Below are 72089 nucleotides of genomic sequence, written 5' to 3' on the forward strand. Positions count from 1 at the left end.
CTGAATTTCATTTTTTATATAAATATTCCTGTTTGAAAAGAATCGTCTCTAAGGATGTTGTTTCACAGATTAAGAATCTAAAATTTCAACATCATGGAAGATTTTATTTGTTCGTGTTGGAACATCTGGTAACAAGTGCTCATATTACCTAACAGTCTTTTTAGTTTTCCGTGTTTTTGTGATTGTAGATGTTAACGTTTTAGTCCAGATTGTTTAATATTTATGAATTCCGAAGATTGGTTAAACCAAAAGTCACTATAGTCAGATTGCACGCCGTCGTTTAAATCCCCATTGTGTGGGGCTGATACATTTAAATTGATTGAATGAATCACATGGCTGTCTATATCAACATATATTTTGACATATTTATATGGCAAAGTTATTTCTGTTTCCTCCTCCAAGGAGTGTTAATAATATAAGTCATTTGACTTTCTTTTCAACTGTATAAGGACCATAATACTTAGCCTGTAGAGTATTTGGAGGTACGGGCAAGACAGCCAGAACTCTATCACCAGGATGACAATTTCTTTATTTTCTTTTCTGTCATACATTAATTTCATTTACGACAAGCCTTTGACAACTTATATTTGAAATCAGAGACATAGACAACAAGATTAATCTCTGGATCTTCGGTTGAAAGTCGTTTCTTTTTTAATAACTTCCATGGTCCATGGACAGTAGGTCCAAAAGCTACTTTAAAAGGATTAAACTCTAATGATTCTTGGACTGATTCCCTCTCAGCAAAACAAAGCACATGAACACCCTCGTCCCAAATATTTCCTGTATCAAAGTAATATGACATAGAATCATATTCTGCAAGTTTGATGAAATATTTCCGAAGCCCCTTGACTTTCAGGTAGATATGCATGCAGAAGACTTAATTTCTGTTGCCTAATTCAGGTATACCTTATTGGAAATTTCCAGACATACAATTTTAACATTGATCAAATTGGAGAGATTTGGGAGGCCAAAATGTGTAACAAACTTTATCAAAGCTTTTGCTACGGTATTAATTTTAATGCTCATCAAAGGAATTGTCTTTGGTAATATTGTGGATGCAGATATTATTTATGGTCAACAAGTATTGGTTGCTTGACTTGGTCTTTGATAAGGGACCGACACAGTCTACCATTATTTTGCTCAATGGTTTGATAGCTCATTGACCATTCGTCACCAGCGGGTACCTCGGGTGGTCTCGATTTTCTCATAAGGACCACATTCTTCAAAAACATAACAAAATGGTACTTGTGTGTCTTCAGTTTCGCTAATAGCTCTCTGAAACAACCAATAGATCTCAGGATGTCGTTCCTGTTCGAGAGCGACTGATTGTCTTTTGTTACCCTGATTAGAATAAAGAGAAGGAGTAGTAAAAAGAGGATGACTGTGATCAGTATCTCTTGACTGATCAATACCGGAAGCAAAAGTGCCCTCTCATAAATATGTCAGCTTAAGGAAGAATTTCCTGATCAACATCATTATCAAGAGCTCGTTTTATCATAGATCAAGTCACTCCACATGCAAGGTTTATATCATGGATTTCAATTTCAATAGGACCAACTTCTTGATCCGAAAAAAAGCTTGTGAGCTACATATGAATTAACCACAGCCTTATATCCAATTAGGTCACTGACTAGTAATAAATAAATACCCTCGATTGGTTAAGAAGTCACTGTTGCGACTGTCACGGGTCCTGAGACTGTCTGACCACAAATTTACACAACGGAGAAGAATATTAACAAAGTAGCACGCTGATCCCTGAATAAGAACACATTCACTAGATGAAGACTTCTCAGATAAAGACAAAGTACCTGATGATAAAAGACTCTGAGAAACTCCTGTTCCCTTAATATTCAATATGGATAGTCTGGCAAAATCAACAACAAGCGATATACAACCTTACTACATTAATGGTTCATAATTATCCGTAATAAAATCTGATTGGGGTTTATTTACTCCAACATATTCATTTCTTTCAATATGTGATCGTAACCTTAACCTCTTAGAAATAATAGCATTTGGAATAGCTCTGTCTTTATTCTGCTGCTTATTCTGCTATATCTGTCTTTATTCTGTTGCTTATTATGCTATCTACAGCAATCAGAAATAACGTGCCATTTCTTCTTGCAATAAGTGTACGTTTGAAGAGATAAGGATTACTAGTCAGTCTTATCAGAAGTTTGATTATTAAAAGTTGTGTCAGATTATGACTTGGAAGAAATTGTATGAAACTGAAATGGTTGGTTTACCTAAAAATTGCTCAGAGGAAGATTTATGAGTCAACGAATAATCCCCAGCGGTACGAGCGCACATCTTCCAAAGTTTTCACCCTTTTCTTATCAAGATAGGTCTTGACGTTACTAAATATGGAATTCTTGAATTCTTCAACTAAATATAAGCTGTCTGAGGTTATCGCAATCTTGATCCTCCTTCTTGGCTGAACACCACCTATCAGAATAGTTGTTCTTTTTCCCTTGCAAATTCGACATAAGCCTGTCAATTATTTTTTTTTTCTTCTAGTTCTTAAAACTTTTGTCGATATGCCTTAGGTACCAACTCATAACCCTTCAAGATACATTCTTCATCCATTTCATAATTAACACTTTGTTGTACCAAAAGTGTAGTGCAGACTTCACGTTCTTTGCCAATATGTACACTTTGCAATACCAAAATCCAATTTTCTCTTGGCCATTTCAAATTTTCAGCAATTTTATCAAAATGAGAAAAAGATTAATATATTTCTGTTCTTTATTTTTGTTGTTTTTTGTAGGGTTTAACGCCATTTTTCAGCACAAGATAGGCTATACGTGGAGTCCAGTATAAATGATGGAAGAAAAGCCCGATAAAACCCCAGAGAGAACCACCGACCCACGAGAAGCTACTGGCATGTTTTCTCACATACCCACATTGGCCGAACCCGAGATTCGAACCCACGCAGACAGAGTTGAGATGGTAATGATCCGTAACGATGAGCGCTTTAGAACACTAGGCCACTCGGGGCCCCTCCTGTTCTTTATAAGGGGGTAGTAACTTAATATTCCTGGTAACATCAAAACCTGAACTATATTATGAAGGACAGAAGTGCTTTCCAATTGCCAGTTCCAATTCTTTTAATTTGAAGTGGATTTCTCTTTCTCCTCAGACATCTGTATTTCCCTCTCTTCTTTTTCTCTTTGCATCTCTCTCTCTCTCTCTCTCTCTCTCTCTCTCTCTCTCTCTCTGCAATTGTAGGCTTATTTCTCTCTTTTCTTTTTCTCTTTGCGTTTGCATTTGCAATTTTCTCTCTTCTTTTCCTCTTGCTGCAAATGTATTTCTCTTTGCACTTTCTGATTTTGGATATACATGCTTCTATTTTTTTTCTTCAATTTCAATTCTTTTAATTCATTTCGGAGCCAGAGAGAGAGAGGCCTATTAACAAATGATCAAATGAAAGTATATGCATTTGGTTTGTTTAAAGTTTTTAGGAGAACTCTAAGGCTTATTGGTCGCTAACTTGAAATATTAAGCCAATAGCTGCAGAATACATTGTGAAAGGGGGCCATCCATTTAGTACGTACGCAAAAATCTGTCAAAGCTTGACCCCTCCCCACCCCTCCCTGTATACATGCGTACCTTTAACACACACACCACCTGCGTACGTACGCTTGACGCACCCTCCCACCCCCCACCCCCATTCTATGGAACGGCCTATATTTAATCCACGCAGGAACGATCAAGGATTAATTTAGTGTTTAATAAAATAGATAGTCCACCGACGTTGAATGTCTGGCTGCATCAAAGAAATAACTGTGTAACTTTAAAAAGTTTGTCTATTGTCCTCTAAAATTCAAACGCCGACTGAAGCAAAGGTTACGTATTAGACCAGACGTGGGCAAACTTTCCAATGTAAGTGCCGCATACACAAATTTACACCTTGTCGCGGGCCGCATAGTTCATTAAGTAAAATAATTAATATTTGAAATAGCAAAAACAAAAGGTTTTTCTAAATAACATCATAATTAATTTTCAGTTGTTACTATGTTGTTAATATTTGAAAACTTAAACTTAAATTTCAAAAGAAGCACATTTATTTGATAAACAGAGTAACATAAACAGAGTCAGTGCGAATGATGACTTGTTCCGAGGCCGCATGAAAACCCTTGGCAGGCCGTATGCGGTACGCGAGCCATAGTTTGCCCACCTCTGTATTAAAAAATTATTATTGAGGTCCCCCCCCCCCGTCTCCAATGTGTACGTACATTATCAGCATACCCCCCCCCCATACGCAAGCGTACGTATTTGGGTTAACCCCCCCTCCCCCCTCCGTACTAAATGGACGGCCCCAAACAGCATAATTCTATAACAAAGCGTTTAAACTCTGAAAAAGAAACAAAAGTCTCTCTCTCTCATGTGAGCTAATGAGAGCATTGTTAGAAAAATTAAAAGCTATCAAATGGTCACAGAAGTATAAAATGGCGATTTCAAACCGTTAAGCATTTAACAGATATGAAATTCGAATTTATATAACTCTTATATAGAAAGAAAATTATAGCATAATGTAATTATTTAATTACGCTTGGGTCTTCTTAATCTTTTTTATTAATTCATCGTTTATAGATATTATTGACCTTTAAAACTCTTATATCATCAAATTTGGAATTAATTGTAAATGATTGATCACGAGGCTTCACAGCAATCCAAGGTGGCAAGCGTGTTAAACTCTCTCTCTCTCTCTCTCTCTCTCTCTCTCATTGAAAATATCACCTGAATGTGTTTTAAGCCTCACGTCTAAAAACTACTCTGCAAACTCTTTTCCAACTCGCTTCATTATTTTCACTTTTGTTTTCTTCTTTGGGCACCAGACAGATGCCTCCCCCCCCCCATCCAAAAAAAATCAAATAAAAGGTGTTTTATGTGTAAGTGTTACCCCCACAGATATGTTGCTTGTTTTATTTTAAGATAGAATTTAGATCAAAAATTTATTTAAATTAAATTTTAGATGGGGTATTTTTTTTAAAACCCTAGTGTTATCTATAGGGTTGTTCTTCCGAGTGGGTTTCTATCACCTAACTTGAAATCCCTTCCCTAGATTCCAAGTAGACCTTGGCTAAAGGTCGCCTATATCCCGTGTGTGCTATATAAGTATATGCTATATTGTATGTGTGCTATATATATAGTTTTCGTGCAGGGATAACAAGTTATTGTCAAATCGCCCCCAGTTGTCTTGCGATCCAGATGATAATTGGATCAAAACTTTCCTTTTATATTAATTCATTTGCATTTTGAATTTCGGCGAAGTAACTGTAATACTGGTTTGATTGAAGAAAGAAAAAAAAATTCCTATTGTTTCATGTGAGTGTTAATCAGTGTCGTTCTTCGCATAATTCATTTATTGATTGAGGTCGGCTGTGCTCGAGTTGGGGTCCACACATTTTACTTTTCTTCATAGCTGGTGAACTCATATTTGACCTATGTTGTACATGACTCAATAATCTGCGTACAGTACTTTTTCTATTAATCCGTCGTATATTTTACCTGGTTTTTTTTACAGCTATTCAATATATAGCAATTTATTTCAATACTTATATTGAAAAAATGACACCAATAGGGTTGACTTTTAGCTTGCAAATATAGAATAATACTCTACTTAGGAAAATGCCACTTACTCTCTACCTGGAAACGTAATGAAAGGTTACCCTTTTCCGCGTCATTTCTTCAATTATAATAAGATCAAAAGGTTTCAAGCAACTCAATAAAAATAGCTCTTGGCAAATATTTCGCTCGCTGAAGAGATTAATGTAGGCTTGTCCGATTAGGTTACGTGAATCTTAAGTATTCTGGAGAATTCTTTTATCATGACTCTCTTCATTAAGAGTTAAGTAGTCTATTGTGAAGCCGTCTTTCTCGAATATTGAAAGGTTAAGTTGTGGAAGTCACAATTTTTGTGGAATATATATATATATATATATATATATATATATATATATATATATATATATATATATATATATATATATATACTGATCTAAGAAAGTCTTCATGGGTGGTCTACAACCCTCCTTCAAATACATAGTATATTTGAAAGACAGTCATAATGTCTTAAGTTGCTCTCTGTTCTCTTCTAAGATTTACTTATTTATTTTAGAAAAAAACCTGGGATGGAATCGAGGAACGCGGGGCGCGGCATATGCGAAATGCACATATAACCCGTGCTTCCGGTGGTTTTTTTTTTTGCTGTTTTAACGCTTATATTTATTGAACCTGAACCTTTCGTGTGTGTGTGTGTGTGTGTGTGTGTGTGTGAGAGAGAGAGAGAGAGAGAGAGAGAGTGAGAGAGAGAGAGAGAATACATGTTTCAAGTTAGTAAGTACTTGTATTGTATACGAATTACCTTCATAAATGGGGGGTCGGCGTTCAAGCACGAGAACAAGCCTATACTCCAGATGCACCCACCATTTCCGTATTTGAGTTGGGTTGATAACAGCAAATTCGCACTCGTCAGAATAAAAGAAGCCGGCATGCCATATTTAAATAAAACATTGATTAAACTACGTGTATGGAATGTGTAACTCGCTCACTGCGCGAAGACGACATTGTTTTACTCGCATCGAAATTAGAATTCAATATAAAATATGCAAGTGTATGTATATACTTATATCTTTCATATCTGAAGAGTCCATGTTCTTCTTATAAATTTAAATTGGACAGTTTATGAATCCTTACGTTATATAGAGTTTAAAAAACATGGACTTTACGAATGCTTGCGCTAATAGATTATGAAATTAACATTCTTCTAGTGACAACTGAAGAAAACGAAGTGACTGAGTGAGTATGGGGGGGGGGATAAAGGGGGAGTACTTTCTGAATGTTTAATGACACAGAGAAACTCAACACATCCAACATCTCTTTTTGGTCAGAATTACAGACAAGAACTCTGAACATAAACTGATATTCTTTGATAAGATAAATGACCAGTGTCCTTCTCTCATTTTCCAATTAGCATTGCATAAATATATCTTAATTCATTTTCGAAAGTTTAGATGGATTTCTCATAACTGAATACCTTGTAATATACTTTGAAGAAAATTTAGAATGAGTAGTATTCGCATCGCTTTTTTTATACTGGTATGTTTATCTATATTATGTGTATTATCATTCATGATTGTAGTGTGTAAGGTTATTTAGTTGATAAATATTTTAAATGAAAGTTTTTCTAAAAGAATTATTTTGTACTCTATGATGAGTCATTCTAATAGTGCGCAGATCCATTCATAACATTCAAAGTTTAGCTACCCAAGTAAACATTAAGTGAATTGACTGCAGATCACGTGTTTTTAAAAGACCAAGCTGACCTAATTTCTTCTGATCAGCTTATGATAAGCCGTTGACCATGTTTACCGGTTCGATGTGCAGTATAAATGAATCATTGAACCGTCTTTATGTTTTAGTACTTGCGTATTAGTTATCTAAATAAGAGAATTATCACGTATAATTAGGCATTCTTGGAAGTTATTCACTTACACTGAGAGGAATTCGTTTATTTGATTTCATAATTCGTTGGAATCGCAGGATTCAAAATAGTTCAGATTAATTGTAATAACAACTGTCACGGAAATGCTGTGAATTCATTTAAAGATATTTTGGTATTATATCACAGTGATTCTTTTGTACTGTTCATACATCAGTAAAATATAGACCATCAGTCAGAATATTCTTGGAACTCATTCGGATTATTCGATAATTTTGGACTGATTGAATGATCCGATATCCTTATCTATTCCTACGTGCACTTTTTGTAAGAAGAAAGGGCACGTTATTTTGACTGTTACAGGTAACAGAATAAGACAGAGCTGTTCCACATGCTCTTACTTTTAAGAGGTCAAGGTCACGGTCAAGTATTCAAAGAAATACATTGGTTTGGTCTTCCAAACCCCAGACTGGTTTTATTTTGGAGAATTGTGAACCATTCATGTCGAAAGGTTCTATATCATTTATCGGTGATTATGACAAGCCTAATCTTTTTTTGTCAAGTACTTTGTCCTTTTCTGAGAAGTCTTCTTCTAGTGAATGTGTAATTATTCATGGAGTGAAGTGCGGACTTATTAATGCTCCACTCCATTGTGTACATTTTTCACCAGACTTAGTCTCAGGACTCATGGCGTAGGAGTGGAGACTTCATTGTCCCTTGAGGGTGTTCATTTGTTACTAGGGGATATGGTTGTGGTTAATATACTTCTAAATGATAAGACTTGCTTGGATCAAAGAGTTAATCATATTTAAATTGAAATCCCCGGTTTATATACAAAGTGTGCAGTTCCTAGAGCTATGGCGAAAACAGCTCCTGAGAATAATGTTGCTGAGCATGTTATTCATTTAGCTGACACATTTATGGGTCAGTCTCTTGATGAGGTTTTTTTGATGGTGTATTTTGATGAGGTCTTTTATTACTAGTATGGATCATTCAAAAGATATTGATCACATTGATCCTTTATAACCAATCATTATCTTTATTCTAACCAGGGGAAAAACGCCAATCAGTAGTTGTCTCTAGTTGTCTCACAGGAACAAGATCCTGAGATATATTGTATTTTCAGAGGACTATTAGCGAAAATGAAGCCACACAAGTACCAAATAGTTGTTTTCTGAAAACTGGGGTCCGCATGATAAAGTGTAGGATCACCTGACATATCCCCTAGCGATGAGTGGTCAGTAAGCTATAGTAAGCTACCAAATTATTGTTCTTAAGTAATACAGTCAGAAAATCTTTAGTCTAGCCTATGAAACTCCCATGGGGATTCATTTAGGTGTCAATGAGACTTATCACAAGATCTTAAATTATTTTTATTGGCCGAAAATTAAAAGTGATGTTTCTAAGTATCGTAGGTCTTATCATATTTGTCAAATGGTAGGAAAACCCAATCAGAAGATACCAAATGGTATGATGGAGAGAGCCCTGTAAATTATTCAGTCAGTTTAGTTGTACCTGTCCCACACAGTGAGGATTTAAATGAAGACATGTAATCGGACTAATCGTCGCAAATTGGAAATATTAGACAATCTGGACCAAAAGCTTTCTCATCTACTGCCACAAAAGAAGACTGAATTAAAATAGGTATTAAGTGAATAGGATGACCTGTTTCCAGATGTTCCAACAAGACAAAGAACAACACATATTCATTTCCAATACCCAGAGTCGATCACTGCATTGACGGAATCAGAAATGTAAAACATGTCACCAAGTTTAATCTTCTGAAGGAATTCTGGCAGACTGTACTTACTGAAAGAGCAAATGAAATATCAGCATTCGTAACTCCAGTTAGACTTTACCAATGTGAGGTAATGCCATTCGGGATAAAGGTTCACCTTGTACATTCGCGCGTTTGATGAATATTATAACTTATTATATGCTCATTTTTCCCCCGTTAACATTACATTGTCAGAATCGTTCAATAGTACCCGATACTGAACTCGCGCGACAATACACATATAGCATTCACGTGCATAAAGGAACTACTTTCTATTGTAAACAAACAATGGACGCAGACGCCAGCACTTTCTGATTTGTACACAAATCATGTACACTCGCGTAAGAGGCTCTTTACGTTGTGGTTGTTTAAATTTGTTTCTGAATGAACTCAAACAGACGTTTCGTGGACTGCCACATACCAGCTGCTTTGGCACATTCCGCGTTGATACAATGTTACGGATTTAGGCTAGCTACATTATATAACAGACACAAGATAAGGTCCTTACAAATAACATACAAGTAACCAGTCATATACTCTCTTCTTTAGCTGGTGATAAGAATGGCAAAATAAAATATACTTACAGTTTTACATCCTGAATTTCCTCAAAATGTATTTTCTTAATTCTGCAAATCCGAATTACATGAGCCATATCATAGGTTTTCAATCTGGATTACACATTTCGAAATTGTGCTGTAATTTCGATGATAAGTGCAATTGCAGCCTCCTTACTGCACTCAAAATGAAATAAGCATTAAATTCCACAGCGTCTTTTTGATAATTGCGATTGAAAGACTTCATATTCTTCCCACATTATGATTTCAGACATTCAATGACAGAAACAGAAACACATCTGCAGAAGTCAACACACTTCTCCCTAGCTTATAAAATCTCAATTATTTCATGTGGAATCGTCACATACAAATCCAGTCTATAATCACGAAATTTCCTAGAATCGAGAAAAATACCAAAATTTGTTCATTCCTGATCAAATGGAAAAGTTGTTGCAATGCACATTCATTTACAATATGACTCCAAATTACAATTTTAACTAGACACGCCATTTTCTTTCGAAAGTTATGTCGAGGCGCGACTAAGTTCAAATTTATCTGGGCGGAGTTATGTGCGCAGTAATAACGTTGATTTGTGTAATGATGAATATGCGCTTGTTGTATTTAGTTTGGAATGCGGCATACATTCATTTACGTTGTTTCTTGTAGTGTATTGTGTTTATATAATTAAACTTTAGGTAGAATAAAAAAATGAGCATATAATAAAAAGGTTACTGCATTTGTATGGGAAAATATGAACTCGTTCTGTCGGAAGGATATACTGTACTCCCAAGGTCGTGCAGTATTCCATCCCAAAACTCGTTCATATTTTCCCATACAAATACAGTAACCTATAAATACGGTACAAATAAGGTAATTGTGACGCTTGCATCGATGACGTCATATTCTAGAGCGACACCTGGAAAGACAAATTGGAAACCATTCTAAAGTTCTTTGATCGACTCATTGATGCAAATTTGACATTAAATTTAAGTAAAAGTGACTTTGCAGTGCTTTTGTTAGTTTTTAAGGACATGTCGTAGAAAACGATTAAGTTAAAGTTATAGTATTTAAAGGCGAGGCTATTTCTGAATTCGCAGTGCCGATTATTTCTTTAAGCTTCATATTTTAGTCATTCATTTAAAATGTCAGTTGTTGCAAGTGGTGTAAAGGTTAGTGGAATATTGACAGAGGAAGACGACAATAGTGTGGATCATCCAGGATGCTCATCTTCGCTATCCAAAGTTCCAGTGTGATAACCCTATCTACATATTGGTGGATCGAACAGATATATTAGTGCTTTGTCCTAGCGACATCTATTGGATTTCATGAGTTGCCTCCCTCAGTATGTAATGCATAAAACCATCAGCGTGGTGTATTGTACATCGGCCGAAAATGGTGAAGGCAATTGACCTAAAAAGGATACTTTGTAAGTTTAACATAGAAAGTATGACTATATACCAGACGGAAGCCATGACATGTCTATTTGAGTGAAAGGTATTTGTGCAAACATGGACCAGCAGTGAAAAATTGCTTATTTATCAGTCCATTCAAGTTGTGCGCTCCAGCTGTCTCGATAATGTAAGAACAGTGTTAAAATTTGAACAATTTAATTTTGATTGGATGCGGTGGCTTGCGCCGCATTGAATGAAATTCACAGATCTGAAGCACATAAATATCTGCTCGAAACGTAAAGGTGTAGAAAGGGTTATCATATCGGAACCTTGGCTAGCGAAGATGACAGGGTGCTATTTTTGTTTTAATTGAACAAACACCAGCGAAATTATTCCACGATTGAGAAATGTTAGGCTCTAATTATTGGCCTTGCAACACTTTGAAGTGTATGTTAGTTCAGCTCCTTCTCCGACTGTGGTATTCAGTGATCACAACTCCCTTAATGTCGTTAATAAAATAATAGACAAGAATCAGAGACTGGTTGTTGTTGTTGTTGTGGGGTTTAACGCCATTTTTCAGCACAAGACAGGCTATACATGGCGGCCAGTATTAATGGTGGAGGAAGAACCCGGGAAAACCCCGGAAAGAACCACCGACCCTCGAGAAGCTACTGGCAAGCTTTCTCACATACCCACATTGGCTGAATCTTAGACTCGAACCGCCGCAGACAGAGGTGAGATGGCAGTGATCCGTAACGAAGAGCGCTTTAGACCACTCGGCCAGAGACTGGTAAGATTGAGTTTGATCTTGCAGGCATACGACTTTTTTATGTTAGGCACATACTTTATACAAATCTTGTTCATTTGTGCTCTTTCCTACTTATTTTAAGACCATGAATTCGTAACAATAGTTCCTTTTTGGATACATAATAACTGGTAAATTCGTATTTTATCACTTTTTTCTTCTTTAGAAAAAGAAAACAATTACCCTTTTTCTGTTTATGATCACTCGCTTGACTGTATGCTGCGCAACACCCACCCATCCCCACCCCGAAAAAACTACTTTATTTTCATTTGAACTGGTCATGCGGTTAACACAGTAATCAATAGTCATCTCAGTCTGGGAATGACGTCACGCATACAACCAGCAGAGTCTAGATCAAAGGAGTTAATGGCTTTGGTAATTCGTTGTTGGTTGATTGATTAGTTTCTAACGGTACTTTTAACACAGATATTGGCTTTTCATTCCCGGTAAATGAAATCTAATTGCCTTTCACAATTATAGGAGTACAATAATTTAAAATTTGACAAATCTCGGTGTATATCGTATTCTTTAAAAACGGTAATTTAGTACATAAAACAGTTTTTGATCAAGTCCTTAAGCGTTATTACGTCTTTGATAGCATGCATTTCACCGAAGTCACCATTCGGACCACCTCTGTTATTTCTGCGCGACAAAAATATACCTTTTTATGTCGGCGCAGTAATTTACAGAAAAAAATCAAAAACTTTTTGGGCCAGAAATTTGTTTGCAAGAAAGAATGTGCAATCTATTCTGACTGCCTGGCCCATTTCTACGATTGCATTGACAGTAGGATTGACTGAGAGGTTGCAAATGGAAAAAATAGTTCCATGCATTGGCAATTTCTAGGTCAAGACTGATTTTGTAAATAGCTGAGGCGAATGGCATCTATCTGCATACAATTGAGCAATGACCCTTTAGGGTGGAACTCGAATTTGCTGATAAATGAATCTCCTGAAAAAAACCATTAAAGCTGTGCAGATAGATTTTCTCTTTCTGCTATATCTAGACGACCTTTTCCCAATTAATAACCATTTGAAGGGGGAAAAAATACACAAAGTCGCACAAACATTATTGGGACACCCGGGTGGCCGAGTGATCCTAGGCGCTTGTCTTTACATATCTCTCACTTCTCACCTTTGTCCCCGTGGATTCTGGTCCAACGTTGGTATGTAAGAATACTTGCCAGTAGCTTCCCGTTGATCGGTTGTTCTTGGGGGGTGGGGGGGGGGGGTCCTGGGTTTGTCCTATACCAAAGGTCCTGGCCACCATATATGGTTTGTCATGTGCTGAGAAATTGAGTAAAACCGAAAAAAAAAGCAACAAAAAGACAAAAATTAACAAAAATAAGACACATCATGCAAATACTGTACAAAATCAGGCGCTAAGATTACCGGTAGGTGCACAGATCACAGAAAAAATGACACAGGTGCACATGTTACCGATACTATAGAAAGTAAGATTTAGTTTTTTTGATATTTCATTGAGCACATAATGTCAAAATGTGAGTAATTCTGCTAATGGACACTAACTTTTAAATAGTAGTGTTCTAAAGGGGGCGAATGGGGCGCTTACTCCGGGCGTCTAAGGTCTTGGGGCTCCAGAGCAGTAGATAATTTTTTGTTTTTCGAAAATGACCAAAATTGTGTATTTGTAAATTTGTTACTTTGAATTCCGACCTTTGGTCAAATTACAAAACGCACCCGTATAACAAGAATTTGCAAACTCATTTCTGCTGTCCGCGTGTGCTTCATTAACAAACTGCTACTGTATCAATCGGTGAACCAAACACCCCGCTAATCCTCTTTCACAGCAAGCGAGAGGGATCCGGCTATCGATCTGTAATATCTGTACTATCGCCTGTGCACTACTAATACGTTAAAAAAGACGTCTATCTTCGACCATGCGTCAGTCAAGGTTAAACTTTTGGCAATAGTGTCAGTAGAAAGAGATGTATCTAGTCCCGTCACAAGAACCCTCCCTCGGTTTCGGCCCTTCGGGACTAGTATTCTGGCCCTTTGGACCTTCATCGTCGCCCTGTGTGCCATTTACGCCACTGGCCCGGGCGCCATTTACCCTTAGTACGCCACTGACTTTAGAATGTTTATGATGAAAGAAGGACACGCTAGTTTGCCTGTAGTTTCATTTTATACAAGGTTTTGATGTTCACTGGTGAAAATAACATGCTTCGTGTAGTCTATGGGCGCGTGTCACTGACGTATCTTTTTTTTTTCAGGGATGATCGTTACATGTCCTTAACAGAGACAATGTGTAGGTAGAAACGATCTGAGTTAATGTACCGTAAAATGCTCTCCTTCAAATAAATGTACAGAGAAAATACCTGCTGAAGCGGAAGGTACGTCTGGCCTCCTGGGCTGTATATCAGAAATCAATTACTATGTTAATCAGTGAGACTACAATTAAGGGAACTGAATAAAATATGGTTGTATACGTGTCGTGAAAATGTAATTATATACGTGTCGCATAAAATATAGTACATACGTGTCGTAAAAATATAGTTATATACGTATCGTATATAGTTAAATACGTGTCGTATAAAATATAGTTTACTCACTATTCATTTTAGCGAAAAATAATAATCTTGTGCGAACTGTTGGTGGCAATCGAGCAAGATAAAAGCTATATCGCTCTGACAGCCACAATCGTAGTTCTTTCCTTTTTTTATTTTCCCTTTTAAAATCTGCCCAGTATGACTTCACATGGTCTTCCTTAGTCATATTCTGTAATGATTTATCTGCTTCAGTATGAAACTAATGTTTACGTTTAAGCGCGCGCGTGTGTGTGTGTGTGTGTGTGTTCTATCCGTCTCTTCTTTTCTTGCCAACGTTAACTGACAGTGTGGAGCACATTCTTAAAAGTGGGATGACTATCTGGAACCGATGTTTTATGAAGTGATTTAATTTTTTTTTAATGCGGTCTGTAAAAACGTTTGACCCTGTATTTTAAGGATTATTAATATTTACTAATAGATTTTTTTAAAAACCTTTTTGATTGTTTATTTTCTATACCTTATAAAGAATTGTAATATCATTACGTTGGATCTATTTTTGTGGGTTTTCCTGTTTACGTTTATTTTGGAAGGAATTATGTATCTCTAAACTTCTGTTTGCAATTCTTATTCTTTACATATTTAAAAACTTAATATTTCATCGGCGTTGTTGACATGCCGTGAAACCACATCCATACATACATACATACATACATACATTTGTCTATTACATGGCGTTCTCTGTCTTTTTGACTCTTTCTTTGATGTTTTCTTGTTGTGTTGTTTAATTTATTTATTCCAACTTCATCAAATATATTCTGATTTATTCCAATGTACCCCCACATTTTGGAGTAGACTATTCCAACTGCTGAACCTTGTGAACGCGTGTCACCGAACGGTCTGATTGGCGGAGAGAATGGTATTACAGTAAACTGGCCGACCCAACCACACGCCTGCAAATTAAGCGATTGTGTCTGCTGTCAAACCTCTGCTCATGAATTAGTCCTGCTCGCCAGTTTGTTGTACTAATTAGAGACGATTCAGTTTTCGGATGTACTGTTAGTTTTGATCTGAACTGAACAATATTGTTTTATTTCGATGAGCGAGAGACACCATGTACTGCAATCGAAAAAACACGTACAGCGGTACAGTAAATATATATGGCTATGGCGTGCTTTGACTTGTGTTGATGTTAAGATTCGGATGGAGAGTTCGAAAAAGGATGATAAACAGAGCGACCGACTATGATGATTTCCTACTTACTTTCTGGACTCTATCTGTTGCTCTGGGCAGTGGAGATCAGCACTCAAGAGAGCTGTAATTCGTGTGACTGTACGGTCAGGTAAGTCAGTATTAAACAGGTGTGCTCAAAATGAAAGCACTTACTTGGAATCAAATTTACAACTGAACGTCGTGTGTCACTTGTCGTATGCTATGCTAAATTTATTACTAATGTACCGCGCTTGCCTCACATATAGTGAAACCAGCCCAAATACATTAGATAGACCTGTGTTTCGTGTTTTGAGACCTCGCTATGTTCCACATGTTTGTGACAAGTTTTAAACGTGTAGTACATGTAGAAAGATTAGGGACCGACGTTTGTAATTTTCACGGTTGAGAATTGGTGGGGGAGGAGCTTTTCTTTCAAACCAGAATGTTTTTTTTTTTTGGGGGGGGGTATTATAACAAATTTTCTCAATATGAAAAAAATTCAATTAATGTCGTAGATATGAAAAAAAATTTTAAAAATTCAACCAACCAGAATAGGAATATTTTTTTCAAACTGTTTTAGGGTGTATGTTTTGCTTTTAAATCCGCTAAAATTAAATGGTCGGTTTCTTAGGTGAATGCTGGTATAAAGCAGACGTAACGTTTCGTGTACTCTAGTTTATATGAGACAAAACTGTACAATATGGATTATCCGTAACGTTTTCTTGTACTCTAGTTTATATGAGACAAAATTGTACAATATGGATTATCCGTAACGTTTTCTTGTACTCTAGTTTATATCAGACAAAACTGTACAATATGGATTATCCGTAACGTTTTCGTCTGCAGTTTTGTTTGTGGTACATGCCAGTGTTATGTAGGTTTTGTTATTTAAAAAAAAAAGTTTATAAAAAACTATATAAAAAGAACTCAAAGCAAATCAAACAAAGTATCTTGCAGCCAAAAAATTCTCCAGATCATTGAAAAATATAACAATTTTATTGTATCCGTATTTGTTTTTCTTTCCAAAAGAAATCTTTTACACTACTGTTAACTCCATGAAGTGTCAGCAGTTGTCAAAACAATATTCTTGACATCCGTAAAGAAAAGAGCTTTTGAAATAATCATACGCTGTCAGGTCGGCATTTAATTTTTAAAAAAAATAAAATAACTGTTCTAATTATTTAAAATGTAGGATTTGCATTTTAATCGTATAATTGTTTTGCTTTTTAAGGTATAATGTCATTTTTCTTTTTTTATGAACTTGAGAAAAATGTTGTTTGTACGTGATATTGTGCTGCACCTACATCCCAAGGGAAAATGACATTATGTCCCCCACCCTTCAGGCATGGGGGACACACAATATTTGAAAGGGAAAAATGTATTATATAATGCGCAAGTAGTGTTACTAAAATGAGTAAATCTTACTTGCTCCCAGTTATTTCACCCTAAATGTTTGTCGTCTACACTGTAATACCCTATTTCCCTTGGACTCGTACATTATTGCAATAAACGTTTTATCATAAGCTCAAGTAACTCGTGAAAAACTTAAATATCAGTGGCGTAGCTCACAAGGGCTCGCATCGTTGTTTACAATGTAACTGTCAATCATACATATATACAATAATACACTTTTTGTATGACTGTAAGCAACGATACGAGCCCCTGTAGCGTTGCTATGATATTTGAGCCCCTATGCAAAGCTTACCGACGGGCCCCTGCCTAATCTACAGTGTAAAAATTTTAGTCGTGGGCCCCTATGCTTTGCATACTCAAGCTATATGGTTGCTAGGCCCCTGTGTAACATGTTTGAATATGTTTAACGTGAAATGAGCTGCACCATGCAATTTTACGTTCCGGATCTTGCTCTTATTTAAACATTGGTACTCACTCTTTGCTACGAACGTTTATTATAATAAATGCCCATGATTTCTTACTTAATTTTCTTTTCAGATGAATAAATCATTAATTAAATGACAGCTTGTGTATTTGCATAAATGTTGTAGCTTTTCCGGTCAATTCAACCACAACATAAGTTACAATTTTGAAGCCGTGGGTGTGCTTTTAACCTCGAAAATGAATTACAGTTATGTGCGTCAAAGCCTTTACATTACAGGACTCGCGGTACTAATTCAGTTCCGATAGTAAACCTATGCAAACACCATGATATTAAAAATTCAATGACATTACGTTTCTGTGTGTTCATGATCAAACCGATATTTATCAGTGTAGATGAAACCTGGATGACAGTTTCTGTGTAGAGAAAAGTATATGAGCCGCGGCATTTTGTGGACCTACATGTGTTTGAAACATGTACTTTCAGTTCTGTACCAAAGAGTCAAATGCTAATTTCAGTAATGAATGTTCCAAACTCAAGACTGTTAAATGACTGTAATTCCATCAAGAAAACATTGTTTCTTTTTGTTTAAGTTGCAACTAGGATAAACTCTCAAAAGATTATTTTCCCTCAAAGTAACTTTCATTATCGACCAATCCTGACCACCCAAACCCAGATATACTCTATTTTATGTTCACCCATTTCCAGGCTGGCTCCCATTTTTCCATACAATTAGTACTATGTGTCCTACAAATCGTCCGACTGCAACACTTTGAATATTTTCAATGCCAAACACATTATTTTAAATGAATATGCATTGCCATCTTAGAGTATTTATTAACTTGAGCGAAATTTGGCCAAATTATTGCTACTGCCACACAGATGTGGATGGACATGCGTTAAAGAAATGGTGTAGGAGCACAGGGTCAAGAATTGGGGGTACAAACGACAAACAATTTGCGGGAGCCCCGCGATCCCCTGCTCAAGGTGCAACACTGTCAGATATATATTTTAAAAATGTGCGAGGCACTACTCACTGGACGTGAGTAAATAAGAGTGTAAGAAAAATATTTTAAAATAAATGAACCTTTTTTCTGGTCAATTATTAATTTATAAGAAATTAATTTGGGTTACAAAATGTTTTTATTTACATGCAGAGAGCAAATGGTGAATCTGAATGCTTATATATATATATATATATATATATATATATATATATATATATATATATATATATATATACCTCATTGCCTACCCTAGCATTTTCCCCATTGTAAAATGAAAAAAAAAAAAGCTTCCTACCCTAATTTTAAATTCAGTGCAATAGGAAACGCACTTTTTATTTTACACAGGTTTAAGCATGACGTATGGAGATGGTGTGAGGATGAAAACCGAGCCGTTAACATTATATCTTTGTGGAGGGGGGCTCAAACTTAGTAATCATTTAGCATAATGAAAATAGTTTCTTTTTGAGAAACCAAATAACAGGAGCTACGTCAGTTATTTTTTGAGACACACTGGTAACCTTAGATCTGTTGATAACCCGATCTCCCTTTTAAATGTTCGCTGACTTTGCTCTTTCATTGTTTGCACGATCTCTATATGATGTCGTCGACACCAAATTGTACATGGCTTTGACAGATTCCATCTATTTATCCTTTAATTGTCGAGATGCCATCGAAATAACTTTACATAATTTCGTAGGTACGGTTTTTAAAAAAAAGTATGTTACTGTTCATATTTCTTTAATTGTGATTGTATAGTTTTTCTCATGAATCATTAACCCCAGTTCTGATTGAAGGAAATCGGATAAGTATTGGGAGACATACGGTACTTTGCATAATGTAGATACTGTCTTTTTAAAGTACAAATTGTGACGTAAAATGTATGCTGTTTTTGATTGAGAGCATGTACAGTAAACAAGGTTTGTAGGAAAACGTTACGAATAACCAATACTATATACCGGTAGAATGAATAAAATTGCAACTTTTCACGATCAGTAAAGTGGAGTAACATGCTATTTCGAGTATCTAAATGCGGCAATGTCCAGAGTCATGCTATTAACAGGATACTTTTTTCCTTTCTAAGGACGTTACAAAAATAACCAGTTTTCATATAATAGCATTGTAAATAGGATTTTCTAAACCAGATCATAGAAAACTCCATGTATTTGCTTACAGTCTGTCATCTTTTTAAATACCACCAACGAAGTAGCGAACCTAGGTTCTTCTGTTAAAATTGGGGACCATCGCATTCACTTAAAATATGACCTATTTTTTTAAAAAAAAGACTCCACACAAATCTGATGTGGCGAAGAGATGCCCTGTTTTAGATGGCATAATATGTCCAGACCCAAACATTCGCCACTTGCAAAAAAAATTCAAGACAAACTCACCTTGCCTTCATATGATTTCGTATCCTCTCAGTGAAAAATGACTTTCTTTACGTCCCGCTATTAAGAAGAAAAAGAAAACAGTTTTCAATTATGTCCATGTTTGATTCATCAATGGAAAACAACTATTTTACAAAAATAATAGAACTCGTAAGAGCTAACGTTTTTATCGGGTGTTTAAGCACGTAAATTCTTTGTGTTACTGAGACAAAAGTTTAAACCATGCTGATCTATCACAAGTTTGTTCTAAAGATTTTTTTTCGATTGAGAAAAACATGCATGTCTTTAAATTGCGGATCAGTAATTATATCTTCTAGTGAGAATAAATACACTTAATGACGTTATTGTAAATGCACTTAATGACGTTAATGTTAATACGCGCGGCTTTTGATGATAACTAAATTTAAAGAAAATAAATATTTGCACTGGAAGAAGATTTTCCACTTTGTCAAAACAGCTCGAGAAATTTTCGCTGGACAATACCTGTGCCTTTCTTCAGAAACCAAAATGACTGTTTACCTTTGTGCTGATTATAAAATATATCCCATTATCCGATTGGAGTCATGCTTGTCAAATAACGGGTTGTTCGGGTATTGGCGAAATCCTATTCAATTGGTACAAAAAGGGCAACGAGGAATCATTGCGAAGGTGTTGCAACGCGTTAGTCAGTGCAATAACTCTAATCGACAGTGTAAGAAATTAAGGTTGAAGATGGATACGTCGGCAGATTGGGCTATTTAAAAAGATGAATACAAGTTATTAAGTTTATAGCCCAGGTAATCTAAACTAAGAAATTATTTTGCAATATTCATATCATTACATACTTATTTAAAATGTTGAGCTATATATTATATTTTGTTCGAGACTTATTATGATGATTCTTATGGATTCTTGCCTGACATATTTTTATTAACTTATTGTTTTTCATACTAATATCAACAAATTTTGATATGCATTTTTGCTGTTATTGAACTTTTTTGATACCTTCTTCTTTTTTACATTTTGTATTTTCTTATATATATACACTCTAGATTGATTATTTGGCATTAGCCTGCCTTAAGTGGTTATATGGCAGCGTTGTGCTTAGAGTAGTTAACTAATATTAACAGACCGAGAGTGGTTATTTGCCATTAGCCTGTCAGGAGTGGTTATTTGGCATGAGCTTTCCTAGAGTGGTTTTGGTTATTTGTCATTATATCTATGATTCACCACCTTCCACGCAACAAATTATTGATTTACATAATGTTGTGCCTGCAACATAAACATTACAAGCAAATATCGATACAACCTTCCTTCCGTACGCTTTCTTATTTAGCTCTGGAATATGTTTTTGGAATGCGATATCATGAACAAGGCACAGTATCAAAATTTAATGCATTTTTAGATCTTCTGGTCGTCGTCCTGAAGAGCTTATGGGATAGTTTATTGTCAGTCATCCATCCGTATGTGAAACTTGACACGCACATTCATTCCATTGACTAGCTGATCCTAAATGAAAATGATGATGTTCGGAAATCCAGTATGGCCGCCACAGCGGCCATCTTGAAAACATTGTTATCGCTACTCCTCATGCATGGATGATCATATCAATATGGGTTTTTACTAAAAGACATCATATGATGCCTGATTGGTTCTAAATTTTAAAAATTGGGTTGATATTAATTGTCCAATATAGCTGTTGTCCGTCCTTCTGTTAACACGTTTGTGATCGCTTCGCCTCTAAACTACTCGGAAGATACCTTGAAACTTTACACACACATATTTATCTCATGGTTTACTTTGGTCCTAAATTAAAATAGTGCTGCCCTGACAAGCAATATGGCCATCACAGCGGCCATCTTGAAAATCATGTTAGTGCTACTTATCTTGAATGGATGATGAATTCAACATAGGGTTTTCACAACAACAAAAAATTATGATGTCGAGTTTGTCCTAAATGAACAAGGTGGCGGTCATCTTGAAAATTCTGCCATCCCTCCTCCAGAAGTGATTGTCTTATCAACATGAATGAAAATGGTACTGATTTGACCTCACATTTTGCTGTCACAATGAAGGTATTGAAAATCGTGTTACTAATTCTCTCTGATGTATGGTCATATCAACATGCGGTGTCTGATTTGTCCTAAATGAAAATGTTGCCGATCTTATTACATTCAATATGGATACCGGATACCACAGTGGCTAATGTGAAGGTCCTAAGTTTATTAGAGATGGTTTCAACACTCAACACTTATAAAGAAGAAATGGTCTCATCTTGAATTCCTGGAAATTTTGTTCGGCTGTCGAGCGTCTCTTGTTTCTCATATATTCTGACGTTTTCTTTCCCGGTATTAGAGTTTCAAAGGCATGTGCATGACATTGTCAAAACCTTTTGTCATTTGTCGTTGGTATCCGACTACACTCTTCAGGCAAATTATATATTTTAGACAAGTGACCTAGTAATGATAGTTGATATCTCGAGTAACCTGCAACACTGTTGGAACTTACAAATTCCTCAGAGGGGTGGGGTGGAGTCAGTATGTTCCAGTCCTTGGGTCACATAATTATTCTAATTTTTGCACGCGCCAAACCTGGAAGCGTGCGGCGATATAAATCGATATTATTCCTCTGCAGTCTTATGTCTTTTTTCCACGATTAAAGGTATCAGAAAGTCGTATTGCACAGCGAGTAGTTTTCGCCGTAATTTTCATTTTGCTGTATTCGCAGTCGATCATTCTTCCACGAATATATCATTAAAGTTATATTATAAGGAAAAATTGATAGTAAAATAATATCTGGCAGACGCGAAAGTATCAGTCTTACATAGCATTTATTTTCCTCCAGGACAGGTACCGTGAACTGCGTTTATGACGAAATCTGATACTACAGAATATTGACTATTACCTAGTACATTCTTAATATTGTTTAATCGATTTTTACGAAATTCATATCAATATATGATCTCTGGAGTCAATTAAGCTTCGTTAAAACCGAAGTTGACAGAATATATAAATATTTCCTTGTCACTTGTATCTAGATCAATAGAGAAATTATCCTTCTCGCAACCTGAATAGATTTTCCTCCGTTGTTAGAATCGTCTTATTGTGTACAAGTTCCAATTTACCTTCATTTCCGATGCAAAAGAACCGTATTTAATCCGTGTAATTCCTTAGACTGGGTAAGCGAATGAAACAAACCCAAACTAATGATAGTGACAAAGGAATTTGGCTTTCATTATATACAACCGCAAGTGAAAGTTTCGAATCCTACACCGTATTATCCACCCCTCACGCGCTGCCCTTGCTCGGCAACTATGGAATCCGCCAATTTCATCGGTAATAGGTTCTCTGCACTGGATTTAAGTGATCTTAAAGAGGAAACTTACTAGGAAAATGGCGATTATTATCTGAAGCCAGTGTATCATTAATCAAAGAGAGGACCAGTATGTTATCAAAGGTCAACTTTGTTAAGGTTACTACCCGCTGCTTCTTTAACTTCATGTGGATGGGGTGTTTGTAAGCCTGCATAAGGAATAGGATTTACACTGTTGCAGCGATCTGTAATTGCAGTGTGTTAATTTATGTAACAGATAAATCTTAAATTTCAGAATTGAAAATGTTCAGTCATATTCGACAACTTGTATCAACGCATTTCGCGTCGGTCGGTTTGTTAGCTACAGCAGTATGAAAGGTTTCTGATTATACCTAGAATCCATCCCAGTTTAGATGCTATGTAGGAAAATTGTTTCTTGCCGGTATCTGACTCGCTCATTAGCATACGATTCCGAGCACTTCTAGATCAACCGATACGTTAAGTTTTTGACAAGTTATTATACGAACAGATTAACTAAGCTCATCCTACCTGGCTAATTACAGTTCGTGTGTGTCACCTGTTATTTCAGCCCAATTGACCGGTTTTTAAAGTCGACCATTAATTTTCAGGCCACACTGCACCATCATCACTAAGAAAACGCTTTAACTGTCTGACGATTTACTCCAGTTCTGGATATTATCCCTACGCGAACAAGCTCGGACAACGTGTATGTACGTTAAGAGTCTAACAAAACAATTTCAAACAATTAACAACTTTACCTTGTTGTGATGGCTTGCTAAAATCATTCTCAGACATGTCTTCCTTGTAAATTGAACTAAATAAAATTATTCCCATAAGAAAAAGAGAAGAAAAAAAATAACTGGCGCAGATTTGTCACAAATTATGGTTATTAAAATCTGTGTGTTTGAAATCCCACTCTTAAATTACAACCTTTGAAAAATCCACACGGAAATAAGAAATCCACATGGCTAAGAGGTGGGTTATTAACCGAAGTATTTAAATTAGCCTGTACGTTTTTTTTTATTAAAAAAACGTATAGGTTTTATAACCAGTGTCTTTGTTGATGCATAAACAATAATGACACGGAATCTGTTGGGAATTGGTTTCTGTCCGAACGCCGATTCCCTGCAGACACGGATTCTTTGTCCATGAGATTTTCTTGTATTCGCGTGTTCTTGGTGAAGGAACGGGTTTCTGTAGCTGGCATTATGGATTTCCTCTAAACTTTTGCAATGTTTTGACAAATTGCTAACACGATACTGAAAGTTAACAATACATATGTTTTATCTATAACTGATAGGTTCAGCTATATTTCATCTCTAAGTAAATTGTCAAAGATATTTAAGATCACAGAAGTATATGCAGCATTTGATGTGTAAACAAAATCCGAATTGCAACTGTAACGGGGGCAATTCTTTTCAAAACTTAAGTATGGCTTTCTCCAGTTTTTTATACCTCAATACGATTTTTGACATGATTGATGGGGTGGGGTGCTGTTGCACATTAGTGAAGTTAGTGAACAAACGGATGGGTGACACTTTCAAATAATTCCCATGCATTTCAGTTATTCTAGCCCAGGTTCGCTTCTATTAAAAGGGGTATACGGTGATATAATATTGATATTGGAGAAAGAGGAAGGACAGAAAGGTCTAAAAGTAGAACGACAGAGAAAACAAAAAGAAAGATGGCTCATTTCCTTAGAACGAAGTTATTGCCTACTGAAAATAAGAGGAAAAGAATAAATTCTAATTAAAATAATAAGGTTTATTGAAAGTAAATAGTTACATCAGCAGTTACAGTGAAGGGTCGGTTTTTGATGGATGGAGACAAACCGTAGGACGAACATTAAGAAAGTATAAAATAATTTGTTAAATGATGTAATTAATGGGACCTCGCTGAATTTCTTACCATCTTGGACACCAAACAGACGATTATATGATCTCGTTTAAGTAACTTTTTAGAGCAGCAAGTCTGATGAAACGCCAGATAATGGCGACATTACTAATCAGCATTAACAACCCGCAAACAGCGATTCCGCCCAAACCGAAGCTAGACCGGTCAAATAGCTTTTACCAAATGAAATGCATACAAACGCCGCAACCGGGCTGTCTGACGTGCGCAGAGAGTGGATGCTTGGGTTGACCGGTACAAATTGTCCGATGTATACAGATTTCAAGTAAACACTTTTTGTAGAAAAAGAAGGGTTGTTTTGGGGTGGGAGGTGGGGGTAAGTTTTGAATTTCAGTGTAAATGAACCAGATCGTATATTAAAGAAATACTTATGGGAAATTAATCAGAAAAATTCCATCCACTTTTGAATGTTTATTGTAATGAACCAGATCGTAAATTAGACATTTAATTTTGATCCACCATCACGCAGCAAATAACAGAAGGAGTCTATTATGCAAGAAAGATAGTTAAAAATAATCTATAGAAAGAATAATGCAAATTTTAGTTGCAATTTAAAATATCTAACAAAAGTGGGATGATTAAGCATGCATTATAGCTGAGACTGTTATGAACATTATACTGTCATTCGAGAGCATACTGATAAAAATCGAAAGTGTTGATACTGAAGTCAACCATTTACTAGCTACACTGGGCCCCGAGTGGCCGAGGGGTTTAAAGCGCTCACCGTTATGGATCACTGCCATCTCACCTCTGTTTGCGTGGGTTCGAGTCTCGGATTCGGTCAATGTGGATATGTGAGAAAGCTTGCCAGTAGCTACTTGTGGGTCGGTGGTTATTTCAGGGGTTTTCCCGGGTTCTTCCTCTATCATTTATACTGGCGGCCATGTATCTTGTGCTGAAAAATGGCGTTAAACCCTACAACAGCAACTAGCTACACTGTTGTATAATAGTCAAGGAAACTTTGAGTGGTATGACAACACACAGGTAAGATACTTATCAGGGACAGTAAACATAAAACACACTTACTCAACAAATGATAAAATAGTATGGACTTGAGAAAATTACTTAAAAGTTGGACAGAAAGCAAGTGTGCTCCAGAAATTCGTAGGATAATTTGCAGCCTTTTAAACTTAACACATTAACATGCATTAGTAAATAGCTAAAACGTGACATGTTTTTTAACAAGAAAAGGTTAATATAAAATTGTTCTGAAAGTTGGATTTGGCCCGAATATGTTTCACAACATTCCATTTGGCCACCGCGTTGGCATACGTGACAAGTGTCAAAAATTGATTTAAGGATCATACGTATATAGACAAAACTACATTTGTTTTGTTCCAAGTAGGCGGAAAGAATGAGTTTGATGCGTTGAAAAAACATATCAAGGCCGTCAGTCCGAGACCTATGTTCCTACGCCATATCAAAGGAGTTCTTTCTCCCTACTTGGAACAAAGCCCTAATGTGGTTTTATATTTATTGAATATCATCGTTTTAGTCACATTCTTTTTTATTGTTTGAATGTATACTCTTAAAAATATAAATCAGGCATTTTGCGTTTTATGAAAGATATTGTACAATGCTCTGAAAAATGCTCATGTGACGAATATAAACGGGACTAAGCCTAGATATCTCCTGTGCAGTTGTGTCATTGGTCTGTCTGCATTGCTGAGATGGCGATTAACTCTTTAGCTTTGAATTATTTTTTTTAAATGTCGTATAGGGCATATGAATGAATTTAAACTGCAGGGGATTTTCCTTACTTTTCTAATGGAAAATAGGTTTTGGACAAATAAGTGACCATTTCTCATACACCATACTTACTGAATACACACACTCTACTTCCAAGCCAATTTGAGGGCAGATTTCACAGAATGACAGGTCATAAATACATTCAGTTTTAAACAGAAAGCTAATTAATTAACAGTACATTCAAACTCTATTTTTATGTTTCAATTGCAAAAAAATAATTGATCAATTGAACTTAGTGATGATTTAAGTATATATTTTTAACAAACAAAGATTCAGTCTCTTTCTAAAACGCAGATCAGAATTTTTTAAAGAATCATTTGGATATTTTTAAAAAAATTATAAACAATACTGTTCTGTTTTCTGCTCTTTATTTTCTAAATGAACAGAAACAAAAATTTAAAAAGTAAATATACATACAAATCCTAGCATTTGGACCGGTAATGAAAAGTCTCAACAACAACATTGTAACAAGATGCAATACTTTTAAATTTGCATCATATTCAAAACAGCTCATGCGTTTTGTGATATGTGTACTATTATGTTGGAAATGTTTGTCAGTTTTATCCTCAGATTTACCAAGCAAACTTAATTCCTGAGTAATATAAACAGACAAAGGTTTCTCCACTGAAACTCACTCCCTAAAAATATATTTAAAAAGTTCCTCAGATCCAATGTTTTAGATGCTGAAGCTGAAATTATTTTGGGGGTTGGTGTGTTTTTTTGTATAGATGATTTACACTGTGGATTGTCTCTTTTCTGTGTTGTCAATTCTCCAGCTGGAAGAAACATCGAATAGGTACATGGTTTAAAAGTTGTTTTTTCCTTCGAAAATTATATGGTCGGTCTCTTATGACATGTATATTTGTTTATGTTGTTCGTCCTTCCAGTTCGAAGATGACCATGACGTCAGTAACTGATTTGGTTTCTGTGAGTGGTACAAGAGTGGCTGATCCGGCCAATTGGTGCTCTGTGGCACTCTGGATAGGAGATACCTCTTGGGTTGGCTTGAAAACTAAAGGATATGCTGAAATTATCCTGCATTCAAAGTCTGAAGCTCCAGAATTGATAAGACTACGAAAGGTGGAGCGATCCTGTGCATGATTTCCCAAGGCTCAGGGTCAGTGTTGAAGTGTTTCACAGTTGATTTGAGGGATTCTGTGCGGCGTTTCATATGACCACCATGCTTTCCCTCCTTCCGCTCGCCGTAGAAGATCTTATTTGGTAATCGTTATTCCGACATAGTGGTAACGTGGGCTGCCGATATCATCTGTTACGTCCATCAGCAGTGTGTGGATGCTTGGAGGACCTGCCCGTATGAACTCTTCGGTATTTAGGACCATGTCCTGCTATCTTATGCTCAACCGTTTCCTCAGGCAACCCATGTAAAAAAAAAAAAGACTCAACTTTTAGACATGTCATCTGTACACCATCCAGAATTAATCCTTTTAAATCCAAGTAATTTGAAATAACTCCAATCTAATTAATTTGAAATAGCTGCATAACAGCACAACATACAACTTCCAGTGTAACAGCCCAACTTCTACTGAGAATAACTCTCCAAAACAAAGATTATATCGTCTTCTAAAACGTAAACAGGGGGTCACGTGATCATGTTCTGGAAGCTCGTGGAAATTAGGTACTTGTTAAAGGTCACGCACACCCAGTGTGGCGCTGACAAAAACCAATAATTTTACCCTAAGAAATAAAATAAAAAATTAAATTGTTTACATCATAAACACGCAGTCCATTCATGACCTCGACAACAACCAATCATTTTAAAATAAAAATAGAATTTCTTTACGTGGTTGCTACGAATTTTGAATCAAGGTCAGGATCTAGATCAACACCTGGTGTTTATAAAAGGTCAAACTATTTTCTGAAAAATATCATCTCTAGTGAATACATTTACAGTACAATAGCATGTAATAAAAAAAATAAAACTGACAAACAATTAAATTGAAATATATATATATATATATATATATATATATATATATATATATATATATATATATATATATATATATATATATATATATATATATATATTAAATCAGATATAATTAAATCAAATATACATAACAGTATGGCCAGTGACGTCGCTAGGGGGGTGCGGACCGCACCGGGTGACACCATCTCAGAGGGATGACACCAAAATGAAAAACTGCAGATTTTACAGAGCACACACTGCTCGGTCTAGTCGGATTTCATAAGCGGATAACCGATCATAGTTAAATACATGGCTAGCAGGGACAGCAGTGGCGTCGCTAGGGGGATGCGGGGGGTGCGGACTGCACCGGGTGACACCATCAGAGGGGGTGACACCAAAATGACATTACTAAGGATTCTGTATGGTCTGTTACGGAAGGAGGACCATGGGGGTGACACCAACCCGAGTGACGTCACTGAGTATGGCTTTCCTGGAACGTCCCATCTCTTCTAGCTCGGTCATCACTGTCCTTCTCCAGGTTATCTTTGGCCGTCCACATGTACGCTTACCAGCTGTTGTTCATCTGAGGGCTACTTTGGGTATCTGTTATTGGGACATCCTCATTACATGACCGAACCAATTGATCCCGTGCATCTTGATCGCCAGGAAAATGTTGTTACATCCCATCTTTTGATATATATTCACATTAGAGATATTGTTTGACCAATAGATGATTTTATGAAGGCAACTATTGTGAAATGAGTTTATGTTGCTTATGGCTGTCTTCATTACTCTCCAAGACTCCAAGCCGTAAAACAGTAACAACTTTACGATACTATGGTAAAGTCTGATCTTTGTCTTGAGGCTATATTATTTTGATTTCCAAATAGGGCAGTGTCTGCTGAAAGCACTTCTGGCTTTGTTTAATATAGCCTTGATGTCCTCTTTGGCAACGTTGTCGTTGCCAGGACAACCATCTTTAAAATTCTTTTTAGTTTATGTTGTATGAATGTGGTGTTTTCACCACAAGACTTCTCATGATGTATAGAGTTGTTCTTTCTTAAAAATGCTGCCAGTCTGACATCCAATATGACAGTCATTTGGAAACTCTTATCACAGCCCTCAAAAAGTCATATTGACTCTGGGTTTTCACCAGAATTCTTATTATGTCCAGTTGGTTTTAAGTGAAAATGTTTCCGATTTGACATCCAATGTGGCCCTAGGATGACCATCTTGAAAAACTTGTTATCGCTACTCCTTCTCAATGGTAGGTCATCACTTGAAAATGCTACGCTGCTCCTCTCGTAATGGATGGCTACATCAATATGGGATTCTACCATTAGACCGTCTAGAGGTTAGAGCGTCCGCATCAGATGCGGGAGGTCCCAGGGGAGTCCTATCAAAAACTTATTAAAATGGTTCCTCACTAGGCGCTCAACATTAAGAGCTTAGTGTTAGGACTGGTCGGCCTGGTGCCAGAATAATGTGACTGGGCGGGACATCATGCTACATGTCCCAGTGCTAGACATCGCTATAAACTGCCACACTGCAGACATCGTAGCGATATGACTGACAAATTGTTAAAGCTACGTTAAAAATCTAAAACACACACACACACACACCGGTTACGATACATAACTGTTCCTAATCGAAAATGGTTCCAGTTGTGTATCCAATATAGCTTGCTAATATGGTTGTCGCTACTCCATTTGAATGGGTGATCATTATGAAAGGGTGTTATCACCAAGTCTTAAATGAAAATAGTGCCAGTCATACATTCTATATGACACCCATGCCATCTATCTTAACAATCATGTTGTCTCTACTCCACCTGAATATGATGAGGAATTTTCTTCAAAATACTTTTGATGATGTCTTCTTTGTCCCAAATGGAAATGATGCCCAGCTGGCATCCAGTATGCTAATTTTTAAATTGTGTTATTGCTGACGAATATCGTAGATGGTTTCAACACTTGATAGTTAAAAGGAAGAAACGGTCTTGAATTCCTGGCAATCATTTTTGCACAAGAAAGGGTTAGTCCCTTCGAGAATCTCTTGTTGCATGTACATATGTATGTATGTATGTATGTATGTATGTATGTATGTATGTATGTATGTATGTATGTATGTATGTATGTATTTGTGTATGTATGTAGGTATGTATGTATCTATGTATGTATGTATGTACATGTAGATAGATACGAATATAAGCATTCTGAGATTTAGATCCAATGTTAATCTATTTTACCCCCATCTCTTTCTTCAGGGATGAACAGGACGAGTCCCGGGTACGGTCTGTCCAAGCACGATGTCAAGAAGGAACGATCACGTGGCTACAGCCGTATGGTGCCCTACGATTAGAGCTAAAACCTTTACATTCTGGTGATTTCCAGATGTGTTTTGTGATAGATAGTGGAAGGATGAGATTGATAGTCTCAAAGGAGTCTTTAACATATACAAAGTCATCAGATCAGGATTATCCATCTGCTAGATTTGAATTTGAAACGTTAGTTATTGCACATGGAAAGACAAAAGAAACTTGCTTGACGTCAGCAGCTAGCATAGTGTTGTATATAGAAGCAGAAAGGACGTTTAATATAAGTGTTTTCGAAAGGATTTTAATTCACTATGATATGGAGTTACTGTCAAGGCGAATGATGTTGGATCCGTTGGAAGGTAAGCTATATCCAACTGTCTTTCTATCGGTATCTTGTCTTTCTCCCTGGACCCCAAGTGGCCAAGTGATCTAAGGTGCTTGCCTTTACAGATCACTCACACATCTCACCTAAATCCACTTGAATTAGAGTCTCTGGTATGTGAGAAAGCTTGGCAGTATCTTCCTGTGGATTCGTGATTCTTCTAAGGTTCTTTCAAACTTTCTCCACCATATATACTGGCTCCCATGTATAGTCTATAATGTGCTGAAAAATGACGTAAATGTTACAAAATCCCAAACAGAAAGTCTTTCTCCATCTTTGAACATAACTTTCATCATGTCTATATTTAGGCAGGTTATTATTTCTAATGATGCGAGATATTACTTGTGTAATTTAGTTCCACCTATGTAATTCGTATGTACCTTTATGTGCTACACCCGTATACAAACAGAGTAGATTGGACTTGGAGATCTCAGAGCCTGAGATTGAGATTTCACCCTCGGCCAGTTAAAAGTGGCTTTCAGAAGTAAAGTCCTTTGTGATTGACAGTCACTAGTCTCAAACAAAGATTCAAGCTCTGGCATTCCATAAAACTTTACTCGACTCTAAATCTTACTTTGATATTCTGATCAGTCAAAAATCAGCATCTATGATAGAGAGGCCAGAAATTGTACTCCAGACCACTATCCATGTTGTTGAAACACTTTTAGCACAAAACTTGAACTAAAGCTACAAAATCTTTAATCTTGAAATAAGCTCGAAAACAGCTAGACTCCTTAAACATTTTGAGGGCTTCCTAACTTATGTCAAGATACAGACATGTTAGATTTCAGTCATACATATGTTTTAGTGTCATCTCTTATTTTGAAATTTCGGGTTTGAACCTCCATTTCTTGTTCAGAAAGTTTAAAATACAAAGAGCCAGAGTTTCCTTTCCATAAAATAATATCTACACTGCTTACTGTTGTTATGATTACAAGCGAAATCGTGTGGGTGGGTTGGATGTAATTCATGCAGCTCCTCCTCACCGTTGTGAAACAACTATGTTTTTCAGAAGTTGCAATCTTCAGGTAAGATATTGGCATCTGGGATTCATTTTACAGAGTAAAATACAGTACCCCCTCATTATAACTCTGTTCATTTGATGATGCCACCTTATAATGAGACCATCTAACAATTAAGACATGGTAATTGTACATTTTCTACCACCTAATGAAGTTTGATGATGCCACCTTATAGTGAGACCATCTAATAATTAAGACATGGTAATTGGTTCCTTCATCATAGTCGCTTTATTAACAGAAACCGTGTTATAATAAACGACCTTATAATGAGGGAGTGCTGTTGTTATCTTTTACTGTGAAACATGTAGATTATCTTGCAAGCTATTCCACGGTTTCTAAGGTGATATAGGAAAACGTGATCATTTTAGCAAAACTGCATTGTATTTCCGATTCACTTAACATCTACCAGAGCAGTAAGACAGTTTCGCTTGAGAAATTACATTTTTAAAAAGAACTTAAAGTTGTGTTAGTACACCGTGTTCAAAGTTTGAAAATGCTCCAGACCTTTAAATACGATCAGGTTATTGAAATTTATGCATTCATCGTGCATGATAAATTACCATACCATCCCCTGGGTGTTGCCGATGGCATCTAAATACATGGGTACCAATTTGTGAGATCATACAGCAAACGTCTTTGAATGTAATAACGTGGATAAACATGTCCATATTTTGTCTATTCACTAAGACCTACGATTCGTTCTTTCATCTACAGTCATAACATATCGGCATTTATCTCCAATCCATATAAACAAGATGGTGTTTCAGTGCAGTAATATTTTAATAATAACTTTCGTAGCTCCAATATGGCAACTTATGTATTATTTTTTTTAAATATGTTTTTCCATTAACGGAAAAGCCAGAAATTCTGCAGGTGAAATGGGGACAACCAAGAAAGACAAGTATATTAGGACCATTCATACATCATGCACAGTTTGATGTAAGTTCTTGTGGTGCAGTTGTATGTTATGATAATCTCGTTTTGCAACAGATGTATTTGGTCTATTTAATTTAGATCCTGCAGTATAATAAACGAACTGTAAGCCTATATATTGTTCTTAGCGAGTCGTACTTAGCATGGATTTGATCCCAATCTTATTGGGACTAACAAAGAATATTTTCATCGATATTCCTATATTAGGAGTTGCATTAATACTAACAATATTAACCCGAACATGACGGTTTGTATTTCATAACTTAATTAAAAAACGCTGATATTGGTTTTAAGAAAAACTTTATTTTTTGAGCTTTTTCTTTCGTTTTCCATTTGATTGGAGATGTTTTTTATAGAGTTACTTCAGTTATAAATGTTTTTCAAATTTGGTATGAGCAATGCTAGGTATTACATACAACCAGAAAGAGAAGCACAAATGTTCTTTGTTTCGAAACATATTTGTGTTATAATAAAAAGATTTTCATTATAACCCAAACATACTTTTCAAAGTAATAAAGACATTTTCGATATTTTGTTAAACATAATTTTGAAATAAAATTGATATAATCTTTGTTTCAAATAGATAATTTTTCGTTCATTTTTGTCTTTAAGTTATTTTATAAACAAAACAACACTTTTCCATGCAACGAAAACCTTTTCAGTATATCTGAAAGTATTTTTTTTAAAAGAAAATAATTTCGTCTTTTTTAAGTTTCTTCCTGATTTAAAAAAGAACGTGTCTAAATAACTTACATATTTTTGGTTTCGTTGGCTGTGATACATAGCAGTGTTTATCAGGGTCTTCTGTTGTTTGTTTTTTCTTCTTCTTCTTCTTCTGCTAATACATACATTACTTCGTCTAATTCGACTGTTATGGAAACAACCATTTAACATGGTGGGAAGGACTTTTTGTTAAATGTTTTAATATGACACGTTTAACAAAAGGTTGCACGATATACCTCAGTAAGTATGTGCAAAACACATTTTAAAAAGTGCTGATATTGCTCATTGTAAACACGAGGAGTTTTTAGTCAGTGGAATAAAGAGGTTGCTCACACAAGCATAAATATAAACATTCGTATGTAAGACAACACACTTCTCAAAGGAATCTCAGTCCATTAAAAACCCAGGTGATTTAAATTTGTCAAAGTTAGGAGGATATATACTGTATCAGCCACACATTTTGCTTGTCTTTTAAAGATGTATGTTATGTAATTGAGCTGTCTGACCTCACCATTCCTTGAATAGTTCAGGCTATTGTAGGATTAGTGCACCTGATGTGAATCGTGCATTTTACATTTTTTATCCATTTGCATAGAGTGGCAACTACTTGCAGAAGTATGTATTGCCTCTAAAACGAAGGAAAACAAAAACAAACCAAAAAATACAATTTTAATATAATTGAGAAAAATATGTGCTTAAAAAAATACAGGTTTTACTCAGGTTTTCCTAAAAATACAATTTTTAAAATGCATTTATTGTAGGTATATCGGGGCCCCGAGTGGCCGAAAGCGCTCTCCGTTACGGATCACTGTCATCTCACCTCACCTTTGCGTGGTTTCGAGTCTCGGATTCAGCCAATGTGGGTATGTGAGAAAGCTTGCCAGTAGCCTCTCGTGTGTCGGTGGTTCTTTCCGGTGTTTTCGCGGGTTCTTTCTCCAGCATTAATACTGGCCGCCATGTATAGCCTATCGTGTGCTGAAAAATGGCGTTAAACCCTACAACAACAACAACCTTCTGAGTATGTATAGTGCGAGAAATCTCTTCCCTTCCCTAAAAATGGGTTTTTCCAGGAACCAGTCGAGAAAAGTGAGCAAGCTGGTTGTTTACACGGATGTATATCTAATTTGTATTGTGTACCTTACTTTTGTTATGATCGTGACTCAGGGTGTGGAGTTTTGCCTATCTGATTTTTGTCATGATTTTAATTGGTGAACAAGATGTTTACTTAAATTTAAGTTCATGGTTTTAACTTGCTTAAGAGTCGGTGGAATTTTCCATGTATTTTCCAGAAAGTTCTAATGCATCGCAGATCAAGTGCAGTTTGTATTTAAGGGGACTTTGTAAACAAGTTTTGATTCCTGGTTCATATCAGACTTTGGAAATCTATGATCAGAATTTGCAACTGTGTTCAGATATTATTCACTGTAATTACCATGAGCTATTTGACTTTTTGAATTAAAACACTACCTTGCGATTACTGCGAGCTCTTTCAAAGACATTCTGGATTTTATCATTATGTTACTTCAAGACATTCACGAGTTTTGGATTTCTTGGGAACATTCTATACATTTGGACTTGTGATAGGACATTGGGATTTAATTCACAATGTTGTAAGTGTTTTTTAACTTTTACTAATCTTGTTGGTTTTGCTTCTTTCTGATACATAGTTTTTAAGACATAGTCGTGATAACACTAAAATAGTTTTGTTTATTTTACATTCTTGAAGCTTTTAAGTTTTGAAATCGTTTTAAATCATCCTGTGGAACCTTTCATTATGCACAGGTGACATAATACGTTTTTAATGAGCACAGTTTCGATTTCATCTGCCTTAACAAATAACTGGATTATCAATCAGCATAGTAACACACGCACATACACACGATTATTTTAGTTTTATGTGTATGTAGCAAACACGACTGGTCAGTTATCAATATTAATCCTTCTGAGTCAGTTGTGTTTGCTTAGGAAAGAACAACATTGTTGTCTATATGCATGAAAGATTATTCATTGGTCTGTCCCAAGCACGCTCACGATCCCCACTCCTATCTGTTCGCTGATGTGTCAGATTGCAGTTGGAGTGCTCAATTAGAGCCAGTGTGCTTAATTTTGCATACTTCTTAGATTCGGACCGAATCGTCCGTCCACTTCAGCACCCTAGAAATGAAAGCAGTGTTGCTAGCATTGCAAGGGTTCATCGATAGAATAAGGAGCTGATGTGGTATGACCTCCTCAGACAACACGTCTGTTTATATCATATTTATGATGTCACGGAGGCACATACACCCCTTCTCTTGCATAGAGGTCTGGAACTTCTTCATTTGGGCAGCCTCAGAGAATTTCACCTTTGTGGGCAACCTTTCCAGAACAGACCAAACCATTCTCACAGAATGGTCTCTTCACCACTGAATAACAGAGTTCCTGTTCTCCCTCTGGGGAAGACTCCTTGTGGACGTGCTTGCGACCAGGCTGAACAACAAACTGCCATTTTACGTGTCTTCTGTTCTGGATCAGAGAGCATGGACAGTAGATGCATTCAGCTTCCAGTGGGATCGATTATTCGCTTATTCCTTCCCACCTTTCCGACTGCTACCACAAGTTCTGCAGAAGGTCAGAACTTCCATTGCTCAGATCATCTTCATTACCACTCTGGCCTCAGCGAACATGATTCGGTGATCTCCTAGACCTGTTGATCAATCGACCCAAGTCTCTACCCTACATGAGTGATATCCTGTCATGACACCGGTTATCCCTTCTCCACAACACCCCACACATATTCCACCTTCAGTCCTGGCTCGTCTCAAGCGATCTCTCCGCCAGAACAATTTTCGGGCCGAGTTGTCATTCAGGCCAGGAGAGCTTCTACATCCAAGGTCTATGATGCGAGGTGGAGAATCTTCTGTAATTTGTGCAGTAGGAAACACGCTGATCTTTTCTGCCTCTCTGTAACTTTATTGCTGATTTATCCATTGTTCCTTCTTAAGACCAAAAGGTGTTCATTATCCACTATTAAGGGCTATCGAGCTGCCATCACCTTGCCGATTTTATTAAGTATTTTGAGCTCCAGGACCCTGTCTCCAGCTCTCATATGCCCAGATTGAATCTTGTGTTTTATGATTATTAACCAAGCCCCGTGTGAACCATTGAGGGAAACTTCCTTTCGAAACTTCATACTCAAGCTGTGTTCCTAATTACTCTATCTTCTGCAAGATGAAGAAGTGAGTTTCATGTCTTGTCTATTGACACTGGCTGTTTCTGGTTTCAGCGGGTTGCATCATCGCTTTAGGGTTGTTGAGCACAGCAACAGCAGGTTGCATCTTTTTCTTAGGGAGGTATAGCATTGCGAAAGTGGGTTATGCCCTTCCATTATGGAGGTCCCTTCCATTATGGAGGTTTATCATTGTAACAATGGGTTGCTCCGTTCCATTGGGAGGTAGAGCACTGCAACTCATCACATGCTTTTGTTTCTATCTAGAACCTATTGTTACGGCACAAAATATGGATCAGAGAGAGAGAGACATCGACCTTCTGTAGATGGAATTCTCCCTTCAAGGTGATTAGAACTCAATTTCTGTTTTTGATCCGTTTAACGAGAGCATCAGACTACCCACCTAACTGACAAAATCAGCTACGTAATAGGTGCAGGATAAGTAATTGCTGCTATTAAAATGTTGTTTTTCTGTGTGGGGTGGGGTGTAAAACTAGTTTTAATTATGCAACACTTACTTGTCACTATTACGAATTTATTCTTCCCACTTTGCTTTGATGTCTTGCGTAATCGTTGTCTGTGAAAAGGTAACAGGTAATATCTACCTTCTGTGCATGTTCATGTGACAGAGTTGTGTGCAAATGGTCATTCTGACTTTTCTCCACTCTTTGGGAGGATGTTTCCACATCAGACGGAGAGTGAGTTTTCGGCACGAAAATATGTTAATTACGCAATACAAGTAAGTATGGCATAATTAAGGTTAGTTTACCCCCCCCCCCATAACTACCATTTGAATCTGCAGATGCGCCACTAGTCTCAGATGTGCTAGTGTGCCAACAGACTTCATATATCAGAATATGATCCTAAAATGTCCTTTTATGAATTCACCATATTCTTAAAATAGTGATTTAGTCCATGAAGTTAATGAGCATTTTGTAATTCCAGTGTTTGTGTGTGATTTGGAATTTTAACGTAGTTTTCACAATATTTCAGTCATATCGCTATGATATCTGCAGTGTGGCAGTTTACAGTGATGTCTATACTGGGGCATCATGCCGCAGACAAGTAGCATGATGTCCCATCCAGTCACATTATCCTGATACCAAGCCGACCAGTCCTAACAATAATCTCTTTATGCTGAGCGTCTAACGAGGCATCTGTTAGTACCATTTTTATAGTTCTTTGGTATGACTCAAACATGGTTCGAATCCGCAATCTTCCGCATCCGAGGCGAACGCTTTAGCCACTAGGCCACCGGAGCGGTCTGTAATTCCAGTGATTAATTTTAATAAATCCTCTCAAATAAAAACTGAACACAACAATAGGACCAATTCCACTTAATATGTTATGGTAGGAATAAGTAATCCTGAAGTAAACACCTTTATATACCCATCCACTTGACCTAGGTCGCGTGTTGTTTATAAAATAAATGTCACTAGTCAGGTAGGCTTTTACAATCTATAATCATGAACAAACACAAATTAAACACTATTCAAATTAAATATACATACATACATACATACATACATACATACATACTGTAAAACCCAATACAGTGCAGAATATGTATATTTAAAAAAAAATACATGGCAGAATATGTAATTTTGTTAAATCACTCCGCCGCCCACTTATCAAGCAGCAGTGTGTGTGTGTGTGTATGTGTTCGTGGCTTTCGTCGTCTTCATGCTTTTTATCAGTAAAACAACTAAAATTACAAATACTTGGGGTCATTATTGTCTGAAAATTCTCATTAGATTTTCCACCAACTTAAATAACATTTACGTTAAATGACACTCGTGCATAATCTTGCTGCTTGTGTGATGTCAAACTTAGTTCTGGTGGTTTTTCCAATCTGATTAAAAATATTAGATCTCCATATATGAAGGTGGAGATCGGATTCTAATCAGATATGGGTTTTTTCAGAAGCGATTAAGACTGCAACGTTTACCAAAATATCTCAATACTAGCATGGTTTACAGTAACTGAAATGGTACCATTTTACTGAAATGATCAGGAATTCAACTTTTCATCCTATCTATCCGCTATTCTTACTGAATAGTTGTTGACAGATAGCTCTAATGTGCCTAGCTTAACGAATGTTTTTTTTCTTCATTTTTGTTCATTCTTCACCTTGTATTATGGCAGGTTTAGTTTGTAAGACAATATATTTGTGGAATATATCTGATAAAGTAAAAATCAGTAGAGTGTGGTGATTTTGTTTCCTACTGTTACATGTATGTACAGGGACCGGGGGATGGGGGCCGAGTGTTCAGATGTACTTGCCTTTCCTGATCACTGTTACCTCACCTCTGTCCTCATGGGTTTGACCAATATGGTTATGTGAGAAAGCTAGCCAGTAGTTTCCCGTGGGTCGGTGATCATACGGGATTCTTGTTCCGCCATTTATACTGGCCATCATGTATAGCACTAAACAACAGCAACAACATATACGTATATGATATTTTTAAAATCCTGATCCGTTATCGAATTTTTTTAAAATAATGTACTGCCTAAACGTTTTTGAAGGATCTACGATGACCATGAAGCTACCCAGTGGCCTACAAACTTGAAGCGGTGTTTTCTTTTTTTCTTTTTCTTAAATGTTCAATCACATGTTCTGTCAGCACGGTAGTCGAGGTATGCCGAAGTATGTTAAAGTAGGTTCATGTGGGGGATATATTTGTTGAACGAAACGAAACGGTGTTAACTGTTCCAATAGGCCCAACATATTTTAATTCGTTTTGATAACGATTAATATTTCAACTTAACCCAATTTCGGCATTCCCGGCTTTCATCACTTTTCAGCCAACTGAAATGTAGGCCAACGAAACTTGAAAACGTGTCCATTTCTTTTGTGAGAATTTGAATTTATTAGAGAAAACACATCAGAGTAAGTAAAATCTGACTAAAACATCATGACTTGACTTTGCAGAAAAGCGTCGTTATTTTAGTTGCCAGTTGTGTTAGATATTCCTGAAAATTTGACTTTCGTTATGATGTTAGTCGGCATCAAAACATGCTACACGGCGCCGTTAGTTAGGCGGTAAGACCCTGACGCTCAAAACGTAAATATCATCGTCAAGGTTTTACATGTAGGACTAGAAAATCAGATACATGTTTTTAAAAACGAATTAACATAAAAACCCTACCAAACAATCATTGTAAGCAAAATGTAGGAATACATAAATTATTTGGAAATGATTGTTCCAGTGTCAAGGCAGCTGGGTATGTTTGTTTCCACATTTACTGATTTTGTAAACATTTACTGTCAGTAAAGGAAACTAAGCCGTTTATACGTCTGAACGTTGCAGCATTTAAAGCAACCATTTTAATCAAGAAGTATGGGACAGCGAACTACATGCAGTATTTACTTAACTCCGAAATTAAAGAGCTTGACAACGTGCAAAACTACGCCTCTCCGAAACTAAATATTTGACAACGAAAGTGCTCCAATAAACATGAGCTAATATTTTTTTTTCCAAAATGTTTTTGACAAAGAATTTTACTTAGTTCAGTAGGACATATGGCGATAATATAAAAAAATTGGATAGCAGATAGCAGAGGCAGTCACGTGTCGGCGGTCTGCAGATTAGTGTGATGTTAAATTATCAGAGACATTTTTTCTTTGGATACTATTGATTTTAATTGAACATTCTATATAAAAAGACAGCATGCATGGATTAAATATATGCAAATAATAAGAACAGGAGCAACAACAACAACTACAGTAATACTAATACTAATAATTTATTTATACCGGAAGACTCATTTAGTCAAGGACTATTGCTCGTAAGAAAAAACGATATCAGTCTACATCATATAAACGCTAATAGTAATTATTGTTTAATTTAATGTATTTTAGTATTATAAATATTAAATTCTATTATAATCTCTAAGTATCACAACACACATACTCATGATATCTGTTTTTAAATGCTGTAATATTTTGTGCAGATTTTACATGTATTGGAAGTTTGTTAACACAGAACTGTACAAGAGCATTGGAAACATTTTTGAATTGCTCTGTTCTTGGTTTTGGCAAATGAAGGTTTCCATGACATGTTGATCTCAGCTGGTGATGTGTTGAAAACGGCCAGAACAAATCCTGCAGATACTCTGTACAGCTCCCGTAGACATTTACATGCACCAAGTAAAAATCAGTTGTTTCGTATATTGTAAACAGTGTTAGTCCTGTAGCGATACTTTCTGGGGAATAATTAATAGTCGAATAATCAATTGATGCAAAATCGATCAAAATATCTGATGACTGGTACATTACATTAATTCTGTGGTCTCTATTAACGTCTTCCTTCCATGCTTGAGAGGTCTCCAGCAAGATGTAGGTTTGATATAGGTGATGTGATTATAACTTTTTAAGCATTATATAAGCAGTTATATAATGCATCTTGTACAGATGACTAGTAAGGAACACGCACACACCTTTTTATCATACTCAGGACTCAGACTCACAGCCGGGGAATGTTTCTAGTACAACCAGTACTCAGTGAGCGAGTGTGTAAACTTGACATCGTGTGAAATAGTAAGGAAGTTTTATTTACTGTAAATGCCTTGTATTGAATTTTTTTCCACTGCAAACCCATTGTACACTCTGACTTTACAAAGGACAAATACCCATGCCTCTCCATTTTCATTTTTGAAGGAAAAGTGGCTCATTGTTTTCGTTATTATAATATTTTGCTGTCAACACCCACCCACCCAGTGATTTACTGATTCAAACAGCATTGCAAAGAGACTTGACCTGAACTGACTTCCTTACCATCCTTTCATGAGGAACAAAATCAGTGCATCAAAAATGGGGTGGGGTGACATAATTAAAAAGATTACTTATTTCAGAATGGTTCTTTATTTTCCAGAATGTCGCCCGTGTAGTGAGAGTGAGATATTACGAGCCTACTGTTCAAGTGATTTTGGTAAGATTTAATTCATTTATTGCTTCATCTTTTATTGAACAAATTGGGCCTACATGCTGTTGATAATGAAGTCCTATTTTATTGGACATAATGTTATTACTTAATTAATTCTACTGATAATGATATCAGTGACAATGGATCTATATCAGCAACAATATAGAAGACAAATATTTTTTGTATATGATTATGATGCTGTATAGTGCCAGGTGGAACAGTCCTGTGTCAGATCTTCCCACAAATCAGGTCAATGTTGAAATGTTTTAATGATGACTTGTAGGAGTTTGGGAAGTGTTTCTTCTGACCTCCTGAGTTCACTTTCCTTCCATCAGCTTGTCATAGGAAATCTTCTTTGGTAGTTTTTAATCTGACATTGTGGTCTCGTGAACATAAGAAATCAGCTGTGATATGTTTTATCAGATTGCAATCATTGACATGACATTTTTTGAATCCATACAAAGGCCCCTATTACACACTTCATATCATAATCATATATGACACAAATGGCATATCAGTCACACATGACACACAAGGCATAACATAGTTATACTGTACACAGGTCAGTTATCATACATAGTCATAGACATATTACACATGTGACAGCATAGTCCTATGTTTCAAACATGACATTACGTTAGTCACAACAAAAATAGATCATCCAAGATGCTTCATGTCAAACCACTTCAGTCTTCAAACAATCTCTGTACGATATAGAAGATTCTTTCTATTAGTTTGTTTTCATGTCTCGCTCGACAAGGTTCACAAAATGTAGCAATCATTGAGTTCAAATAACTACTAATGCAAGACCTTTATTTCTCAAATTTAAAAATATCTTTTCTTTGTTTTAAAGTGGTGGTCGGCACTGTTGAAGATGTATTCCACAATGATGAGACGGAAAAGACTGAGATTAGTGTCAATGTGATGCAGATCATTCGGCAGCGAGATACACTTTTTCACAGAAAAAATCGAGGATCAAAAACTTTACAAGGGACAATAGTGGCCCCTAAAAAATGTGGAATAAGACATGGACCTGGTACTTTCCTATTCACTGGACGTTTGAAATTAGGGTATTTAAAATTTGGTTGTGCACCATATTTAACGGATTGGGAAAGGCTTGTAAAAAGAGCTGAGGATGAAGGAATATTAGAGTGTTCTAGGGATTAATGGATGGAGAATAAAAGTAGTTAAAAGAATGATAAAGGCAGCATAATTTTAAATCGATATTTAGATGTTGCTTGGAAGCATAATTGAAGAGGAGTTGAGTTATGGAATGCTTTTTTTAAAAACACAATGTCGAAGTAATAGTATAATGGCTTCTTTATAAGTTCTCCCACAATTCTCAGTATGTAGCTTGAGATGCATCTAATTCTTGGACATGGATGCAGTTTCACAGGTCTAATGTAATTGTTGAACTTTAGAAATTGCTCTTTCACTAGACGTATTGAAAAGGAATTCCAAAAACAGAGACATGTTCACACTGAAAGGTCTCCTGTGAATGCAGGAATTTGCTTTTAACTTGGCATGTTAAAAAGGAATTCCAGCAACGGAGACACTTTCACTTTGAAGGCAGTGAATAAGATCAAAACACCCACCAGTCCATGTAGTGAAAAACAGACTGGAGGTTTCATGAAAGAACAGGAGTCAAGTACAAGACATAGCTGTCATACCAGTTGACATAATCTGAACAAATTTACATGGAAAATAATTTCTCACGGTCGAAGTGTTAATGGGACCAAAGTCTAAGGACAGTTTATATGTACAATACAGTATGAAGTTCATATAGAACGTTTAAATATTCCTTGAGACAGTGATGCTTAATATAGCCTAAAAGAATGATATCCCAGGAATGCAGTCCAGCACTTTCCCTACATTGTGTTCTTTGATGAATACACATTATGGGAAATAGATGATTTTATGAAAGACAAATTCTCTTCATGGAATGGAACTCCAAAACTTATGTAAACTTGTTTCCAGTCCATTTGCCCTTTGTCGTATATTCTTGAGGCAATAAAAAATGTTTAAATGGACAAATTCTGTATGCTTGTGGAGGGCCATTTCACTGGGAACCTGTAATGGGTCAGTATCGAGAAGACTTTGAATGGATTTCCAGTAATATACAGTACAGTATGTTTGGCACATTTTGTTGTGATGAAGGAGTCATATGATGTTAATACTGGTAGATGTACATATTTCTAACAAGAGCTGATATTAAATATGCAATGCAGACTTTTTGGTGGTGGCAAAGTATTTTTTAGACTAACGTGGTTACTTTCATATTGATCTCCTGAAAAGCACAGCTGCAAACTAACTTCACTGTATTTGTAGAGTTGACTGCTGTTCTCGGCGTCGACATTGCACTGCCTTTTTCACATTTTCACTCAGCTTTACTACTATTGTTCATTGTTCTACACCAAACATGTATAAAATACTATTATCTTTCTCTGCAGTAGTATGTGAGCCAATGTGTAAGTGTTTGTTTGCATATGTGAGTTTGTGCAATAGAGAGCAAGTAGAATAATCTTTCTTCACAGTTTTAAAAAAAACCTGGTTACTACCATTGTTCTGATGGCAATTTTATACATTGTTAACAATCGTGCCTATGATGTTAAGAAGTTTGTTCACTGTATTGGTACCTTATAATGTAAAAAAAATTCATTGATGTCAATTTTTCTGATTTTGTTTACCATATTGTAGAGACTTTTTACTAAGTCATATTCAAGAAAGCTAACTACCATATTCTCATGTACAAGTTAAAAGACATAGACCCTGATAAGAGTCTGTGCTCTTTACAGTTGATTCCAGTTCAGAGACTATTGCAGTGTATTCTGAGAAAGTGTACTTAACTGATTGTATTTTTTTATAGTTTCTGCATCATCTTTAAGAGAGCATAGACTATAATTAATTAATATTATATATATATATATATATATATATATATATATATATATATATATATATATATATATATATATATATATATATATATATAATAAAACTATCTTGGTCCATATATATATATATATATATATATATATATATATATATATATATATATATATATATATATATATATATATATCCATCACAAGGAAAGAGTGGTAATTGCAATTGCCCAGGTCATTAAGCTAAGGGATGGTGACACCATTTTGCAGATCATGTTCTTTTATTCTTCATTATACTTAAATAAATGTACAGCTTTTCATTAAAATAACTACATTTAGTTATTAATCTTATAACTATTATTTTTCACAAATAAAGTTTAATGATGTGGTGGTGCCATTTCATCCTGTGTAAACTTATGACTGGCTTGTGTGTGAGAGTATATATATATATATATATATATATATATATATATATATATATATATATGAATTTATGGCTTGAATAAATTTAATTTCTATGATGCTCACTCACATCTTTTAAAAGTGTAAAAATGTAAACAATTTATTGAAGATCTACAGTCAGCTCATGTAACTCCTTGGTTTGGTTTGGATGCTGATATTATAAATTATAAATGAATACTGTTGGGAGATCTTTGATATGAAATTATTTTTTGTTTTTGTCAAAAACCATGACTTGCAACCCTGTACTACAATCTGTGTAAACTCTGTAGAGCATTGGACTCGCAATTCAAGGGTTGCTGGTTCAATACCCACTGGCATAAGACCAGGTCACCTGCCTTTGTATGTACTTGGGAAGGCACTTGCTCCTATTTCACTGGCATGATATAGCCAATAATGTATTACAAGTGCCTTTAAAACCAGCCCACCCAAAGCTAAAAAATAAAATGTATTGAGAAAATTATGAATCTAACCATTTTTTTGGTTGCTTCAGGTTACCAGATCTTTCACTTTTATGGCGTTTGTTTATCCTTATGTTTCATTTTCATCAAGCTTTCACTGTTATTTGAGATGTTCCTTCTAATGAATATTTTAATAATGTTCCAAGACTGTGGTAGTTTATGTGGCATTTGGGTCACTTTGGACATTTGTGAATTATTTTCAGATTTCATTCAATGAAAACAATTGGCAGAATTGTTTAAAAATGTAAGAACCACTCATACAAAAAAATCAGCCAAAATAAATAGCTGTTTTGTAAGTGTCCTTGCTGATTACATGGTTTTCACAAAACATTTTAGCAAGATAAGAGGCACACTTGTACCTCAGATTGAACATGTTTTTAAGATAGCAGCATCCCATTTGAAGCAAGTTTTGCCATTAATTTTACTTTAGTTTTTCGTGAAAAGTTTTTCACACACCAGTCTTTGAGGATGACTTGCTGATATAGCTATTTGGTCACTGTTACTCAAAAACAGTTGGTTTCTATGAGATAACCTGTGGTCTATACCCTCTTCCATTTAGAAATTGTATGCTTAAGGGGCAAGGCTATTACTTGTAACTTCAAAGGTCAAGGTCAGTCACTGTGACCTGTCTGTCAGTACTGTTCAGAATTTACTACTGTATATACTCACTTATAAATTGGGTCTGACTGCATAATGTGCTAGAAGATCGGGGTCTATGCAGATTGTTATGAACAGTCAGTAGAACAAACAACATATACCCTGATCTGCAAAAATGTTATACAGTGGCAGATGAGGGTCTGTATCATTTGCAGAACTTGTAACTCATAAGGGAGTATATATGGTATGCCCAGCTAATGTCCACATATGGAACTAGTAGATATGAGTACAGTACTCCTTTTCTGAATATGGAAACACTAGAGGTTGATAACTAATGCAAGATTTTGTGATTTATTTAAATATTTGGGTTGCAAGGGTGTACAAAAAGTTGTACATGTTGATAATCATTTACCATACTTCTGGATATCCTTTAATGTTTATGAAGTCATTTCTGTTTTCCTAGTTGATTTTTTATATATAAAAAAACCAAAATTAATTTTGCAAACAGTGTCTGGAAGTATAATTTATTTTATAAAAGATTTTTAACAAAATATTTTTGTATTGATTTTGTTCTCAATAAAATGCCACATGTACTTGCTTATAAGTAAAGTCCAACTGCACACTGCATAGACCCAGTGCTTCCATTACATATTGTGCTGGAAGATCTGGGGTTATGAAACTTGTTAGGACTAATCAGTGAAACAAGCAACACAGACCCTGATTTGTTGGTGCATAATGTGATGGCAAATAATGATCAATGTTATTTGCAGCTGGACTCGATGAAACGATGGGAGAGTATGACCTGGCATCAGATGGCGGTGTGGTATTTTAAAAATGTTTTTTAAAAAAAAATATTGGTAGATCTCAAGTGACAGAGTATTGCCTTATTTTGTATTTATGAGATGTTGCTAAAAATGCTACAGATAGACTTGTTGAAAAGTTGTATCTACCATTGCTGTCAGAAAGGTATATTGTGTACAGTTAGACCTGAAGTTAACAGAGAAAGAAAGAAACAACGATCAATTGATGTATTGTTTTGTCCAGTATAAACACATTTATCAAGTTTCTGAACGGAATTTGGATATTGTTAAAATAAGAATTTTGTAGAACAATTTTGAATAAATTTATTCATTAAATGCATGTATATATGTATGTATGTATTAACTACATCCAGTTGCAAACCATCTTATGCAAGTTTGTACACTAAAAATATGTAGACTCTTTGTAAATTCATGCCGTAAGCCCACACCTAATCATCAAAACTACAAAAGGAGTTTTGAAGCTGTTAGTTCATCAAATAAATTGTTAAATTAGTAATTAAGATCACATTAATTTAGCTGTAAGTTTCTATTATGTTAAGTTTGGATTAAGTCACATGAAGATTTTATATTAAAACTTTTAATGTCAATGTATCAATTCTTTGAAATGTTACTTTTATTATTTTAAATTTCATGCATATCAATGTTTTTAAGGGATTTATTTAATTAATTTTGGAATGCTGAAAAAAAATATAATATAAAAATATGACTACCAACAAACACAAATAATTTCTAAATAGTATTTTTTCCTTTGTGTTAGTTTATGTGATGGTCACTCTCTTTTTCATATGGCTTCAGTTATGGTCAGTGTCCATGTTCATGTTGCCAAATGTTGTGTCAACGGTTAAATGAATGAGTTATGACAGATTTTACTTTACATTCATACATAGTCAGTTGTGAAAGAAAAAAATAATATTCACGTCAGTGCAATATCACACATATGAGCTAACGGTTTTATCTAGTATTTAATACGTAACTTCTCTGCGTTACTCAAGAAAAGCGCATACCCGTATCATAAGTTTGTTTTGACGATGATTTTTCTTTACTGACAAATACACTCTTGTCTTTGCATCCATGGTTCATTATTGATATCTCTAAGCAAGAGTAAACAAACCAAATATTGTTATTGAAAATGTGTACAAGTTTTGATGATAGCAAATGGACATTAAAAAAATTTGTGCTTTAAGCATGAATTTGCGCATAGTAAGAACAACTCGAACAATGTTGACCGGACAATATACCAAGACATTTACTCTCGGATTAAGAAACCTTTCAGACCTTGCTAATGAGAATATCTTCCATGATCCAGTTTGACTTGTATTGGCAAAAGGCGGGTAGTTTATATGGTCAAAGTTCCTCTGTTTGGTAACGCACGAGTTTTATGCAAACCTGAATTTGAAAGTAATTCAGGTTAAAGATGTATCCAGCGAAAGACTGGAGTATTGACATGGAGAAACCGTTAAAGAATATCACACCTAAGGAAGCCCTTGATTTGAAGGGGAAAAATGTGGAACTCTTCCCACAATTGTCATGCCAACTGGCCTTATTCTTCTTTTAGCTATCTGGCGTTATTCCTCTATCAACCATCTGGCATGGATAGACTAGATCTTATTTTTGGTTTTAGTGCACGCAACAACAACATTTTTAAAAAAAAAGAAACTTTGCTTCGAACAAGAAGTAGTACAGTGTATGAATAGCTCGAGCAATTTCCATACAACAAAGACATGTTTCATACAGTTTATTCAACCAGTACCAAATATAGCCTTTCCACCTTCGAAATTCCTTGGTAGATCACTCATTTTGGGATCGTAGCCAGTTATCCTACCAATAAGTGGCGTCACAGAAAAAACCGTCCCCATATTTGGTCCCTCCACCGATGTTTATCGTTCGCCAGAACAAATTTTACATCTTTTATCTTTCAGAATGCAAGAGTCATATGTGTCAGTGAAAACAAATAATGTAATTTGTCTTATTTTACTTTGAAGTGATTCAAAAGATATTCTACATTAGCACTCGAAGTCACTAATGTTGTCATTTAGACTTCTTTTTTGGTTAATAGAAGCAGTATACTAGAATCCTAATAACTGTGAACTCCTTGTGATCAAACTTGGCCGCCAACTTAGTATGTATCAAAATTTAATACTATTAACATAATTTTCTTCTCTGCACATTTTACTAAGGATTAGGAAGTTATATATTTCTCCTTATCCTCTCTCTGGTAAATTGTTCCATAAATCCTGGAACGTGTCGCAGGGCTGTTTAACGAAATCAAAACAACATTCAATAAAAGCATATAGTTGTGGGTTCAAATCAAACCAATACACCCATTTCAAATGAGAAGACACGGCTTTCTTAAGCGTGATTATTATACTCTGATGGTCTTGCCAAATATTATTTTTTACAATCAATAAGTACAATTTCGGTAGACGTCGTTTTCATTATTTCAAGTTCTGATGAAATTGCTATTTAAAGTCCCCATTAAATTGCTATTTAAAGTCCTCATAAAAATTTTCCTTTTAAGCCCTCGTGAAAACACTATTTAAAGTCCTCATGAAATTGTCGTTTGAAGTCCTCGTGACATTTATGTTTAAAGTTCATCATGGAATTGCCATTTGAAGCCCTCATGAAATTTCTATTTAGAGTCCTCATAAAGTTGATATTCAAGTCTTCGTGAAATTGCTATTTAAAGTCCTCATCGAATTGCTATTTAAAGTCTCATTAAATTCATGTTTAAAGTTCCTCATGAAATTGCTATTTAAAATCCTCATGAAATTGCTATTTAAAGTCCTCATGAAATTGCTCATTCTTATATCAATAGTTTTTAAAATGTTTGTTTCATAAAAAGCAAAAAGTCCCATTACCGAATCTGACGATGCACAAATTTGATTTATTCTGAATATTTATAGCATTCAAAAATAATCTCTACAATAAAACTAAAACCATTCATAACAGTTTGAAGTTGGTTTAGTAGTCCAAAATTAAAATTTGAATGCTTGTTTTTTTGTGTGCACAAAGTGTATTTAAGCAAGCAGGAGTTCGTCATTTCAATATCTAGTGAAAAGTAAACTATCACTCAGTCTTAAAGATGTTTTATAGCAAGCTATAACACTCACTTTTATCGATGTTTTATGGAAGGCAATGACACTATTTTCGATGTTTTATAACTACCACTCTCTCACTTTCATCAAGGTTTTATTGCAAAGAATCACTCTCTTGCTTTTGTCTGTTTTGTAGCAAACTATCACTCTCACTTTCATCGATCTTTCATAGCAAACTACCACTCTCACTTTTATCAATGTTTCATAGCAAACTGTCACTCTCTGACTTTGTCAATGTTTCATAGCAAACTGCCACTCTCTGACTTTGTCAGTGTTTCATAGCAAACTGTCACTCACTTTTATCAGTGTTTGAAAGCAAACTACACTGGACAACAAATTTTTACAAAAGTCATGTTACTGAAATAAAATTAGTCAATTCTTATCAATTTTTATGTGCTGAACACGAATATGACAGTCAAATTGCAAAATTGGCTCTAGTTTTTTTGTAATCTGCAAGAAACTAATGTTTACATAACGAAATGCATTCCAATAGTAAAAGGTCAACTGTAATAGCCTACCTATAAAAAATCAAGTCATTGACTACATCTTAGATTTCTTCGCCTGTCTCTTGTACAGCTGTTCGGGAGCATCTCTGAGGAGTGTCCAGCAGTAGTCAGCCAGCATTGTAGTGGACCATTTTCCCTGGTATCTTTGTTCCATTGTTGCGATATCTTGATGAAAACTTTCGCCGTGTTCATCACTAACAATACCACAGTTGCTAGGAAAGAAATCCAAATGGGAATGAAGGAAGTGAATCTTTAGAGACATATTGCAGCCAAGTTTCTTATACTTCATCAACATGTCTTCTACTAGTTCCTTATAGTTTTCTGCCCTAACATTTCCGAGGAAGTTTGTAGAAACTAGGCGAAAAGCATTCCATGCTTGTTTCACGTCACCTTCCAGCAAGTTGTTGAACCGGTCATCTTTGAAAAGCTCTCGAATCTGAGGACCCACAAAAACTCCCTCTTTAATCTTTGCTTCGCTGAGTCGAGGGAATTTTTCATGCAGGTATCGGAATGCTGGCAAAGTCCGGTCAATGGCTTTCACGAAGTTCTTCATCAAACCTAGTTTGATGTGAAGGGGTGGTAGCAAGATTTTCTGAGCCTTAACCAGAGCTGGGTGTTGGATATTCTTCTCTCCAATGGCTACATTCTGCCTGTGAGTCCATTCCTTCCTCATGTAGTGCATTTCCCTTGCTCGGCTATCCCACTCGCATAAGAAACACATGTATTTTGTATATCCTTGCTGCAGTCCCATTAAAAGGGCAACTACCTTCAAATCACCACAGAGGTGCCAGCTGTACTTGTTATACTCAATGGAATTCAGTAGCTGCCTTAAGTTATCGTATGTCTCTTTCATGTGGACAGCATACGCTACTGGAATAGATGGAAGAATGTTTCCATTGTGCAAAAGCACAGCCTTGAGACTCAGTTTCGAAGAGTCCACAAATAGTCTCCATTCTTGTGGGTCATGAGTGATTTTTAAAGCATTCATGAGGCCCTCAATATCGGAACAGAATATCAGATTACTTTCCTTTCTGAAGAAAGGCTCCAATTGCCGGTGGCGCTTTCGATATGCAGTAATTGTGACATCTTCTTCTAGAAGATTCCATTGTTGGAGTCTTGATCCTAGCAATTCTGCCTTGTTCTTTGATAAGTCCAAATCACGAATCAGGTCATTTAGTTCTTCCTGTGTTATTCTGTGTGGGGTTGATGATGCACCACAGTGAAAATCTGGATCACTGCATGCTGATGGACCAGGAGAAGAACAGGTCGACTCACCTTTGTCTTCGTCAGATGAATCAAGAGAATATTCTGCTGGAGGTTCTGGAATAGGAAGTCCCTCACCATGTGGAACTGGTCTCAATGCAGACGGAATGTTTGGGTAGACTATTCTCGACTTCTTTCGCTTCGTTATTCCGCCGGAAAGAGGAGGAACCAAGCAGAAGTAACAGTCATTTAGGTGGTTGCTTGGCTCTCTCCACACCATTGGGACTGCAAACGGCATTGATGACCTTTTGCAATTCAACCACTGTGAAAGCTGTGTTGTACATGTAGCACAGCATATATGCGGAGCCCAAGGCTTGTCTTGGTCACCAACCTTGCATCCGAAGTAAAGATGATATGCCTTCTTCACTTGAGAATTGATACTTTTCTTCTGGTTGGCAAATGTCACTTCCCCACAAATATAGCAAAAATTGTCCGCGGTATTAACACACTTTCGAGGCATTACTGTTCTTTATTGTACGTAAATGGATAAAATAATAAGTTTTATGTAACAGTAGCTTGAACTGTCTCGCACAACGTCTAAAATATTTTAAATGCTGAACCTATCTGATTGGGCTTTATATAGTACACTGCTTACGTCAGCTTCAGCAGCCGCCTGGCATTAGTATAATAGGCCTACACATGTATAGTACACTGCTGACGTCAACTTACTTCAGCAGCCGCATGGCATTAGTATTGCATTGCATCAGAAAATGATGCAATCAACTGTGGATGATGTGAGCATGATGGTATTATGCAATGTTACATCATTATTCCGGATGTTGCTGCAGTCCTACTGGAGAAATTTACACAGTGAAACATAGAAAATGAGGTATATGAATATCTTCAAAACGAGAGCCAATACAAATTTTTCACGGTTATATTCGTGTTCGGCACACCAAAATACTACAGATTAGGGCCTTTTCAAGTCAGTAATGATTTCACTGTTGACCAGTGCTATCACTCACATTTTCATCATTATTTCACAGCAGACTGTCACTCTCTTTTATTCATGTTTTATAGCAAACAATCACTCCCTCGCGTTGATCGATGCTTTACAGCATACTTTCATTCTTTCACTTTTTTGTTTTATAGCTGTTACGTCTACTGGCTTAAACTTAAGTAACAAGACCAGGTAAAACCAAAGAAGCATTCCAGTTTTCCAGATTATAAACTTATCTAAGTAAAACATAAAATCATAGCGAAAGAATTAAAAGAACTTACAGTGTATGAATTCCTAGACTGTAAAAATGATTCTAATTTCTACTATCAATTTCTCACTAATCCGAAAACTCTTCCTATGTATTCTGAACGAAGGTTCTAAAGTGCTTATGGGCTACCGTGATAACACCACTGAATTTAACACGGTTATTAATCAGATGTTTCTAACTTCAATGAAATGACCGGAACGTAGAATAGCACTGAAGTCCTGGAAAGTTTCACATTATCCGATGCAGCTAGTTAAATATTCAAATCCTGGAATAAATTAACATCATCTTCACAGTCCTGACTTTAAATTTATGATTATCCACTCTACTATACCAAAGGAAGTATAAATACATCATAAATTCCTCTCTGACTCATAAAGCTAGCATAAATGCAAAAGAATGGAATACGTGGTGCATCTGGTCATTATACAGAGACAATATCTGCACCAAATCAACAACCAAGGTAATTTCTGGAACAAATAAATCTTATTTATTTCAAAATAACTCAACCAGTCATAAACAAACGGTCCTGTTCTGACCTTCAAATCTTATTCAACAAATCAAATGTTATGGTGTGCATGATGGCTCTCTACAGAGCAATTGCACCCTGATTTCCATGATGATTCTATGACCTGCATTCATTATTCACGTTGCATCCTTGACACATTTAGCTGTTGATTTGAGATTGCAATCGGTCTTGTCTTCTCAATGAAATTCTTACGACGTAGTATATGTTTTCTTTTTTATAGTGCTAATTGGTCAACGATTTAAAGAATTTAAAATACAGCTGTCATAGTCTCTAATGACTTCAATAAAACTATATTATAAATTCAAACGATGAGACATTAACTGGTAACAATTGCAAGCGAACACTCTCTCACTGTTATCAATGTTTCATAGCAAACTATCTCTCACACTTTTATGAATGTTTATCGGAAACTATTACTCTTTCACATGTATGCATCTTTTGTAGCAAACTATAACTCACTTTGATCAAGGTTTCAAAGCAAACTTTCATTATTTTATCAGTGTTTCGTAGCAAACTATGACTATCCCTTTTATCAATGTTGATGGCAAACTATGACTATGCTTGTATCAATGTTGATGACAAACTATGACTATCACTTTTATCAATGTTGATGGCAAACTATGACTATCACTTTTATCAATGTTGATGGCAAACTATTACTCACTTTCCTCAATATTTTATAACAAACTATCACTCTCACTTTTAGCATTGTTTTATAGAAAACGGTCAGTCTCACGTTCATCCATGTTGTTTAGGAAACCATGATTCTCATTTTTATCAATGTTTATAACAATCTATAACTCACTTTTATCTGTTATTACAATCCATCTGTCACTTTTATCAATGTTTTATAACAATCTATCACTCACTTTTATCAATGTTTTATAACAAACTATTGCTCTCACTTTTAAGAATATTTTATTGCAAACTCTCACTTTCTCGCTTTATTAATGTTTAATAGCAAGCTATCACCGTCACTTTTATCAGTTTTTGTAGCATGCTATCATTCTCACTGACGTCATGGTGTTTTTAGGAATTCGTCACTCTTTTATCAATGTTTTATAGCTAACTATAACTCTTATAAAGATTTCATAGCACTCTATCATATTGCCGATTTTATCAAGATTTTCTACCTATCTCTCACGCTCACTTTTATCAAAGTTTAATAGTAAGGTATCACTCTGTCACTTTTATCAGTGTTTTATGGCAAGAAATCACTCTTTTATCAATATTTATCTCTAACACTCACTCTCACTTTAATCTCTGTTTCATGGTGAAGTATCAATATCACTTTTATGAAGGCTTTATAGCATGTTATCACACTCACTTTTATCAATGTTTTGTAGCAAACTATCACTCTCTCATTTTGATCTATATTTTCAAGCAAAATCATCACTCTGTTACTGTTATCAGTGTTTTATAGGAAACAATCACTATCATTTTGATCAATGTTTTCAAACAAGAACATCATTCTGTTACTGTTATCAACGTTTTATTGTAACTATCACTAACGTTTATGAAGGTTTTATAGCATATTATCACACTCACTTTTATCAATGTTTATAGCAAGCTATCACTCAGTCACTTCTGTCAGTGTTTTATAGCAAACTATCACTCCGTCACTTTTATCAGTGTTTTAGCAAGCTATCACTCCGTCACTTTTATCAGTGTTTTATAGCAAACTATCACTCCGTCACTTTTATCAGTGTTTTATAGCAAACTATCACTGTCACTTTTATCAATGTTTATAGCAAACTATCACTCTGTCACTTTTATCAGTGTTTTATAGCAAACTATCACTCCGTCACTTTTATCAGTGTTTTATAGCAAACTGTCACTCTGTTACTTTTATCAATGTTTATAGCAAACTATCACTCTGTCACTTTTATCAGTGGTTTATAGGAAACTATCACTCCTTCACTTTTATCAGTGTTTTAGCTAGCTATCACTCTGTCACTTTTATCAGTGTTTTATAGCAAACTATCACTCCGTCACTTTATCATTGTTTTAGCAAACTATCACTCCGTCACTTTTATCAGTGTTTTATAGCAAGCTATCACTCTGTCACTTTTATCAGTGTTTTAGCAAGCTATCACTCTGTCACTTTTATCAATGTTTATAGCAAACTATCACTCTGACACTTTTCCCAGTGTTTTATAGCAAACTATCACTCCGTCACTTTTATCAGTGTTTTAGCAAGCTATCACTCCGTCATTTTTATCAGTGTTTTATAGCAAACTATCACTGTCACTTTTATCAATGTTTATAGCAAACTATCACTCCGTCGCTTTTATCAGTGTTTTAGCAAGCTATCACTCTGTCACTTTTATCAGTGTTTTATTGCAAGCTATCACTCTGTCACTTTTATCAGTGTTTTATAGCAAACTATCACTGTCACTTTTATCAATGTTTATAGCAAACTATCACTCTGTCACTTTTATCAGTGTTTTATAGCAAACTATCACTCCGTCACTTTTATCAGTGTTTTATAGCAAACTGTCACTCTGTTACTTTTATCAATGTTTATAGCAAACTATCACTCTGTCACTTTTATCAGTGGTTTATAGGAAACTATCACTCCTTCACTTTTATCAGTGTTTTAGCTAGCTATCACTCTGTCACTTTTATCAGTGTTTTATAGCAAACTATCACTCCGTCACTTTTGTCATTGTTTTAGCAAACTATCACTCCGTCACTTTTATCAGTGTTTTAGCAAACTATCACTCCGTCACTTTTATCAGTGTTTTATAGCAAGCTATCACTCTGTCACTTTTATCAGTGTTTTAGCAAGCTATCACTCTGTCACTTTTATCAATGTTTATAGCAAACTATCACTCTGTCACTTTTATCAGTGGTTTATAGGAAACTATCACTCCGTCACTTTTATCAGTGTTTTAGCTAGCTATCACTCTGTCACTTTTATCAGTGTTTTATAGCAAACTATCACTCCGTCACTTTTGTCATTGTTTTAGCAAACTATCACTCCGTCACTTTTATCAGTGTTTTAGCAAACTATCACTCCGTCACATTTATCAGTGTTTTAGCAAACTATCACTCCGTCACTTTTATCAGTGTTTTATAGCAAGCTATCACTCTGTCACTTTTATCAATGTTTATAGCAAACTATCACTCTGTCACTTTTATCAGTGGTTTATAGGAAGCTATCACTCCTTCACTTTTATCAGTGTTTTAGCTAGCTATCACTCTGTCACTTTTATCAGTGTTTTATAGCAAACTATCACTCCGTCAATTTTATCAGTGTTTTAGCAAACTATTACTCTGTCACTTTTATCAGTGTTTTAGCAAACTGTCACTCCGTCACTTTTACCAGTGTTTTATAGCAAACTATCACTCCGTCACTTTTATCAGTGTTTTAGCAAGCTATGACTCCGTCATTTTTATCAGTGTTTTATTGCAAGCTATCACTCTGTCACTTTCATCAGTGTTTTATAGCAAACGATCACTGTCACTTTTATCAATGTTTATAGCAAACTATCACTCCGTCACTTTTATCAGTGTTTTAGCAAGCTATCACTCCGTCGTTTTTATCAGTGTTTTATTGCAAGCTATCACTCTGTCACTTTCATCAGTGTTTTATAGCAAACGATCACTGTCACTTTTATCAATGTTTATAGCAAACTATCACTCTGTCACTTTTATCAGTGTTTTAGCAAGCTATCACTCTGTCACTTTTATCAGTGTTTTATTGCAAGCTATCACTCCTTCACTTTCATCAGTGTTTTAGCTAGCTATCACTCTGTCACTTTCATCAGTGTTTTATAGCAAACTATCACTCCGTCACTTTTATCAATGTTTATAGCAAACTATCACTATGTCACTTTTATCAGTGTTTTAGCTAGCTATCACTCTGTCACTTTTGTCAGTGTTTTATAGCAAACTATCACTCCGTCACTTTTATCAGTGTTTTAGCAAGCTATCACTCTGTCACTTTTATCAGTGTGTTATAGCAAACTATCACTCCGTCAATTTTAGCAGTGTTTTAGCAAGCTATCACTCCGTCACTTTTATCAATGTTTATAGCAAACTATCACTCCGTCACTTTTATCAATGTTTATAGCAAACAATCACTCTGTCACTTTTATCAGTGTTTTATAGCAAACTATCACTCCGTCACTTTTATCAATGTTTATAGCAAACTATCACTATGTCACTTTTATCAGTGTTTTAGCTAGCTATCACTCTGTCACTTTTGTCAGTGTTTTATAGCAAACTATCACTCCGTCACTTTTATCAGTGTTTTAGCAAGCTATCACTCTGTCACTTTTATCAGTGTGTTATAGCAAACTATCACTCCGTCAATTTTAGCAGTGTTTTAGCAAGCTATCACTCCGTCACTTTTATCAATGTTTATAGCAAACTATCACTCCGTCACTTTTATCAATGTTTATAGCAAACAATGACTCTGTCACTTTTATCAGTGTTTTATTGCAAGCTATCACTCCGTCACTTTTATCAATGTTTATAGCAAGCTATCACCCTGTCACTTTTATCAGTGTTTTATAGCAATCTATCAATCTATCACTTTTATAAAAATAAAAAAAACATTTATAGCAAGTCACTCTGTCACTAATATCAGTTTTATAGCAACTATCACTCTGTCACTTTTATCAAGGCTTTACTGCAAACACTCACTCGGTCACTGTTATCAATAATTTATAGCAAACTCTCTCTCTCTCTCTCTCTCTCTCTCTCTCTCTCTCTTTTATCAAGGTTTAATAGCAACTATCATTCTCTCACTTTTGTCAGTGTTTTAAAGCAAACTATCACTCTCTACATTTTATGGGCGTTTTATACGTTATGTCGGAAGTAAGTAGTAAAATAATACCCTCTCATTTTATCAATGTTTTATGCATTGTGCTTAATTCATCAGAGACAAAGAAACTATAAATAAAGATGAAGAACTTTTATTTAAAAATGAATAGTTGCATAAACATTAAGGCCTTGTAACGAAAAATTACCCCACCAAATAAATTCCTGAAAATTTCTTCACAGCAAATGGTTAAACAGTACGTTAATGATGTAAATTTTATGGAACTGCCGTTGTTAAACATATTTGTATGGAAAATAATCACAACGGTAATTAGGCGAATATGACGCGTATTCTAGTTTTATGCAGATGTGAGAATATGCGATTTTCCATTTTTAACAATATTTGCTCAGCGATCGATTAACTCTTTATTTGGCTAAGATAACAAGCTCTCCGTTTTTGTAAAACTCCTTTCCGAGCAGCGATAACAGCCATTATCCGTAAGTCCGAGACATTTTTAAAGCAAGAGGAAGATGCGTTCAGTTGTTAGTTTTTAAAGCAAAAAGTGAAATGGAAGTGATGTAGGTCCGCTTTGTTCCATGTTTTCACCTATCGAATTCAACGGACACTACTGCGTTCCCTCATTTTGCTGTCTTAGTGTTGTCATCATAAAATAATTAACAACGCACAATATCTAAAATTTATGGTATTTTGAGCAATATCGTCCCTTTTCTTCTTTTTTTCTATAGATACTGCATGTATTTGTAGTAGCGTAGAGACAGAATACGATATTCATAATTCACATTACCTTACCTTATATATAGTCTGTGTGTGTTCTTCAATTTAGTTATACAAGAACTATCTTAATCAGGCACCGGCTAGACGATTTGTCAGTTCCAAAGTACAAATTATGGAGATATCATGCGCGAGATACCAAGCCTCTTGATGATGCCAATACCACGTCTCAAGGGTCAAGTCCGATAACAACCGACTGTAGAGGACCACAGCGACTGATGCGGTCATGGATACCACGTTTAATCCAAACATATTTACTGATAATAGTCTTTTTTCCAGTCTTGTTTCTGGTGAAACTTTACAAGTTATTATCAGGTCTCTTCGAGCACAAATATCTCGATTTTAAACCTTTAACTTCAATAACAAACTTTTCTTGCCATATATCTCAGCGATTGAAATTCGGCCTGTGCTGTGTGAAGAAAGAAAAACAATTTTTTAGATAATACCGACATCCTTTTAGTTATAGCTATCAAGAGATATAGAAATATTGGACATTGATATCCTGCTTATTGAATTTCGAGAAAGAGGGGATTGATGACTAAACTTTCAGTCATCGTGAAGGCAAAAATTGACTAAACATAGTAAACAGAGATAGCTAGTTTATGATGGAAGGAGACAAACTGTTTCATTCAGCAATATTCGGATCTTGAAACAATTGAGTACGAAATCGCAAATAATAAGACTGGGTTTTTGTTGGGGGTTTATGGGTGGGGGGGGAGTAGGGGTAAAATAACAAAAAAGTGGCATGAACGCAACTCACGGATCCAAGAATCGATACACACGCGAAGAAACAAATCATCTTGAAACACGGTGGGATTTGATTTCTTGGAGGCGTGATTATTTGTTCGATTCTACAGTGGGATCGCAAAACAGCAGCCAAGACCAGAAGTACAAAAGCAAAGACAAAGATGAATACAAAGGAGATTGCTGTTTTCAGTCCACAAATACAAATTATATCCCAAGAGAACAAATGACCAGAAAGACAAATACCAAGATCACTAACCTAAAAAAAGAGAGCCACTGCCTCTAAAACGCGCACGTACCTACGGAAACCTCGATAGAATCTCGTGGGAAACCTCGATCGGCAGTCACGACGACATCAGTGAAACAGATACTTCAAAGTTTGCTATATGTGAATATTGTTTGAACGTGTTGAAAGGAACTGTTCCCTTAACAGACATAGCAGTTCAGGACACACCTTCACATTCTTCGAAAAGTGGTGAAAAGAACATTCGAGTCAGCCCCCCCCAAAAAAAAAAAAGATCGTTTAACGAGGAGTTTTTCTTCCGACGCTGATGACTCCGTCGTTCTCCAAAACAGCTGCTGTCATGTTAGGAGCGATAGCTGACCGTCTTTTAAAGGTCGTATGAAGATGAAAAACACTTGATTTCGAATGCATGAATACTGCACCATTTGATCTTCTGGAAGGACCCCATTTGCCACTGCATCCTATTCTCACTGATATGGCTCACATACAACGAAAGTTACAATCTTTGCTGGATTGAAACGACTTTATCAGAAACGTTAACAAAGTCACAACTTTACGAACAATCCTTGCAACTGCTTCAAGACATTTCATCAGAAAGAGGTACGCTAAACAGTAACACACACTTTAAGTGCCCTTAATAATTGATGCGGCGGCTACAACGACGAGGACATCGACACCAGCAGTTAACGGTTAACACTAGTGCCGCTGCCATATCAGACTTTGTTTGAAAGACAATGCATTACCAAAGCAAAAGGAAGAAATCGTTTCCAAACAAATGCAAAGGAGAGCATATTTGTTTACATGCGTTGGAAACGATCAAAACAAACTGAACGATTCTGACAATGTAAAGTTAACGGCGAAAATAAATGAGCATATAATAAACATAAATACAGATTATTTTTACAACTAATTTCACCCTCTGACCTTGGTAAGCAGACACCTAGGTTTCTAAACCAAATTAAATTTACCCTGCTGTATCTTTGATATTATTGCTCAACCGACCTCTGGGAACCTCATTTGCATATCAAAGGAGAACGCTTGATAAATGGTACCTCAAGGTGCACACACATTTGAGAGCGACTTTACGCAAAAGGGGGAGGGGTGTTCTACAATCGGAACGCAAACAAGTTTCAATTGATCTCTTGTGCACATGATATCGAAAACTCTTTAACGGTGAACAAATCCATGCATGCAGTAGCATTCATACCCTTATAAAAACCAGCTGATAATGATTTTTGTTGAGGCCAATTGAGCAATATGATAGCTTTGAAGTAGCTTGTAAGAGTCAACGTCGTTGTACTTAATCAACTTGTTTACGGCAAGTGGGTCCTTCCAAACTCTAATCAGTTGTTGTGTATGAATAGGAAATCCAGTTTTCTTGTTTTTGACATGTTTAATACATAGATCACACTTTCTACCGATAAGCAGTCATTTATCGTCTGAATGTAACAAACTGCTTTGATTCACCGCTCGTCAGAAGAAAAAAACAACAAAACATAGTTATTATTTTCGCGCGCGAGAAAACCTTCCCTATCACGTTCGTATAAAAGATTTGAATATTCTATTTGCAACAAGTTTCATTTTCTTTAGAATAAGACACGGTTGCAATCGAACGAGACTGAATTAGAACTTACTGCCGTTCTACCCTAATAAAAAATGTCCATGTTTATGTAGACACGATAGACCCTTTCATTGTCTCGATTGCACTGTTAGTATATACGCCGTGTATTTCACTTCGTGTGTCGGTACGCATACGATTGCATTGTAGTATATACACCGTATATTTCACTTCTTGTGTTAGTATGCATATGACTGCATTGCTATACCCGAGCTGGTATTGCCGGTGACAAAAACCTTGATCTTTCAGTATTCCTCGTTTGTTCTTGAGGCACATCATTTTTCCATTCAAACAAATTTATTTCTTCATCCCTTCTTTATTTCACACTAGTTGATATATACTATTTAAAGAAATTATTTTCTTTAATGTCAGTTTTTCGTAAGCAAATACAATTGATTTTTCTTTTGTCTGTTTAACCACATCCTCTTTTCTAATAATTCAAACAGCGAATAAAAGCTACAAGGAGGAAATAATGGACGGTGACCATCTAATGTAAATTTCAACCTCGAAAGATTGTATTTTTTATTTTCATCTCTCAAACTTGGACTATTAATGCCAAATAATAGAGATAAATGGCTGTTTTGCTGTAATAGTAAACCATCCAAGGTACACATAAACCTCTCCCCCCAACGTAATGACCAGTTTCAAATGGGACGAGGAACCTGTTACCTCGTCCGGAACTAGTTACTAAATTACACTTGGCGGCAAACTGCAGACGAATTAAAGACATACCCCGTCCCATTGCGTAGTTCCACCAACACATTAAAAAACTTTCAGCTTACAAGTTTTCTCTAAACTCAGTTGTCTGCTTCACGTCGTATCTCGCTAACAGACACCAGGTTATTTGGACGGGAAAATGTATATCCGAACAAGTCATATCTAAGTGGTGTTCCTCAAGGATCTATATTAGGGCCTCTTCTTTTTCTACTATTTATCAATGACATAGCCTTGTATCCAGCGCACTCTAATACAGATCTTTTCGCTGACGATTCTACGTTGCATTTATTTGGTAAGTCTCTAGACTCCGTTAAAAATAAACTTCAAATCAACCTCAACAATATACCAGTCTGGTGTCATCAAAACAAAATAAATATTAACATCTCTAAAACGAAATGTATGACAATCGGAACAAGACAACAACTATATACTAATATGGATTTACTTCTAACTCAAAATGGCTTAGACGTATCTATTGTCAAAAATCAAACACTTCTTGGTATCTACATTGATCAACACATCAGCTGGAATGCACATATCGATCATCTATGTGCAATGGTAGTCAAAAGAATAACTTGGTTACAATTCCTTTCGAAATTTCGACCTCCCCAGTCACTTGAACTTTATATTTCGGGTTATATACTACCACTGATAGATTACGGCTGTACCATATGGGGAATCACTTCCAATTATAATCTGTCCAGAATTGATAAACTGCAGAAAAGAGCAGCCCTAATAATACTGAATTTTCACGTAATGACTCCTCGAATGTTTTGTTTTCACGTCTGCTATGGCTACCTATACAAAAAAAGTATTCTTTATTTTAAAGGAATCGTGACATACAAGTCTTTAAACGATCTTTCTCCAGATTATATTTCTAACATAAATGAATTAAGATCATCGAATTCTGAGCGTAATCTCCGATCGACGACTAACAACAAACTCCAGATTCCGTGGTCAAAAACCAATCATTACAAAAGCTCATTTACTGTATCAGCACCTACTGTATGAAATTCTTTACCAATGAGGATACGTAATTCAACTTCCCTTGCTTTTTTTAAAATATCATTAAAGAAATTCTTTCTTGACCAGCTGGAATGACATATTAAAAGCTCTGAATATAAAACGTTATCATCATATTCATAAATGATATGCCCAGATCGTATTCGATATATATATATATATATATATATATATATATATATATATATATATATATATATATATATATATATATATATATATATATATATATATATAACGACTTATGCTGAAATGGATGTACATGTGTATAGAATATTGTTCATATTGGTATGTTTCCCAGTATAGTCACACAGTCATTCATGTTAAATACATATGAATGAGTGTGCGACGATACCTGGTTATGTGCATGGTCTTGTATTTTTCTATATTATTTTTTTAACATAGCCGATTACAAAACTGAGGACCACGTGGCAGATGGGTCAGCCATGACCTAATGTGTTATCCTCGTTAAAAATAGTTATTATTATTATTATTATTAACACGATCCCATTTTCTTATTTCATTGTAAAAATTAAATAATAAAGTTTCTTTCTTTAATTTGGTAAGCAGTTGTTGTCAGTCTTGGTGTGGCAAATCCAGCTGCATTTTTTTTTTTTTTTGTTTCCTTTTAACATGCTAATGATATCATAAATATATTCTACGTATCACGTTACTGATGGGGGTTCAAAGCCGCAGTAGAATCTGTTTGATTAGAGAGTTATTCCGCCCCTAAATAGAAATATATATATATATATATATATATATATATATATATATATATATATATATATATATATATATATATATATATATATATAAACAGCATGCAATATTTTAAAAGCCTGATCGTATCGTTTAAGGGACCGACCATTTAATTTGCAGGCGGATGGGGGTGGCTGGGCTATTTTTTGCTGGGATATTATCTTGTTGTCTTACCTCAAGATTTTTCAGCTATTGTAATGGATATAATAGTTTTTATTGTTGTTGTTTCCATAAATTCAAGCAAGCCTTAGTTTCTTATTTTTTTTTATATGTCCTTCGCGACAATTACATTGCTGTTCCCACATACATTCGTGGATCTGTCAACACTGGGATGGCTATCCTGTCTGAATTTAAAATAACATTCATTTGAGGTTAAGACGGTCCAACTAGAGGTCACGTGTCCTTTTTCTCGTTTCCGCTGTAAAGGGACCGAGCAGGATATACATATTCCCCAAGACTAAACGAAACAAGCCTGGCCTAATTGTAGCGACAAAACCAAGTCGCTATTATCATACGCTACTTCTAGTGAAAGTTTCAAATCCTACACAGTAATACCTGCCCCACAAGAGCTGCTTTTGCCGAGCAACGGTGAAATCTACCTGCTTCATCGATTATATGATTTGGAACGTAAACCAAACTAAGATAATAGTGATTAATATGTGTGATGAATGTATCATTAATCAATGAGAGACTTTTTGTATGTGCGCGGGCCACACACAAAAAAAAAATGACACGCGGGCCTGTTGCACCAATCTGTTCTAAAGAATAATCAGTTACTTTCAAATCAATACAAAGAATGCCTAAATCTAACTCACTTATCACCTCCAAAATTAGAGAGGGAAAAAACGTTTTAGAAATAGATTGTGACTACAATCGAGGGTACTGAACCGGATGTAATAATTGTGACCTAAGTCCATCTCTACGCGTACTTGCTGTTAGTAGTTTGCATGTGCATTAGCACGGGTGTGACGATGTGTCGGTATTGACCTTGATGAACATAGGTGTTTATGTACTGACATGTCGCGTAACGTTATGGAATTGCTGTGCATTGCTTATCGTATGTGTACTTTCCCGTTGTAAAATAATTTTTCCGATTTGCAAGAAATGTCTGTTGATTTTGGCATTCAATTCAAAATAAGAGAACAAATATTGATGTTAAATGGTTATTAAGGTCCATGCCAGAGAATAATCATTGATGAAAATTGGGAACACTTACTTACTCGTCTTTTTATTTTTTTCTTCGCTTTTTCCATAACTGAACTTGGCAGTGACTGTATGAAATTCAGGTACCACTATTTTCAAACTGCTTGGGGTATAACTTATACATAAATTGCTTTATAGATACGATTATCTTTTAGTCACGCTCAGACTTGGCTCGTTAATGTTATGTGAATGAGAAATCTGCACAGATATCAAATGAGCAAGAGATCAGGCTAAAATTTCATCTTCTAATTTCAGCCTAGACAGTTCGCCCTTTGAAAATCTAGATATGTCGTCATTCGAATGAACAGACACATGTAATTGAAATTTTGGAAGTATAGGATAAAAGAAGTTACCAATAAATATTGAAAAAATGAATGAACCATAATATTGTCAAAATATACTCCTACTATCTACCTAAAACTGTGCTCATAGATTAAACACATGGTGTTGAGGTAAAATATTAAAGTCAGTTTTAATCCTTAAATTTCATTAAATATTCGCTCAGTGTTTCTTTGAGTTGAATGAGGAAACGCGCCCCTTTAATTGATTACTTTGGCTCAATCATTCCTTAAAATTTTTTTTATCACCGTCAAATAAACATGATATTATTGTATTAGTATGAAGCTGTCTTCCGTTATTTAAGTTTAAGCTGTGATTAAAATGCACACTCAGGTACACTTCACCCCTTAACTGCATGCTTGTGTTGTCACAGAGTGTAAATCGCATTATTTTCATGTAGGCCCCTCGCAGGCTTCTAGCTACGTTAGCTAGTAACCATCAAGGAGTCTCCCCCCCCCCCCAGGGCCGACGTTTATAAGAGCTTTTATATGTTGGTGTGTCCCCCAAACGTTTCTGGTGTTGTTTTTCCGTAAAAACTCAAAAAGAATATAGATTAAAAAAATATTTAGATGCGTTTTTGAATTGGGGTTTATCTCATTTGTGAGAATTTTGATCGGTCAGTACTTATCAGGGATCCTGGACTCAGGTCCCCCGAATTGGACCCCATCTGCCACAGAGATCTTGTATCATTGGTGGAGTCACTCACGATCATATTGTCATAGTTAGGTCTCTTCTTTCAAGTATGAGGCCCCGAGTGGTCTAAAGTGCTCACCTTAACGGATCACTGCCATCTCATCTCTCTCTGCGTGGGTTGGAGTCTATGGCTCGGCCGATGTTGATACGTGAGAAAGCTTTCCAGTAGCTTCTCGTGGGTAGGTTGTTGTTTCCGGTGTTCTCCCTGTTTCTACCTCGACTATTCCTACTGGCCGCCATGTATAGCCTAACTTGTGCTGAAAAATGGCATTAAACCCTATAACAACAACAACAATCTTTCAAGTATGATTACTTGTCCACAGCTTAGCATAATTTTAATGATGAAGTCATTTGTTTGGTGAAACATGTCTGTATTGAATAAACTATCTAGATATAAAAGATCGCAATCGTGATATCTTCCTTTCTGTTGAATACGAGTTTTTAGTACGTCTCTCTCAGTTTTTGGGGGGAGACATTGCGTATTGATGTTTTTTTTTTTTTTTTCTCTTACCCAATTTGCACAGCGGACATTTGGGCATTCTTTAATTATATAGCGCTGTATGGCGACTTCCCCGTGAGCCAGGCATCATGTAGTTACTTTAGAAGCACACTTTGTTTTTTTCAAAGGATTTTATCATTATCCAATTCTTCCAGACGTCTTTCCTTAATACTTGACTGTTTCTCCACTGGACTTTAATAATTGTCTTTATTGTAATGTGGTCACGTATTATATCGTATACATTTGTATAAAATTTCTCCTCCCATACATTCTCATTGTCTCTGAATTTCATAACTAGTTGTTGGATATATTGGTATCCTCTAAGTGCTTCAAGTAGTTTGGCTAGATTGTTGTTCCTATATCCTATACTGAGTCCTCTTATATTTGAATTTGAAGCTAAATCATATCCAGAGAGTATATATATATATATATATATATATATATATATATATATATATATATATATATATATATATATATAGGGTCACCGTTTATTTTCCTTATTCTATGTACGATGTTGATGATTTTTTTTACATCGTAGTTTTGGAGTATTGATCCCTCCCTGGTTCTTTTTTCCTTAATAGGTATTCTTTGGCTTGGTAATGCAGTTTACCTCCCAAAGATAGCTAAATACTAAAGTATCTAATTCGTCAAGCCACTTACCGTCAAGGTCGAGTGACTTCGTGATAAAATTGATATCAGCTTCAATCTGATTTATGCATGCGAGAAAGATGTATACTGCTATTAGATACCCCACCCTGTGCTTTGCGTAATTTGGGTGTCTGACCTCAACCTCCCCGCGATTAACTCACTTTACAAAATGATCAGTGCATCTGCCATAAAACAGCCATATCTGTGCAATATTTATCCAGCTAGCCACATATGCATGTTATATCTTTAAAATAAATAAAATCGCTTTTTTCATAGCTTTTCAAAGATTGAGAGAAAAACAGAGAGAGAGAGAGAGAAAGTGTGTGTGTGTGTGTGTGTGTGTGTGATTTGGATTTTTAGCGTAGCTTTAAAAAAATTTCAGTCATATCGCTGCGATGTCTGCAGTGTGGCAGTTCATAGTGATGTCTAGCACTGTGGCATCATGCCGCAGACATGTAGCATGACGTCCCACCCAGTCCTAACACTGGCCTCTTAATGCTGAGTGCCAAGCGAGGCATCTGTAAGTACCATTTTTGTAAATCTTTGATATAACTCGGCCGGAGATCGAAACCACGACCTCCCGCATCCGAGGCGGACGCTCAAACCACTAGGCTAAAGGAGCGGTTAGAGAGAGAGAGATAGAGAGAGAGAGAGAGATTTAAAAGATTTACAAGTTTAAAAAGAAGAAAAGGTTAATAACATTGGGACACAGGTTCCTTAATAAATATAAACCTTTTATTCCTTTTTCAGTACTATCTTTCTTTACTTAATGGACGTATTTTAAACTATTCTGGCCCACCCCACCGTCATTCATTACCTTTTCTCACATTTGTGCATGTAAAGCCATTATATTAACGACCTGTACACTTTACCTCTGTATGATGCATTATTGTTGAGTCCAAGTTAGTCCAAATCCAGACTCGGCAGTCTCTTTTGGCCGTTTGTCAAGGTCTTCTTTAATGTTCATCTTCATTATTTTCCCTTATCCCAATTGCACCCCCAGCTTTATGTATTCTTAGCATGCCTCCTTATTCAGCAAAGGTGTGCATTTTATGATACACCTGCTCACCTCTTTGACACTCAGTTTATGGTCAGAGACATAAAACTTTTAAGATGTTGGTTTAGGGTTTCAATTTCTCCTATTTTCCTTTACATTTTCATTGGCGGTAATTTTAAATAGGATCTTGATATGATAGTTCTAATACCTGACTAGGTAAATCATCATTTTAATGACTAAGTAAACGGCTAATTTCCATTTTTTAAGCGAATGATTTTCACTTCCTCATCTTTATGAATAACAAAAGTTCATGAAAAAGATCTAACAGTTATGGATGGTACACTACTGGGCTTCTCTGGAAAAACAGTGTTAATTTAGAGTGATACCTTGGATACAGTAAATAAATAGCTTTCATATCCGTTGTCATTAATAGATTTTAAGTTGTGTATGTTAATAGTGCGCTATTCACACAAGTACATCACTTTTGGCAGGAAAAGCATGTCAAAACATTGCCTTTTGTTCATAATATGAATCATGGGCGCCCGCATGATGTTTTTCAGGGGGTGAGTTACTCGGTCACGGCCAGGGGAGTTAGTTGTGTAGTTAGTATAGTAAGCAGTCTGAAACTAAAGCTAATATTTACTAAGCGTTTTGGACAGAATCTTGTGACATATTTTCAGTTTCGTTTGCATGATTAAACTTGTCGGAATTTATATTATATATATTTGCAGTAGCACCCATGATTTGAATATGTTGAAAATTACTTGGGCTGGGAAATGCATGGAGTACAACGAAACTATATTTGCTCATTCTAGGCGAACAGTTTTTGTTCTCATAAGGTGAATCTCTTTTAGAAATGTCATAATTTTTCGAGCAGTAAAAATTAGTTGTTTCATCTATCTTCAACGTATCATTGAGATATAAAACTGTTTGAACGTTCGCCACACACCAGCTCACACCCCACTCCACCCCTTTTCAATTGCTTTTTGGTGTTTTATGGCACAGCAACACGTGTAGATTATTTTATGTAGTACTAAGGTAATTGGAATAAAATTTCAAGCTCAAGGACGGAAAACAGTAGCCGATCTGGGCAGATTATATAGTAGCATTCGAACCATGTTGTAGCGAGTCCGGAACGCTATCCCTTTCGATTCAAATTTTCTAATATATGTCTATTTCTTGTCAAGCAGCAATATAAATAAATATCATTAATTCATATGTCTTAGACTTGGTTAATGATATAAATACAACAATATTTTTAGGTAAAAAAAGATCGTTTCTTTAAAGTGCGATACATTAATTATATATTTGACATTAAGCACATTTCTAAGGGGCGAACTCTGTAACAGATCCGATTCTTTCATAATACGTGGTCACAAAAAACAACAACAACAAACGAGGAATGATTTGTCACTTGTACCAGTATGATATTTATCTTCAGTGATGATAATACTTCAGGTCTTGTTTCGACCGCTCCGGTGGCCTAGTGGTTAGAGCGTCCACCTGGGATGCTGGAAGTGGCGGGTTTGAACCCCGATCGAGTCATACCAAAAACTTATACAAAACGTATTAGCAACTGTGTCGCTAGGTGCTCAGCATTAAGAGGTTTGGACTGGTCTGCCTGGTGTCTGGATAATGTGACTGGATGGGACATCATGTTGCATGTCGGCATCACTATAAACTTCATTATAAACTGTCACACTGCAGATATAGTAGCGACATGACTGAAAATTTGTTAAAGCTACGTTAAAAATCAAAATCACACACACACACACACACACACAGAGATCTTGTTTCAAGAAAACCACACTGTTTAGCGATAAGACAGCAATAGCTAGGTTTGTGTGCATTCTAATGGTTTGTGTGTATTCTAATGGTTTGTGTGCATTTGTGTGCATTCTAATGGTTTGTGTGCATTTGTGTGCATTCTAATGGTTTGTGTGCATTCTAATGGTTTGTGTGCATTTGTGTGTATTCTAATGGTTTGTGTGTATTCTAATGGTTTGTGTGCATTTTTGTGCATTCTAATGGTGTGTGTGCATTCTAATGGTTTGTGTGCATTTGTGTGTATTCTAATGGTTTGTGTGCATTCTAATGGGGATCATGCTCATGCATGCTTCTCCTTTATGAAACTTGAAGTTCCTTAGATCTCGACGAAGTAAACTCTGAACATGGTCTCTTAATATAAGAACTAACGTGTTGCAATTAAGGCATTCCCGACCGTGAGTGTTCAGGAATATAATCTGAAACCATATATGAATAAAATGTAAAGGATTTTTGTATTGAAATAAACGTAGAAAGGGTAATCTTATACTTCATATAATACCTGTACATCATTCGCCTTCATTTCATCCAACCTTGGTATGATAGACGACAGAGACAAAACATCTGAAAAGACGACAGAGACAAAACACCTGAAAAGCAGTCATTTAATACATCTCATATAGATATACGAGAAATGATAAATGATGAGAGATAACATAAACTGTCTCCGAAATTTTACAGCTACGTCTCTCGAACGAACGAATGAATAAGGAAAGTTAAACGATATATTAAAATATGGAAATCACCTGCTTATCTTTTGTATATTTTACTCCAAAATTCCGACATTCAAATATTCCTCACAGGTGGTATCAATCTTGATCATAATATTGATTAAAATAGCCGACATCTAATTCCGAATTGTTTATTCCAGCTAATATCTTAAACCGCTTTTGATATAAACGGTGCTGTCATATTCGTTATCATCTGCACGTATCCTGCTTGCTGCAAATTCTCCATGTCCTGACCTTTGACCTCGATAATTCACCACACCTTACAATAACCTCAGTGTCACGATCCAACATACAATACAACTTCCAATAATGGTCACTTCAGATCTACACACCATC

At 35.7% G+C, this 72089-nt stretch overlaps 1 protein-coding gene across 1 annotated transcript; it reads left to right on the forward strand.

Moving 5' to 3' along the window:
• The first annotated feature begins 15389 nt into the window (after positions 1-15389).
• LOC149803283 (meteorin-like protein) lies at positions 15390-48138 on the forward strand. Its single transcript, XM_089952967.1, has 4 exons — positions 15390-15819; positions 31084-31493; positions 42274-42330; positions 43178-48138. Exons 1-4 carry the CDS (start codon positions 15722-15724, stop codon positions 43489-43491), a joined length of 879 nt encoding a protein of 292 aa, XP_089809093.1. The 5' UTR covers positions 15390-15721; the 3' UTR covers positions 43492-48138.
• Positions 48139-72089: the final 23951 nt, after the last annotated feature.

This window comes from Sinohyriopsis cumingii, chromosome 3 (genome assembly GCF_028554795.1).
Source record: "Sinohyriopsis cumingii isolate HCF-2022 chromosome 3, ASM2855479v2, whole genome shotgun sequence".
Taxonomy (NCBI): Eukaryota; Metazoa; Mollusca; class Bivalvia; order Unionida; family Unionidae; genus Sinohyriopsis; species Sinohyriopsis cumingii.

Bases quoted from the DNA above. Each gene is read 5' to 3' on its own strand.
- LOC149803283 (XM_089952967.1), top strand. From the start codon at position 15,722: ATGATGATTTCCTACTTACTTTCTGGACTCTATCTGTTGCTCTGGGCA. The intron at 15,820-31,083 runs GTAAGTCAGTAT...CTCTTTCTTCAG, and splicing joins TCGTGTGACTGTACGGTCAG to GGATGAACAGGACGAGTCCC. The intron at 42,331-43,177 runs GTAAGATTTAAT...TTTGTTTTAAAG, and splicing joins CTACTGTTCAAGTGATTTTG to TGGTGGTCGGCACTGTTGAA.